The sequence below is a fragment of the Dipteris shenzhenensis genome, chromosome 23 (genome assembly GCF_047967505.1).
Source record: "Dipteris shenzhenensis isolate YYH24624 ecotype China chromosome 23, Dip_SZ_1.0, whole genome shotgun sequence".
Lineage (NCBI taxonomy): Eukaryota > Viridiplantae > Streptophyta > Polypodiopsida > Gleicheniales > Dipteridaceae > Dipteris > Dipteris shenzhenensis.
The window spans coordinates 13,826,736-13,898,824 of NC_141618.1; the positions used below are offsets into that span (position 1 = coordinate 13,826,736).

Below are 72,089 nucleotides of genomic sequence, written 5' to 3' on the forward strand. Positions count from 1 at the left end.
CTCTCTCTCTCTCTCTCCTCCATTATCTTTTAGTTCTTCCGTCTCAATAATAGCGAGAGAGAGAGAGACAGAGACAGAGACAGAGAGAGAGAGGGGGGGGCGGGGGAGGGGGAGGGTTTAAATGACTAATGAAACTATCTCTCAAAATGCACATCTCAACACACACACACACAAAAAAAAACCCATAGCTAGAGGTGTTAACACATACACACACATAATCTCTCTCTCTCTCTCTCTAAAAATGGCATGTACACTTCTATGGATGCTATAGATAGAGGCTAGAGGCACAAAAATACAAAACTTCAAATGCCACTATCTCCCAAATGCGCGTAAGACTGTGTGTGTGCATGTATGTGTGTGTGTGTGTGTGTGTTGTATATGTGTATGTGTGTGTGTATGTATGTTTCTCACAAAAAAAAAAGTGTGTGTATGTATGTGTTAATACCTCTAGGTACGGGTTTTTCTGTGTGTCTGTATTGAGATGTGCATTTCGATAGATAGTGCCGAAAGTCATTTGCAATAGATAGAGGGTAGAGGTACAAAAGTGCGTGCTTTTCTACCCAAGTAAGAGAAACGCACACAAAAGGGGGGGGGGGGGGATGTCTCTCTCTCTCTCTCTCCCCCCCTCTCTCTCTCTCTCTCTCCCCCCCCTCTCTCTCTATACACACACACACACACATACACAACACACACACACACATACACGCACGCACACAGTCTTACGCGCCAGTCTTACGCGCATTTTGGGAGATAGTGACATTTGAAGTTTTGTATTTTTGTGCCTCTAGCCTCTATCTATAGCATCCATAGAAGTGTACATGCCATTTTTAGAGAGAGAGAGAGGGAGAGAGAGAGAGATTATGTGTGTGTATGTGTTAACACCTCTAGGTACGGGTTTTTCTGTGTGTCTGTATTGAGATGTGCATTTCGACAGATAGTGTCGAAAGTCATTTGCAATAGATAGAGGGTAGAGGCACAAAAGTGCATGCTTTTCTACCCAAGTAAGAGAAACACACACAAAAGGGGGGGGGGGGGGAGAATCTCTCTCTCTCACACAAACACACACATATAATCTCTCTCTCTCTCTCTCTCTCTCTCTCTCTCAAAAAAAAAAAAAAAAAGAATACAATGCTTAAAAAACCTCTTGACGTATGACTTAAAAAAACAATACATTGTAAAAAAACAATACATTGTTGAAACAATACATTGGACTGCCACGTGTCGCGAGGGGAGAGCAAAACGACGACGAAGGAAAGAGCAGGAGAGAGCCTTCAAAGAGATCCATCGAAGAGCATGGAGAGAGCCTTCAAAGAGAGCCGTCGAAGAGCATGGAGGACGGAGAGCATGGAGGACCACCTGACGATCCGCGCGCCTGACGATCAGCGTGCAACCTGACGTTGATGCAGGTGACGCGACGGAGCTGGAGGGAGCAGCAGCAGAACAGAGCGGGAGGGAGCAGCAGCAGAACGGAGCGGGGAACGCGTAGAGCGGGAGACGGTGAAGGTGTGAGGAGGGAGTCGTGAGGATGGAGGGTACATAGCTTGGCAGCTGATGGAGCTTGGCGGTTGATGCTGATTGCATTCATTGCATTGCATTGCATTTTTCAATTCAAAATTCCCTCCTCCCTCCCCTCGTCGCGGTTTTGCTCTCCCTCCCTTGGCAACACGGGGCGAAACGTCGCTCCCTCCCCTCGCGACAAGTGGCGGTCCTCTCCCTCCTTAATATAGAATAGAATAGAATAGATAGAATAGAAGTATAGATATAGATATAGATATAGATAACAAGCCATACAGCCTCGCGTATACTTCTTACCTGCTACTTTACCAAAGCTCATTTCCCTACACTCGGCTTATGGCATCTGCTCTTTTCCCGAATTGTTCTTTATCTTCCTTCACAACCCACACACATAACAGCAACTCGGCGCCCGGCTTCCATGATCGGCTCTCGTTCCTCTGCAGTCGTTCGCAGCCCCTCTCACTGCGTTGGAGTTTCAATAGCAATTCTCTTTCCCACTTTGGAGGTCTGTGCCCCCTCTTTTTACGCCCTTTTTTAGATATTATAATGCAGCGGATAAGTCTTCGTGATTCTCTCATATGACTATATGAGACTGCTCCTTTTCCTAGGACTGCTCGTTTTCCTGGAATAACGTTGTTAGGATTCGACCAAGCTGCCTTCTGGAATAAATTTGTAAGCCCGTTGCAATATGTAGATCACATATTGAGCAGGCTGTCAAGAAGAATGGCGACCGTCGATGAGCCGATCATAACGAATCCGCCTTCAATCGACACGGTTCCTGATCTGCAAGCCCTTGGAGAGGAAATTATCGAGGTTCAGCTGACGCCTCATGATATGTGGTCATGGAATTCTCAGACTCACTGGAAACACTGGCATGGATTGTGGGCGATGTACCAACCATTGCAAGGTCCAGAGATTGTGAAAACATATAAATCTGTCAGATCACTCTGGCCCGTGGACGAACGCAGGATTCATTTATACCATCGCAATCAGTGGTATGCGACGACTGGAGAAGGCCCGGACATCAACTGGGAAGGCGGACCATGGGCGATGTACGAGCTGAAGCACAGTCTTCCTGATGGTATATGGCATCCGAATTCACTGGATCACCGGATTCTTCAATTTCCAAACGGGGATTTAGGATGGGTGCAGTCAGCATTGAAGCCGAACGATCCCAAGTGTGTCGTTTTTAACGAGCTTCATTTCATGGCATGTAAAGTATCTGTTCCTTAAATGGCCTTTCTCTTATTCTCTTTTCCACAGAGATAATTTGCTCCCTGTACTGTAGCATTTGGGCGGGAGAGAGTGTAACAGAAATCTGTGCTGCAAGAGAGACTCTTATACAATTTGCTACAGTGAAGATCTCTTTCGAAACGAGACGAAAAAATGGATAGATACGACGGGGTCAAAATTTTAAGAGACTTAACTTCAAAAGAAAAAACCACAAATCTATTTTTATGTTTTATACTGTACACTGAGTTCCAGCTTGTTTTCTGAGCTCGACTTGTGAATGCGGTCTCATTATGGCGTTTGACTCTTGCAGCTCCAAATGCTAGAATAGCTGTTATTCTTGGTTACGACTTTGAAGAGAAGATGGGAGTGGCAATCCAGCTTGAGGAGGCCCGGGACACTGAAAAAAGACCTGAGGCTTCATGGAAGGGTAGCATTTGGAAGCACCATAGGGACGCTCTTGTTGCGAACAGAGAGGAGCCAGAAGGGAAATTTATTGGAAATGAAATGAGTATCACCACTTCTCTTGTCCAGACCACACAGAAGGCCCTTTGGAAGGGCTTCAAGGGAGGACTGGAGGATAGTGAAGCTACAACATACACATTGGTCCATCTTCCGAATGGGGTCACAGCTTGTGCACCTAAGACACCTGCTATTGGGAAGGCTCATGAATACTATGTGAGTTGGCTAGTGAATGAAAGTCAGATTAGGGTTCTTTCAGTAAGATACTTTGCTGATGGACGTTTACAATATGTGAAATCTGGCACCTATAACAAGGTGTAAGATGGTCCACTAAATATTGGGAGCATAGTCATCTAGGGTTGTAAGGTGCATCCCATCATGATATTTTAGTCAATTGTGTAGTGTTATTTAGCAATAGCTACGGCCTTAGATGTTGTATCTCCAATAGTGAGACTTCAAGGCCATTGTAAGTTAATGTATTGTGTTCTAGCTGGTACATAAGGGTGATGTGCTATAAAAATTGTGACAATGGCATTGTATTGTGGTGTATTTGACAGTATACTAGAAATTGGTGGGGTTACTTCTTGTGTTCACATTTGTTGTTTTCGTGTGTATGGGAGAGTCAATTCAACTTCTTACGTTCATCCTCAGGTTCAACATTTGTCTCACAACTTTTCTTATGGCAAAATTATCAGACAAAATGTCCAATCAGTGAGAAAGTAATACTTTTTTCGGCATCGAAATTAGGTTTCAAACATGAATCCAAGTCTCAATCAAGGTCTAATATAAAAAACACATCTTGTAAAATAGGATTATGCTTTGGAAGGGTCTTTATTTGCTTGCTGTTTTTGTTTGGATCACACATAAAAATTCAAGTATTAGATGCTAGACTTAGTCATACAGGTTTGATTTGTGGGCTTAGTCACATATGGTGGGTAGGGCACCTTATTAACCTCTTCATTAATCATTTGGAGTCTAACTTCGCCCTTTGTGTAGCTTGAAATGAGGGGTGGAAGACAGGCCACCCGACAGGGTCTAGGTGCTCAAATGAATGAGCATTGCACTTGGCCTTGTGGAAACAAGCCCTATGCCATTTAGAGGCCGTCTACATGACTCAAACGTTGCATTGTACTTGTGTGATAATTTTGAGAGTTGTTTGATGTTGAAACTAAGATTTGATTAAGGTCTTAGTTACACACACACACACACACATGCATTTTCATGCTTCCAATAGTGTGTTCTTAAATCTTAACTTGAATAGGTGTTACTAATTTCTTTTGGACCTCTCTCTCTCTCTCCCCCCTTGCAAAACAAATGTGGGAAGGCCCATGAGCAATCATTCATGCTCTCTATTGTCTTTATGTCTTGTATAATTTTAAAGGGTGAGCAACCATTGACACAAAGGTGTAAGTGTTGGCCAATTACATAAAGACCTTGTGGGTCCAAGGTAATTATGACTCACTTGTCATTACCTTGCTCTCTTTGGTTCCGATTCCTTCCTCTGTTGTTTTGTTTTGGGCAATGTATATAATTTTCGAGGGTGAAGCAAGCATGATGTGGGGTTTTTAATTTTGGCAATGTTATAATTTTGTAGAGTGAGCAATTTTGATGTGGAGAGTCACTTTTAGCTCCACGAATTGAAGGAAAGTTTAGTGACTTACCAAGTGCTGCTAGCCTCGCTTAGAAAATATTTAAGTTAGTTGAGTCAATTCTAAGCTCTTTGAGCATCTTGTAGGCTATGTCCATCACTTCTATCTATATATCAATAAAGCATTGCTTTAATTATTTTTTTATTTTTAAAAATCATTGATGTGCTTTGGCCTATTGGGTTGGGGGTGGTTATTTTGTACGACATGTAAGGTTCATAAATGGAAGCGTATTTAGATGCATTTGATAAGATGGTGTTTTCAAAATACTTCCCTAATGTAATTCTATGTCCCGAGGGTGCTTTTAGAAGCAAAGTGACAAAATGTATAAGTAGGGGAAATTTGATTTTCAAAAAAAATTATAAGAAAGATAAATGTGGAGGTATTTTAAGTGTACTTGCTTGCACTTTGTTAGAGGGAAAGGTTTGGGAAATAAGAGCTTTGACCTAGTATCGCGATTAAAATTTCAAATTGGCTGGTTGGATTAAAGTCAATAGGAAATAAACCAATTAGAATTTTAGGATTTTTAATTAGAGCTTGTTCATGCGGGAGGGGTGTTGTGTCCATATGAAAAAACAGACCAGCAACCAAGTTTTTCTACTGGCCTTCAGCACAACGACTGCTCCAAAACTGCTACATGTGAACCTAATTCGAAATATCACATGCAACGTGGTTGCCAACTTGCCGAGTTCGAGTGAAGAGACTCTTATTTGCTAGTCAATTTCAAATTTACTAGTTAGTGGGAAAACGAGTGGAATTTTGTCCGTGATGAGTGCGGACAAGGGCTTCGTTGGATAGATCGTAAAATATATTCGGTGGTACGTCGTCTTACACGCGTTCATGAACACGATGGCCATACAGCCATACAGCCTCGCGTATAGGTCTGCTTATGGCATCTGCTCTTCTACCAAAGCTCATTTCCCTACACTCAGCTTATGGCATCTGCTCTTTTCCCGAATTGTTCTTTATCTTCCTTCACAACTCACACACCTAACAGCAACTCGGCAACGCCTGGCTTCCATGATCGGCTCCCGTTATTCTGCATTCGTTCGCAGCCCCTCTCACCGCGTTGGAGTTTCAATGGCAATTCTCTTTCCCACTTTGGAGGTCTGTGCCCCCTCTTTTTTCGCCCTTTTTTAGATATTATAATGCAGCGGATAAGTCTTCGTGATTCTCTCATATGACTATAAGGGACTGCTCCTTTCCTAGGACTGCTCGTTTTCCTGGAATAACGTTGTTAGGATTCGACCAAGTTGACTTCTGTAATAACTTTGTAAGCCGGTTGCAGATGTCAATCTGTCTGCACCCAATATACGATCAAGCTGTAAGAGAGCATCATGTACCTCGGATCTCCAAATCGATAGTCAAGAAGAAGAATTATCTTCTTCTCTGCATCACAATCCAAACCCCTTTCCATCCCAGTCTAGTAGTTGACGGACCACCCGAAGAAGACTCACATGATGAAAAACTCCACGTAAGATTTTCTTCAATTGGGGCTGAAGACCTTACGACAAATCACTCAAACGTTCAGGCTCACGAAGTAGATGAGGATCAACCAATCGTTGAGAAACATGATCATGCAAATGAAAGCACGCAGCTACATGCATTAGGAAAAAAGGGAGCTCATTTTAGAAATTCACACAATAAAATATGACATAAACTTATTGCCATATGGTGCAGAATTCGTATTTCTGACATCACCGACACGTCCAGAGCCGGCCAAAACCCCTGAAAGGCTTTTAAAACATCGAAAAAGGGCCCCCGGAGGCCCGAAAAAGGCAAAAAAGCCTCGGAAAGCAACCCATACAAATGAAAGCGATTTGACAAGTCCAAGCATCCAAGGGACCGTTTTCGACATTTTAAAAGCCTTTCTGGGTGTTTTGGCCCACTCCGGACACTTCGGTGATGTCAGAAATACCAAATTCTTCACTTTATGTCAGATATAATAAAGTAGCTCAAGTGTCCTCATTGAATGCAAACTCGACCGCATTTCTTTTGTTTTCCTTTTTCTAAAATTGTCAACGTTACGTTGGCTCTTCGTTGATTGGTGGAAGGCTATTCTCTTTCTTGGTTGAAAGGACCCAAAATGAGCTCCCTTTTTTCCTAATAATATAGACAACAATGATGTATACGCTAAAGACAAAGATGGCTGAAATGATCTGCACGATTGGTTCGAGAGCTCAAATGTGCAAAACAAGATTCATGATTTCACAACCGTACTAGAGGAAAATCATCATGAATGATGTGATGACAATTCCATAGAAGACGAAGCTGATGCAGGCAAAGAAATTGACGATGATTGTGGCACTTTCGATGAGGCTATTGCAGATGCAGACTCTGATGCAAGCTTGCATGCTTATGTTGCATCAAACCTGTAGACCATCATGAGCCTAGCAAAGGAAAAGACAAAAATCGAGGGGCCGCTGCCTATGCAATTCATTCTGACAGAGAAGATGATGGATGAGAAGTTGGCGCTGAAGGTGGTATCCAAGGAGACATTGATAATCCTAAAGATGCAAACGCAGATGGTGACAACGATGTTGATCTTGGCAATGAGGAAGTTGCATGCAAAATTATCGAAAGAGATCATGGCAACGAACAAGATTGAGGCTCCAGAAATGTAGATTTAGCTCATGTAGATGGTGCACAGGAAAATGAAGTGTACATGATCTACATGATTCGTTTCTGCACGACTCTAGTTTCTACATGTGATAACGTGGAAGATGAAGGTAATGGCCGCGTGGAGGTATAAGGGAAAAGCCCAAGGTGGAAGGTGAGGCGTTACATCATCCACTCGGATCTTTGTTCAGAAAATGTGGATCTTTCTTCAGAAAATGTCCCGTTCACCACCTTTAAAGATTATCACGTACACGATTGATTCTTCGACCACACTCCATACATCTCCATTCATGCTCTCGCATCCCGCTCACGTACAGTTTACGCTTTTCATATTAGCAGCCACTCCCCAGCTGCTTTGCCCAGAGCTCAGTACCCTGCAATATCTGGCATCTGCTCTCTTCCTGTACTGTTTTTATTAATCGTCCTTCACCACTTAACACATCACAGGAACGCCAGGTTTCCATCCGCTCTCGTTCATTTGCAGCACCTCTCAGTTGGAGTTTAGCAGCTTCGGGTTTCAAAGACAATTCTCTCTCCCACTTCGGGTTTCCCTGTCCCCCTCTTTTGCTTTTGTTCATCCAGCGGATCAGTCTTCGTGATTCTCTCACACGATTATAGGATTGCTAGTTTTCCTGACATAACGAAGGGATACCTTTGCTAGGATTTTACCAAAGCGCTCTTGCTTTGTTATCTTGATGCAGCGGATCGCTGCTTGTGATTCTCTCACATGATTATAGGACTTGGAATAATATAACAAAGGGAGTTTGTTGTAGGACTCGACCGAAGCCGAATTCTGTGACGACTTTTGTAAGGCCTTCACACTTGAGCAGGGTATCAAGAAGAATGGCGACAGTCGACGAGCTGACCATGACAAATCCGCCTTCAAACCACACGATTCCTGACCTGGAAGGCGTTGGAGAGGAAATTGTCCAGGTTCAGCTGACGCCGCATGATATGTGGTCATGGAATTCTCAGACTCATTGGAAACACTGGCATGGATTGTGGGTGATGTACTAACCATTGCAAGGTCCAGGGATTGTGAAAACATACAAGTCTGTCAGATCACTGTGGCCCGTGGATAAAGATAGGATTCAATTATACCACCGTAATCAGTGGTATGCGACTACGGGAGATGGCCCCGACATCAACTGGAAAGGCGGACCATGGGCAATGTACGAGCTGAAGCACAGTCTCTTCCTGCTGGAATATGGCATCCGAATTCACTGGATCACCCGCGCTCTTCAATTTCCAAACGGGGATTTAGGATGGGTGCAGTTAGCACTAAAGCCGAACGATTCCAAGTGTGTAGTTTTCAACAAGCTTCATTTCATTGCATGTAAAGTATCTGTTCCATTTCATGCCCTTGCTCTTATTCAGATTTGCTCTCCTGCACAGTGTTGGAATTAAGACCTGATTAAGGTCATGCATTAGAATAATCAAGGGTGATGCCAATCGGCACAACCGTTTTCAACCGTCATGGGCACATCTATGTAATCGAGCTATCATCAATGAATATACAACAGTTTCTCCTCGTATGCGCACAACTCTGTGTATTTCCACATGGTATCAGAGGCCAGCTGGGGCCCAAACCAGCCACGCTTTTGCCATAGGCATGGCCTGTTGATTCTCCTCAATGAAGGAGCAAATGCAGATAACGCAGTCCTGCATAGAGGTAGCCTCCCACCCATAAAAAGAGGAGAAGTGCGAACACAACAACACAAAGCAACTATAGACGCGCTTGGTAGACGCGCAAAATAGCGGGCGCGTCTATAGGCGTCGTTTTAGTAGAGAAATTACGGTCGCGTCTATTAGCGCGGCTAAATGCTCGTCTCCTTGCGCGTCAATCCCCGCGTTTATTTGCGCGTTAGACCAAAGAAAATACGGACCCGTCTACCATCCCATTTATTAGCGCGTTTATTTACGCGGGTATTAGCGCGTTTATCTGCGCGTTTACACTGAGACTCAGACGCGCATTTAGACGCGTAAATAGACGCGCTCCAGAGAATACAGAAAGTGAGATTTTGGTGTACATCATTGCTTTCCAAACATTGCCCATGATTACCAAAGCACATAATTTTTTGCAAGCCCACATATACAAGAATTAAGGGAAATGAGGAGAATGAGACAATATGTAAAATAGTTTTGCTAATATCAATTGTGGGGCTACGGTTCAATCTCATCCTCAATGAGATCAACCCTTGCCAAACTATCTACTTCAAAATCCAAACAAGTGTTTAGATCTACAAATACATTCAACCCACTACTACTTGTGCCACTCATGTGCTCATCGAAATCAAGATCTCCAATGGTAGGCTCGTCCTCACGAGTAATGCCGGCCTCAATATCTATATCTCCTATCTCATGATCATCCTCCTCTCTTGTATCACGGTCATCATCACGTCCATGGCCATGATCATCCTCCATATGCTCCATATTAGTAAATGTACTATACATCACTTTGGAACGTGGCATAATAGGTATGACATGCCACCACCTATTATTATCCACCATTGGTTGATAGACAACCTAATTCAAACACAAATACAATCATGTTACTTTTCTTGCATCAAATATTTAAAAGCGAGTATTTTTATGTGTGTGCACAGTACCTGTTCACATTGTTGCGGTAGTATTAGTGTGTCCTTCCTACTTTGCCAAAACTTTGTGGAGTCAATAGTTACAAAGCCACTTGCATGGCGTTTGATTGTTGCATTAGGGCCTCTTTCCACCACGTCCTTAAACCACTTTACATTGAAAACATACACAAAGAAGTGTCGAAAGTCAAGCATAATGATATCTTGGATTATGCCACAATAATCATCCATGACTCCATTGGCTCCCTCAAAGCTAGCAATGATGCCGCAATCTTGTGTGTTTCTCTTATCATCAATCCGTTGTGTTCGAAAATGCTTGCCCTCACACCATATAGCATTGAACATAGTGCACTACACCAAGAAAAAATCAATTAAATAAGCAATCTAAATTATAAAAAGCTCCTAACTTATACATAACATTCTATATACCGACCTTGCTCATGCATCCCCTAGCATACTCCCATTCTTCCATTGTGATATGCATCCCCTCGTCTTTCTCTGCTTTCTCCATTTCATCAAGTAGCCAATCCACATGAATATCCTTTGGAAGTGCTCTTAGACGCTGAGGGTATGGCACACGAGATCCGTGGTGTGTACGAAAGAGGGCCCTTTCTTCTTGTCTTCTTGCCTTTGCATCCTCGTATCTTGTCACCCATCTTTTCATCACATCACTATTAAGCACGCAAAAGAGGTTGATACTATTACGCAACTCCGTGTCTATTACTTTGTTGCGTCCTTTTCCTTGAGGCACAATAGAGGTCATCCTTAGGTCTTCATCATCTCTCCATAGTCGTGGGAGAGAGCTATCCACATCAACAAGAAACTCAGAAATATATACAAGTGACTCTTGTACCAACCAACCCTCGGCCATGCTACCTTCGGGTCTTGCATTTTGTCTCACGAAGCCCTTCAAGGTCTTCATGAAGCGCTCGAGGAAGAACAACCATCGTGCATGTATAGTACCGCATATAGCAATCTCATCCACCAAATGTACTATGAGATGTAGTTGGCTTGTGAGAATAGAACGTGGAAATGTCTCCTCCACTAAACAAACTGCCTCCACCGACATAACTGGAGCATTCTCAAGCGTGGTGGGATCTATTTCCTTTGAGCTCACATACCTCACAAGCTCGCCCATCTTGTAAATACAATCTTTCACGTCCTTTGATGCACTACGTGAAATGCTAGTAGGTAGTATGAACTGAACCCGCGAGGAGGTGGTTGATTAGTTGCTTATAGCTATTCACTCACAAATTTGAAAGGAAAAAGATATTATGCATATAAAATACTTACTTGGAGCATCTTGTGCCAATCATGAGATTTCAAGCCATATAATTGCTCTACACCTCTTTTCTTGCTCTTTGTAAAGGCTCCCTTCAAACACCTCATGCATCCAGTGGGAGTACGAATTGTAGTAATAGCGCGCTTCACCGTCGCCATCTGTAGCTTTGATAACATCCACGGTGCACGAGGTAAAAAAACACGCCCATTTGGTCTCTCTTGAGGCCAAGCTTCACGCATCCTTCCTGTGGTACGTAGATCCTCCCTTATGCCTGCCGAATCTCGTGTCCCATTCAAATGCTCCCAAATGGTAGATGCCACATTCTTGAAGATATGCATGGGATCGAGCAGGTGATTGATCTTGTGGTGGGACCAATATGGTAAACAATAAAAGATGGAGTATCTAAACAAAATATGGTGTTAGCGTGCAATCCTCACTTTCAACCAATATAGCCAATCTTTACTTCCAGCCAATAGTTACAAATCCTTACCGGCTCATGCCAAGTGGTGGAGGAGTCGTGGAACCGTCCCAAATTCTCATCCAATCTCCCGCGGTGAGTGATTGTGGGAGGACTTCATTCCAAGGGGCAACATATCTAGGATGATCAGGTGGGAGAAATCGATGGTGATTCTCATAGATGACCTTATTTAATGCGTCTGCCCGTGAGGCAACTAGCGAAGGACCACAAACAGGACATGCATGGTAACCCGATGTAGTGAGACCTGAAACAATAGATGCAATTAAGAGTGGAAGGTGGGTTTAGGGTGCCACGTCCTTGCCTATTCATAATTAAAAAATGCAATGCTTACCTGAACACTCGCCATAGCCTGGGAAGTCATGCATCGTCCACATCAAGACTGCTTTGCAGTTGAAGTCTCGTGACGAGGGAGACCTGCTCACATCATGCACCTCGATACCTCTCCAAAGTATCTCTAGCTCATCAATCAAAGGCTCCAAATAAACATCAGGATTTTTGACTTTATGCTTCCCTGGAATTAGAAGGGACAGCATGACATGTCCTTTCTTAATAGCCATAGAGGGTGGAAGATTGTAATTCACCAATACCACTGGCCATACACTGTAAGACGTGCTTTTGAGACCAAATGGGTTCACACCGTCCATACCCAATCCAAGTCTCAAGCTCCTAGGTTCTTCCTTGAAGCTTGGCCATGTGTCTTCAATATGCTTCCACGCAGGAGAGTCCGCAGGAGTTCTCCACTTGCCATCGGTTGATCGATGGGAGGAATGCCATGACATGAGCTCTGCAATAGATTTGCACTTGAACATATGTTGGATGCGAGGGATTATGGGAAAATGTCGCAATACCTTACGAGGCACGTCCAAGGTTTTGAGATCTGCTCTATATCTTGCCTCTCCACAAGTAGGACACTCTCTTGCATCCTTATGTAGTCCACGAAACAAAACGCAATCGTTGACACATGCATGGATGCGCTTGTAATCTAATCCTCCAAGAGAGGTCACATGTTGCCTTGCCATATCTCTTGAGGTCGGTAATTTATTCTCCCTTGGAAGCATTTTACACAATAGCCTGCACGTGAAGACCATAAATGAGGAAAAGCATTCGAGTAATTGACCCACGCGCATAATTCACCATGTTTGCAAAATCGACTTTAAAGCTTACTTGAGTAATGCATTCAAACTTGCATTGCTCCATCCATAGATGGTTTGCAAGTTTAGTAACTCAAGGGAGGCACGTAGAACAGAGAATGTGCACCCCTCAAACAGTGGAGTCGATGCTGCGGTAAAAAGATCATCCTGCTCCATGCTATTATCCCTCCCTTGATGGACATATAAATCCCGCACCATATCATCAAACACCTCCTCCTCTACGGCTTCATGAGGTAATGGTGGAGGGCTACTATCACCATCACTCCATGCATCCGTAACGGTCCCTCCTGAAGATCCCACCTCATATCGCCGACGCTTCGCCTCCTCACGACGGGCATAGGGTAACATGTGCGGGTGTGGCACTGCATCCTGTATCAAATTAAAACGGGATCATTATAACTCAAACATATGAACACCCATAGATATCTCAATCAACCTTAACTTACAAATCCTTACCCTGTTTACGGTCACATCCCATTCTCCATACTTTGAGATATGATTGAGCGTAATCCTGCGTGCACGATACATGTTTCCTTGACATCGATCACACAGACATTTGATTTTTTGCTCCAACCACATTTCGCGATGGTGGATACGGAGGGATTCATCCTCACTGGAGCTGCTTGTTGAAGATGGAGACATCCTACAAACAAACAACCCACCAAATTTGCTCTTCTTCAAATGCTTAACTTAAAAAACTCTGTGTTGCGTCTATCTTCACGTCTATAGTCGCGTCTAATTCCGCGTCTAAATGCCCGTCTACTCTGTGTATTTTAACGCGCATTTAGACGCGCTAATAGACGCGCATACTCTGTGTATTCAGACGCGACTATAGACGCGCTAATAGACGCGACTATACCCGCGACTTTTAAACATGCTTTTCGGCACGCCGCTCTCTTTGCTTTTCTTTTAACTACTTAAACTTCGCGAGCGGCTTTCCTTCTTCTTTATTAGCACTTCTATAGATTCGAAGCTCCCATACACAGTTCCAAGCTTTCACTCAAGACAAAAGAGCCGTACCTACACAGCTTGCTTCCAAGCCTAAAGAAGAGGAGGAGTACGAACAAGGAGAAGAAACAAGCTTGGAAAAGAAAGATCCTTCCATACCTTTTTCCAGGTAAGTCCTTTTGAAGTTGTTCTTGCTTGCCTTTTCCAGTTTTGTACTCTTTCGCATCCACGAAACGCAGCATCTAGGTATGAGCGACACGTTCTTTTGTCGGGCGAAACGTCCTTTTCCACTTTTGAGTATTCTCGACTGTCAGAGCGCGTGTATAGAGGCGTCTGAGGGCGCGTCTAAACTCGCGTCTACAGGCGCATCTATATGCGCGTCTGAGAAGAGCCAGACACTCACAGACGCGAATATAGACGCCTCCACAGACGCTATGTTAAACGGAGTTTTAAACGAAGTTTTAGACGCGATTTTAGACGCGCTGTGTAACGCACTGTTAGACGGATTCTAGAACGGACTGTTAGACGCTTTTTTAAACGGAGGGTTAAACGAAGTGTTAGACGCTCTGTTAGACGCGTTTATAGACGCGCAGATCAGACGGGTCTGTAGACGCGCTCTGACAGAGCCTCTTTTTTTTTTTTCCCCCTTTCTTCTCAGCTCCCAAAGTAATAGATTTGTTTATTTTTTTCCAGTTCAAGATGTGGCCAGGAAGTGCTTCTAGCTCACCTGATCCGCGGGAATCGATATGGAAGGATTTATATAATCTTTTAGGACACCCTCCTAGTCCTGCGGAGTTATACGGGTACATGACGGGTACCCTTAACACTCCCCAGGAGTCGGCAGTACAGACTCCGAGCCACCCCACACCGCCTGAGATCACCCCAGCGGAGTCCGCACAGCCGTCTTATGCCCCGTCTTATGCCCCTTCCCCCGTACCGTCTTATGCCCCTTCCCCCATGCCGTCTTATGTACCGTCTTATGCCCCTTCCCCCATGCCGTCTTATGTCCCTTCTGCCATCCCGTCTTATGCCCCTTCCCCCATGCCTTCAGGAGGTCCTTCTGCCTCAGCAAGCCGTCGACGTACTCCCCAGCCGTCGAGACTCGGTTCTCCAGCTACGAGTGGTCAGCGTAGTCCCGCGCGGTCCCCAGCTACGAGTGGCCAGCGTACGAGCTCGACACGACAGGGTAGCAGGCGTAGTAGCAGGGAGAGCGGTGGCAGATGCTGCTTTGGGCCATGTGGCGGTGAGGAGGAGGATGATTCAGATGATTTAGACGTGCCTCTGGGTGATGGTACGATTTATTATGACATCACCCAGACAGGAGGCATCTTGATGGATGCGCGGGGGAAGGACATAATGGCCTTCATGCGCTCTGTAATTGCTAACAATTACAGAGATTGCTTTATCCACTATAAAGACCACCCAAAGAGGTTGGCTGATGAGACCCTCGCTACTGTTCGCTCTAGGTATCCTAACCCCCCCAATCGCCAGTTCACAGATAAATGGGGGAAGTCAAAGATTGTTACGATACTTAGCAATAAAAGATCTTCCCTTAAGAGGCAGGCACTAGCGGAGCTTGCCAGACTTGAGGCAGGTCAACCTCCAAGGGGCCCGCCCCACACCGCTCAGAAGCGTGAGTGGAAGAAGGCAATGAAGTCAGCGAGGGAGGAGCCCAGTCTGCAGCACGTGGAGGCACGGAGGATCCAGATGGAGGAGTATGGGAGCGCGCATTTTGGAGCAGGGGGTGTTGACTCATGGGAGGCCCAATTTGTAAGTATCGATCTCAAATTATATTGCTTATGTAGTTTATTAGGAGGTTGGTTGTTTCTTTGTACTAATCCCTCCACAAAGTGTATCGCGGTCATGCAGCTTGAGATCGTGGGCAGATACCCTACTCCAGTGGAGACAGCCTACCACCGCCACCATCGCAGAGGAGATACATGGAGGCACTTCTATGATGACGGGTTGATTACTGAGGAGCAGTATACCCGAGCTACTGGACAGGCCCCCCAGGTATTTGAAAGTAATTAAATAATGCCAAAATTATAAGTAAAGATTTGATTTTTCATACATTGATATATGTTGTCCCTTGTTTACAGGGCACCCCTGCACAAGACGACGAGGAAGACGAGGAAGGAGGTGCAGAAGGCAGCGCAGAAGGGAGCGTGGAAGGCAGCGAGGATTAGTCGTAGAAGTAGTGCTACTATTCTTTTTTGTACTTAAAGCCATTGGCTTGGCTTCGTGCCTCTTGTATATAGACTCCTCTTATTTTTTGTACTTGAAGCCACATGACATGGCTTAGCTTCTTTATTCTTTGTACTTGGAGCCACATGACGTGGCTTACCTTCATGCTATATGTATATACAAGCACTTTTTGAGCTTTCAATTTTATTGCGTAATATTTTATTTGCAATTGTAATAAAAATGCTGTTGGCTGTAAGAATTGAATTACAGAATGTGGATATGGGATTCTTGTAACTATATAGCATACACAACATACACAGTATTCTGTAAAAATTTTTTTTTTAAAAAAAGGCGCGGCTATCAGTTCGTTTAAAAACGCGTTTATATGCGCGTCTGTCTGTTCGAAATGCGTTTATACGTGCGTCTATCAAAGCGTTTATAAGCGCGACTATATACGCGTGTATAAGCGCGTCTATACGCGCGTAAGTCTGATATATAGACGCGCTAATAGACGCGGGTCTTCTGACGTGCAAATAGACGCGCCCGTAAGTTTTTTATTTAGTTCATGAAACGCGTCTGTGCGCGCGTCTATGGGTGCTTTGTCTTGTTGTGGAAAAGACCATGGCGAAGGCACCCTCCAGCCCAGTCATGGAGAAAAACAGGGTGAATTGAAGACCCTGATTGTCACAAATGACAATGGCAGCCTCCTGCATGCAGAAAATGCAGGACACAACAAGGGAAAAATCCCACAAGACATGGCTGAAGGTGACGACCTGGCTACAGGCAAAGCAAACAAGCTTGAAGGTGGACTCCCGACCAACAGAGGAGAGGCGAAGCGCAAATCAAAGACCCTGAACGTCAAACATAACGAAATAGTGGACCTCCTGCCAAAGCAAGGACATGAAAAGATCCAAGAAGATGGCAAACTCCCGCCTGTCAAAAGAGGAGTGATAAACATCAACGGCAACCAGCTCTTGCCTGCAAATGGAGATAAAGATAGCACAAATGGCGGCCTCCAGCCAACGAAAGGACAAACGAACAAGTTTGATGGTAACCTCTACACTAGTTCTACGAAATTTCTTCCAAAGCCTCTGCATGATCTTGTGATCAGGGATCATCCAATGCTGCGGGTTATTTCCAAGGCCAAGAAGAAAACCTCACTGCGTCTCTGCATGACAATAAAATTGCCGTTTCATCCTAGGGAGATAGACGAAGCAGATTTTGCAAGACAGATCTGTGATTATACAGCGGATCAGGCTCCCAAAGCAAACATTGGATGCAAAACAGACGAAGGGATCAATGTTCATGCATCAATATGTGATGAAGAGGCAGCAAATAACGCAGATGAAGATGCAAACTTTGACGAAGGCCTTGCTGATCAAGGACACGACAAAGATGGCGAAGATGTTTCAAACGGCAGTGATGTACAACATGCAGATTGGGCTGGGAAAGATGAAAATGCTGACAATTGTGACACAGGCAACCAAATGCACTACACGACCTATTTCTTTGTTGTACTCCATGGCAGCTATGATTCGATAGTGCTAGTAGCTTATCTTCCAATCAAGCCAAACAGTGATGCAGCAGTTATTTCAAAGATGTTTTCATCGATGATCTTCAATTTCTCTCGCTTGAGGGGGAGAAAATGGATTCAAGCTCTAGAAATGAAGATAGTGGATGATACTGGAGTTATCAGAAGAAAACTAAACACAAATTTGATTATGCTGCTAATAATCCATGCTGAACTGGATCCTGGTTAATTGCATTGCATATTGTATATACATTATAGCATATAGAATAAAAAAAGGTGAAGCACCACATAATTTGGGGGTGCATCTCAATTGAATAAAATTCCGCTCTATTACTCTTAAAGACCTTATCAGTCTTAAGGGGGAGTGTTGGAATTAAGACCTGATTAAGGTCATGCATTAGAATAATCAAGCGGTGATGCCAATCGGCACAACCGTTTTCAACCGTCATGGGCACATCTATGTAATCGAGCTATCATCAATGAATATACAACAGTTTCTACTCGTATGTGCACAACTTTGTGTATTTCCACACACAGTGGCATAGATTGTACAGGAAGCTGTGTTGCAAGAGTGATTGGTGTAAAATTTGCTACAATGAATATGCCTTTGGAAACTAAAAGGAAAGTTTGTCTGAAATACAAGATTATATGGGGGTCAAACTCTAAAAAGACTTATTTAAAAAAAACCACCACATATTCATTTTCATGAAACCTTGACACTCTACATAAGTTTCAGCTTGTTTTCAAAGCTCAACTTTTGAATGAGTCTCATTATGATGTTTGACTTTTGTAGCTCCGCATGCTAGAATGGCAGTTATTCTTGGTTATGACTTTGAAGAAATGATGGGTGTAGCTATGTAGCTTGAGGAGGCTAGGGACACTGAAAAAAGACATGAGGCTTCATGGAAGGGTAGCATTTGGAAGCACCATAGGGATGCCCTTGTTACGAATAGAGAGGAGACATAAGGTCAATTTATTGAAAGGGAAATGAGCATCACCCCTAATCTTATTCTGACCACACGGAAGACGCATTGGAAGGGCTTCAGGGGAGGAAATTGAAGTTGTGGCATACACATTGGTCCATTTGGCACCTATAACAAGGTGTAAGATCATGATTCTTCCAAATCATGGTAGCATAATCATATAGAGTTGTAAAGATGCTATGTTCAACATCCCATCATGAATTTTACTAAATGGTATAGTTGTGTTGTTTATTAGTAGTCACCTTATATATCCAATCTCCTAAAGTGAGATTTTAAGGCCATTGCAAGTTAATGTATGGTGTTTTACCTGGTACATAATGGTGACATACCAGAAAAAACTACTTTGTTCGGGTGGAGCAAACTTCAAATTCTAAGTTTTAAGTGCTAGACCTAGTCACATTTGAGGGGGTTCACCTCATGCAATTTTAATGTATCATGTGCATTCAGAAGGAGGGGTATTTTAATTCAACTTTTAGGGAAAATTTAACATGATTACAATGATAGAAGGGGTTGTTTAATTTCACTTTAAAAAAATGTAGTTAGTTCACAAGTAAAGAGGGGTGGTTTTATTCGGCAAAAATTATAGTTACAGGGTTTTTTAAATACCCTTGAACTCACATGATACAAAGGGTTTCTTAGTAGTGAATCTCTTAAGCTCAGGGGTTGCACTACTAAGAAACCCTGTGTATCACGTGCATTCAAGGTGTATTTAAAAATCCCCTCAACTAAAATTTTCACCCCAATATAACAAGCCATCTTTACTTATGAAATAACGGGTTTTTTTCTAAAGTTGAATTTAAAAACCCCTCCTAATATTGTAATGCTATTAATTTTTTTTGAAAAGTGAATTAAAAATACTCTTCCTTTTGAATTCATATTCACATGGTACACTAAATTTGTGACCCCTCGAGAGGGTGATGAGCACTAGCATGAATGGAATGGATGCAATCCACTCAAAGAACAACACATGACTAGGCACTCATTTATATCTTTTAGTAGAGATTGACATCGTTGAAATTGAGATTTGCAGTACTAGAAAACATTCCATAGAATGTGCATTCAAGGGGTAATATCTAAACCCCTATACTTGGGGGTTGCACTTATAAGGAACCTTGTGTATTACTTGCATTCAAGGATTATTAAAAAAAACCCTCAACTAACATTTTCCCCCCAATAAAAAGACCCCTCTTTACTTACAAACAAAGTGATTTTTTAATAAGTTTGAATTTAAAAAAAACCCTCTTGTTATTGTAATCCTATTAAATAAACTTGAATTAAAATACCCCTCCTTTTGGATGCACATGGTACACTAAAATTTTATGAGGTGAACTCCCTGAGCCCCTATATTTCTTTGGCTTTGTAGAAACCTGATTGTTTTGACTTTGTGAAATAAGAAACCCAATTTCAGGACTACAGAAACCATTATGTTGCTCAAGCCCACATCATATGATTGGGTGCACTCCCCAAAACTTGACATTGGTTTGAAGAGGTCATAATCTTATTGTTCACATGAAGATATTTGATTTGGAATCTAAAACGAAAGCAATAGAGCAATGAAACAATAGCCTATGATGTAGACAATGATGGAATGGTTGGGATAGTTAAGGCAAGCGACATGATCATCCATGCTCCATCCATGAGGGACCTCTAAGGGAGAAAGATGAAGATGAAATGAAATCACTACTATAATTCAGGGCCTTTTTTCATGCCTTGTATTGACACTTTTTTAACAAAGTTGACAAACATTAACAAAAGCATCGAAGCACTTGCTAGAATTTTGTGACACACAAGCATCAAAATAGACATCTATATAGGCATTGATAATGCTTATAAGATAAACTCTAAAGTTGCAACCTTGCAAAGTTTTCCATCTCACTTTGGTAAGGTTAAATTCTATCATACACCAATAAATTTTCTTTTAATTTGATCAAGAAAAAAGGATATATTCATTTATGACTTTAAAAAATCGCTCTAAGCTTCATTAAAAAGGCTAGTCTTCCAAGAGTCCAAAAAATCAAAACGTCCAATTTTGTACATGTGGGTGCATTATACATGTAAGAAATGACACTTAACATGAGAAAATACGTTTGGTAGACTTTCTCACATGAGAAACTCTGCAATCTTCTCGGGTTTCCCACAAGGAAATCTCTGGCCCCTCCATTGAAATATTGGCTATCATGATAATCAACATGAATAACTTCAAAATAAACCAAACATCCACTATATCCTTCAGCATTGCACTTAACATGAAAAAAAATATTTCTCTTATGAGAAAATTTGCCCATTCGATGAGAGTTTTCTCACAAATATAATCCTAAATACATTTAACTTCTCGATACACTGATGAAGACTCAATACAATGATCCAATACAACATATTGTTTTATGAATCATACAAGCAAATACTATTAAGTACTCGAGACAATGAATCCCACACTACTTTGGTAGAAGGACATAAAAGTGTGCTAGGACACTTTTTTGTTCTGTTGACTTAAAGCCACTTCCTAGAATTATTCAAAGGCATTGATAAGTTATTTATTATTTTGCCATAATAGATTATACTATGAAACAAACTTGGAATTATTATGGATTGGATCTATTACTTTTGAAGAGTTCTACCTAAAGTTTTAAGGTCAACCTAACACCGAAATTTCAAGCAGTTTTCCGTGTTTTTAGATAAAATGGCCAAACTTATTAATTAGAACGAGTTTTTTAAGAGTTTGTAAGTCTTAGTCTAAGGATAGCTATAACACATATCCTTACATTGCTTTGCAACTAGATAATGATAGATATTGTGATTTATGGCCTCAAATGTAATTTTAGTGGATGTTGACAGCAAGATACAATTTGATCTTTTGCAATTTCTTTGACATGTCCAACAAGTTCCAAAATCGACCATACTTTGTACATGTCTTCAATAGGATATTATGGAGTAGCATGAATTTTTAGAGGTGCACCTAATATTGTATAGAAAACCAAACTCAAATCTTATTTTGATAATTCATTATGTTGCAATTTATGCTATTTTCAAGATACATGGTGTTTCAGGGTTCATTCGGTAACCCCAAAAAGATGCTACAGTTTTATAGTGCTTGCTCTCTCATATCAGAAATACAGATAACAATACATATGAATTGTGCATTAGAACAAGATAGATTGCATGTCAGGAATATTATAAAACATATGGAACTACAAATAGAGTTATATTTCCTTCATGATCAGAAAAGTATACAATACGTGATCCATAAGCGGTTTGATACACCCGACAGTTGGACAGTGTCCTTTCATATCTAAAAATGAGTAAGTTTACTACTAATGACTCTTAAGGAAGGATTAGCACTAGATTCTACACTAAATATTTATTCAGTTATCATTGGCACTCTTGGTGGATAGGAGTTTTAGAAAATTCCTTGACCTGAACCCACCAATGTAAGTTTAAGATCAATCTAATGGTAATTAGTAGACTCTCTTCATGATGCAATCATCACATCAACTCAAGACAGTGCAATCAATAGAGTGAAGATCTTGGTGCAATACCAAGGTTCAAACTACTCCCATACATAGCTATTTACCAGTTCCCAAAAGAAAGTTCAGATACCAGTAGTTATTCCTATGTAGCTTCTAAGTACAAAAGTGAAAACAAAAATAGAACTAAAGGATGGAAAGTACTATTGGAGAAATACTTTGTTGAAAAACACAGGAGTTGTAGAGATGATACTCAAGGGTGTGTATTTATAGCTATATCAACCTGTGTTACTGCCTTGGAAATATCATCCAGAAATGTTGATGAAGCAGGTAAATTTTGGTATGACAATATCTCATGCTCAATAATGAAACCAGAATCAATAAACTTTGGAAAAGGTGAAACAATTTTAGTGCTCAACAGGGATGAGGGATCAGTATCAAACTTAGAAGATGTACCCAGTGCAGTCATAGCTTCAGGTATCATAGAAACAGACTCACAAATCTGATCTTCCAACATTGTTTGGCAAATATTCAAAACTTCACTCTTTGATGGTTCATCAGGGACATCAACACTTTGGCTAGCATGCTGAATCAAAGCCTGTACTACAAATTTCTCAGCATTTGTATCTCATATGTATACCCCCCCCCTCTAATATGCTTGTAACCCTATGAGGTTAACCCAAAAATGTAACTTTCATCTCCTCAACCTCTCCAATAGGAGACTTCAACACTTTAGAAATGGAAAGATTGCACATTTGTGCATGATACAGTTCTTTCTGTAGTGCTTCAATCTACCCTTCAAAACATTGTAACTGAGACAAATTCTTCTCTCTGTAAATAGTCCTGGAAGGGGAATGCAATGACTTGGGATACTTTGTCTCCGATGTTGACCCACATCATTCTCATGTAATATTTCAATTGGTTGCCCATCTCTTCAAACTCCAATGCACCAACAAAATTACCCTCAATATCCAAGGTATCCTCATCCATCATACTTTTAATATGCTTCTCTACTCTAGTCAAAGCTTGAACTCTCTCTATCAACAACAGACATTCAAATTTTAAAACATAATTTTCCTTTGTAGCAATATGCAACCATTCCACTACAATGGTGCTCATGGTATTTAACCATGATCTGACTTCTTCCACCATCCCACTGAGTGTAGCAACTAATAGATTCTATAACTTTCCAATTTTGCTCTCCAACTAGTTATTTTTCCCTTCCATATCTCGGATTAACTATTGGGCTTGAACCCGTGCTAGGTGATCTTGTTGTTGCACCTCATCCTTGTGCTTTATCAAAGATTCCCTCTCCATTTCCCATTGATGTTTTTGCTGAGTCAGGTTATCCAACTCAAACTGTAATCTTGTAAGTTTGTTATGCATATGGGTTTTAAACTTCTCATGATCGATCATGTATGCTTTGTGCACGTCTTTCTCCTACCTCAACTGCTCAGATACCTGTGCCAGCAAATCCTCACAATGCTTCTTGCACCTTTCAGCCCTTTGCAAGTTATATTTTACTAACACAGAAAAAGCGCTCTTGGCATCATCCAAACTCAACTCTACATTAGAGGAGGAATGAACTTGGCTATCAAAATAAATAGGTGTAGATAATTCTCAGATAATTGACCTGGACATCGTCTAATTAGAACATCAGATTTAACTAGCAAAGAAGGAACATCAATCTCTTTTTGAGGAGACCGATCCTTAGGCGCTACCCCATTTGGAGAAACAACAGTCTATTGTATCTGGGCCTCTTTGAATGACTCCTCAAATGTAGGAACCGCCATCACATTATCTCTATCGGGTGAAATAAAAATTGGATTCACAGGTGTGTCCTGCACATCATCCAAAATTAACATTGTGTCTAGCTGTCTTGATACTAGCTTGTCTTGAATGAGCTAATTACCACCCTGACTCATTTGACCTTGATTAGTATGCTTGAATCATAATTGAAAACTTCTTCAAACCAGTATTTGGCACTTGTAGCAGCAGGCGGAGATGGCAGCACGTCTTGCAACATAGCCATGATCTTTTACGAGGCCTTCAGATCCTCCTCAGGAACCAACTTCCCATAAATCCATCTGATCCTCCACAGATAGTGGCATATTCACCTCCTCTTCCTCAGCTCTGGGTGGTGGAATCAAAATCGGATTGTCCACCTTCTTCCGTGCATTGGCTCGAGTTGGGATGGTTTTGGAACTCTTCTTTGCTGCGTGCTTGCATCCCATGGTGCTGTCTCCATTTTCGGTGGTGACGAGAGGAGTTGTGGGAGTAGGCTTGTGAGAGATCGGATTGTGACAAAGGTATTATCCATGCATGGAAGCAAACGATATCTCCCTATTGTGCATCAACTTTGCTATGTGATGCCGAATTTGGTGCAAGGGAAGTAGCTAATCTCTGGTAGTGTGATTGGTGTAATCTTGCAGATTCTTTTGTTGGCCAATAGGAGGTATCGCATGTGTATTCGAATGACGATAGAGCGATGTTGATGAGATTTGGCAAGCTATGGAGTACAGTTGGATAGAGCACTTGTAATGGTGATAATGAGAATGGGCATGGTAGGAGGTGGTCGGGAATCGATTTTGGTGGGAAGGAAGTCGGACGAAGAGGTTAGCCCATCAGGTGGTCGGAAGCTAGTTGGACCATGTTCGAGTATCTTGGAACTGGTTGGTCTGGAGTTTGAGTGTGCAAAGATGGTCAGATGCAAGTTTGGGTCGGCGAAGATGGTCAATTTTGGTTGGCAAAGATGGTCAGACCACTGATAGTTTGTTATGTAGCCGGTCAGATTGCAGAGTAATTGGGGCCATGTTGGATAGCTGTCTTTCTATAGGAACCCCATTGCACAACTGTGCTACAATTGGAACTGTGGCAAACCTTTCATTCTATTTGTTGTAATCACCCTCGTTCAATCTTGTCGAGCTTGACGCTATTGGTACTATAATACTCCATCTACATTGACTATAAAATTGGTTATATAAAAATGTTAATACCTGGTATATGTTTATAGGGGGTCCTCGACTCATCATCAATCGGTTGGATTGTTGAAAGGGGAAATCTAAAGTGTTCCTAATGTTGTGATCTGGTGACCCATCACCCTTACCTGTAGGCCATGTTGTTGTTGAGATTGATTAGGTATTGTTGTTGGTGTTCCTGGGAGGAACTTCGTCGGATTGGTCCGTGAACCGCATGAGCTAGTCAGACTAACCCATCAAACTTCTACATGGTGAGCTCGATTCTAGGATGGCAATATACTTCAAACATGTTGATCTCCATTATTTCAAAGCTATGGGATTGTAGTATATTGACAGGTGTTGTAGTTGGATTAGGTCCATTGTATGGTTTCATTGAAAATCGTTTATTGGTTTGACCAGTGGGTTGTTGTATAGGTCTAATAGAAGGAACCTACCTTGAGGCATTACTTCAGTGATTCTGAAAGGACCGTCGTACTTTAGTTTGAACTTTCCTGGCCGTAGTCCCAATTTAGAGTTGTACATCAGTACCAAGTGATCCTTTTGGAATATTTTAAACTTAATATTCTGGTTGACCTAGGCTTGTCTTCTCTTTTGAATGGCCTTGGAAATAGTAGAGCTCTGTATCCTATCCTCATCCAACTTCAGCAATTGCTCAATGTGGTAATGTAGTGAATCTTCTAGAGATAATCTATTTTCGACCTCTTTTCGATAGCGATTCTTAGGCTCCCAATGATAAACTCCATTGGCACAATAGCCTCAGTCCCATAGACTAGTCTAAATGGCGTCATCCTAGTGGTGACTTTGAATGTTGTGTGGAAGGACCATAGCATGGAATCAATCATTTGGTTCTGGTTTGTCAGATTGTCTAAAATGGTTCTATTATAAGTCTTGTTCATAATCTTGTTGGAACTCTCTTCCTAGTTGTTTCCCTAAAGGTAGTACATTGTAGCTTTCTTATGAATAATCATGTGAAGTTTTGTAAGCTTTTGGATTACCTTGTTTATGAAATGTGTGCCCTGATCTGAAACAATTTCGATTGGAACTCCAAATCTTGTAATAATGTTTTTATATAGAAATCTGGCCACACTACTCACCTTGTTATCTCTGAGAGCAATGGCTTCGGCCCACTTTGTCCAATAGTCAGTTGTTGCAACCAATCTATTCTGGTTTTGTGTATACTTTGTTGGAGGTTTGATTGGACCAATAAAATTGAGTCCCCATTTCTGAAAGGGTTCTAGTGGCAGGATCGGTTGGTGTGGCATCCTATCAACATCCGTGGGTCTGCCATCCCTTCAACATGGTAAGCATTCCTTGGTGTATTGATGTGCATCTTTGAATATTATTGGCCACCATAGGCCAGCTTGCATAATTTTTCTTCCTGTAATCTCTCTTGAGAAGTAACCCCTTGCTATCCCCTCATAAGCCTTAGTTAGGACAACTTTTTGCTCATGAATAGGTATGCATCCTCTGATCACTTGATGAATGCCTCGTTTACACAACACCCTTGCAATCACTAGGTAGAGTCTGCTTTGCGGTACTTGTTTCTTCTTCTGATCTCGGGTCAGTGATTTTTGTCAAAGAATGTAAGATCATGCTAAACCTAGTACAACTAAATGAGCATAAGAACTACAGAGGCTCAAAGCACACTAAATAAGACATGAGAGGGAGATAGAAAATCTATATCTCTTGCAATGTGTGTGTACTCAACAATACATGATAGGCCTTTTATATAGAGAGTGCCCTTTGAATGGTCAACCCATGTGGGATCCTCTCATCCACATCTCTCCTTATGGATATCCTCAATCCACATCTCCACATCATGTAGTCCACATCCTAGGGTGGCTACTTTGATTCTTTCGTATACCATACCTTAGCCTTTAATATGTGCACATGGCACCATATCTCAACACCTCCCCTTGGTGCCATGATCCTTTGGCTACTGCAAGGTCGTCAGATGTGAGTTACAAATCCATCACCTCCCCTTAGTGCATGCATTGCTACTTAAGCTGGTCAAGCGTGGTTTTTGCATGTCAATACCTCCCCTGGATGCTTGTGTGGCTACTCTCAGGTGGTCAGGTTTGCTTTACAAAACATATGGGCTGAAGGTGGCAAGGTTGTTCCTTCTCAATGCTTGATGTTGATGGCGTTCGCTTCTTCGCTTGACGTAGCTTGATGCATGATGCTTTGTTCTTCCATGTGCCTTAACACTTTATGTGTGGATGCCATGCTCTATGCTATAGTCATCTCATGCACTTGTGCTTTTGGCATGCTTCTCGGGGGGGTCACTATGTATAAACCCTCTATATCACGTGCGTTTAAGGCCTATTTCTAAAATCCCTTATCTGTAAATTTTTCTATAATAAAATGTACCCTTTTTCTATACAAATCTGTAAATTTTTCCCAAATTTATTTTAAATACTCCCTTATGTAAATTAACTTTTGTAAAATTTAGATATTAAAAATGTCCTTCAGTTGAACTCACGTGACAGGGTTACATATGATGAGTGACCCCCCCGAGGCATGCTTATTGCATTCATGCGTCGCTTTTCCATTTGTTGCAAAGGTCTTACCATGAGCTTTTTTGCTTCAATGGCAGTGTCTAATTGCTAACAATGATTCTGATTTGACAGGTGCGTAGAGCTCAAAAAGGCGATCACTTTTCCTTTTTGGAGCATGTCCAAATTCTTCCTGGATTGCAAGTTACGACTTGTCGAAGATTCTGTGAAGAAGAGAAGGCCTTTGCTAATGTGGCAGAGGGATTCACATGCACAATTCCATACTGTTCTTAGCAAGGGACTCTGTGCTTAGGTGGCACTATGGTAACCTTTTAACCTAGCTTGGTTAACCCAAGGTTACACAAATTTTACCATGGTTCAACTAACCCAAGCAGTTGAACCTAACCACAGTTGAATTTGACCACCTTATCTGCTGGAGCTATTGTGTCGTGCTTCTTGTCAGAGCTCATGGATGTGGACGCATGGAGCTATGAGTCTGGTCATGAGGTCATCTTGCAGATTCATAGTTAGAGAGGTCAAAAGTTGTTCTTTCCTTTCACAAAACCGAGGGACTAGATCTCTCTCCAAAGCTCTCTTTCCCTTAACGATGGAAATTTCCTCATTTGAGAAGAAGAAGAAGAAAGGGCACTTAACTCATGAAGAGAAATTCTCTCACAATGGAAATGCACCCAAGGAATCTCTCTCTCAAAACTAGAAGCGATAAACTCTCTAATCTTACATTCTGAAACTAATCTAGGAATGGAAGCAATCCTAGTGAACTACTAATGAGCTAAACTAGGAGAGCTAAACCTATGCTCTGATACCATGTCAAAGAATGTAAGATCGTGCTAAACCTAGTGCAACTAGATGAGCATAAGAACTACGAAGGCTCAAAGCACACTAAATAAGACATGAGAGGGAGATAGAAAATCTATATCTCTTGCAATGTGTGTGTACTCAACAATACATGATAGGCCTCTTATATAGAGAGCGCCCACTGAATAGTCAACCCATGTGGGATCCTCCCATCCACATCTCTCCTTGTGGATATCCTCAATCCACATCTCCACATCATGTAGTCCACATCCTAGGGTGGCTACTTTGATTCTTTCGTATACCATACCTTAGCCTTTAATATGTGCACATGGCACCATATCTCAACAATTTTGGTATGAGACCATCAGTTATTAAGAAGAAAAGCATCTTGTCATACCAATATGGTGGTGCTTCCACTCAGACTAAAAAAATGTCTGCATCAGATAGGTCATTGACAATACCTGTAGGAGGTTCTCCCTCACTAAGTCTACTTAGATAGTCGGCTACAACATGTTATTGCACATGTGTTTGAATGATTTGGTAGTCGAATTCTTGTAGGATGAGCATCCATCGAGTGAGCCTTCCTACAAGCTGATCTTTGTTAATCAAATAAATCAATGCCTGGTGGTCCACATGGAAAATCACTTTGTTGGCTAGTAGATAATGCCTAAATTTCCTGAGTGCATACACCATTCCCATTGCTTCCCTCTCTATGACTGCATAATTTTTCTTTGCACTGGATAGTACTCTACCGGCATAGTAGACTGGTCGGAACCATTTTTGAACCTTTTGTTGCATTAAAACTATGCCTACAGCCACATTGGACGTATCAACGAAAACATGGCATGGTAAGGACCAATTGCGTCGTTGCACCATAGGTGCAATGGCGAGCATTTTCTTCAAAATATCAAAGCCTTCCTTTGACTTTCACCCCAAACAAAGGGTACATTATCTTTTAAAGTGATCTCGATCAATGGTTTGCATACGTCGGCAAGATATCTCAAGAATTAGTTGTGCCATTTTATCTGGCCAATGAACCTAGCTAACTGCTTGACATTTTTTGGAGGGGGAACTTTATGAACTATGGATACCTTCCTGGGGTCTATCGCAATACCTTCTTCAGAGATGATATTTCCCAAGTCTAGCACTCCTCATTTGACTGGAAAAAGCACACTTGGTAGGGTGTAGTTGGGACATCTTGCATTTCTTGAAGCATAGTCAGAGATGGTGGAGATATTTAGACTTTCTTCCAAAGACTAAAAAGTCATCCAAGAAAACTCTCATGCATTCAGTCAGATATGGTATGAAGACATCTTGAATCCATTTTTGAAATGTTGGAGGGACATTCTTGAGACCATAGCCCATGACATTACTAGCAAAGACTCCCCATTTGGTGATGAAAGTTGTCTTGTCTTTGTCTTCTAGTGCCATTCGAATCTAGTTTTAACCACTGAACCCATCAAGGAAGCTATAGATCTCATGGCCAGCTATTACATCAAGCATAGTGTCCCAAAATGGTAGTGGAAATGGATCTCTAATTGTAGATGCATTGAGCTTTCTATAGTTGACACACAATCAAAGCTTACCATTCTTTTTTGGCACAATGACAGTAGGTGAGAGGCATACCACTTTGTCTAGAGGATAAATGAAACCTACACTCAGGATGTTTTCGAGTTCCTCTTTGACTTGTCTGCCATAATTTGGATTCATCCAATACCTTTGTTGCACCACTAGCACGGCATTTTTTTGGATGTTGATTACACTTCAAAATGAAAATTTAGGCCACCCTTCAAATTTGAGGCTTGATTTTGATGATGAACACTTTGCCTTCTTCCTTATATCCTAGTACATTGAATTATGATGGCACTTTCACAAAAGAGCATGATGCAAAGCTTCCATGATTATTTTGTAGCAACGTATGGCCTTGGTTAGATGGCACCATACCAATCATTTTTTGTCATATAATAGTTGGCTAGATCAATCATCGACACTTTTGATATACCCCATGATGTGCTCGTGAGTGTCTACATTAATTTTAAAGAGCCTTTGATCCTTATATTTGAGGTCACACCTTGCATTTGAAACTTAATAGCTCTAACTAGATGAGAGTAGACAAACATCTCTAGCTTCTTATCTAATAATTTGTAGCTGTGGCCTTTCTTGGAGGTCTTGTCGTAACAATACCTCCAATCACTACTTTCCACATCTCATAGGTCAGGCCTCAATGATCAGTAAATGCTTCCATAACCTTACGTTTGGGTTTCGTACACCACAACACAAAGTATGGGTCATCTTCCTCATCCTCCTTAGACATGGCTTTAACTGCAAGTTATCCCCCTCTTCTATTGCATCAGTGAGTCATTGAATTCCTTTTTAAATCATGGTCCATTGTCTATCTCTTCAACATGGATCAAGTATAAGATAATTTTTACAATGTCCTCACACCCATCATAATCTCCAATGATGCACACACCATAATTCCATTTGTTTCATAGTTGTAATGTCCACACGCTCATCATAATCTCCCATCATGCATGCACCACAAAATAAAGAAAGCTATTTGTGTTTTTAGACAAAGCTGGTTATTTGAAAACCCCCATATCTTGTGCAAATTTTGTGCCCCTGTAATGGTGTTACTGTCTTATCTCTTTCTCCTCTCTACTTCATCCACCCTCCCCTCATGGAACATTCATTGCACTAAGATACTTTTAGGATCTACTTATTGTATGTCAACCATGCCTTTGTGGGTAGGTTACATACAAGCCATGTTGTTGCATCCTGGGCATCTTGCAACTTATCTTGGGGACATGTTAACTGATGTCAATAAAGATGTTACTTAATAACAATTTTATACCGTCATATTCCCCCTTGCCATGGATGGATTCAAAGAAATTCCACAACATGTTTAGACTCTGTTTAGACTAATGAGGGATTTAATCCTTGCAACAAAGTAGAATCCACGGGCTGATTTAAATTGAGAGGATGCACCATCTAACCACACCCAATGTCTACTCTTTCTACTTCCAAAGACCCTCCAAATTTATGTTTTCTATTCTCTCTTTCTCTATCCCTCTCTTTCTCTTTCTTTGCAAGAATCTCTCTCTCTCTCTCTCTCTCTCTCTCTCTCCTTTAATAAACCTCTTACAAAAACAAACAAAATACTATTACAAAAAACATAGAATACTTCTCTCTATCAATTTGTCTTCCAAGGTACCCCTCACACAAACAAACATCAAATTTTTTTGAAATACTTAGTTACGATATGCTCTCTTCCTACTCTATTTCTCCACAAACAAAGAAAACATTATCAATATCATATCACTCTCTCTCTCCCTCCCCAACTCTTTGATTAGATCTCTCTTTCTTCCTTCTTTCTTAAATACTTCTAAAACCTAGCAGTTTGAAATACAATCTCTGTCTCTCTCCCTCAATCATCCCCTCAATAGAAGAAAACATAGCAGTTCAAAATATAATCTCTCTCTTTCTTTTCCCTTCCTCTATCTACCCCTCCTATATGAGCAAATAAAAAAATGACTATTTTCTATCTCTCTCTCTCTCACTCATCTCCTCAAACCGATAAAAGACATAGTAGTTTCAAATATAATCTCTCTCTCTCTCTCCCTCCTATATCTATCCCTCCTATACTAATGAAGAAAAAAACGACTATTTTATGTCTCTCTCTCCCTCACTCATTCCCTCAAATAGAAAACAACATAACAGTTCGAAATAATCTCTCTCTCTCTCTCTCTCTCTCTCTCTCTCTCTCTCTCTCTCTCTCTCTCTCTTTCCCTTCCTCTATCTATCCCTCCTATACCAGTGAAGAAAAAAAATGTCAAAAACCATCTTGTAGTTTTATATATCGTCTACCTCAATCTCTCCCTCTTCCCTATCTCTTGTAACCAACATATAGACAAAGTGTGATACAAAAACATATCTACTTAAAACAAACAAAACTTTCAAGGCGAAATCACTTCATTACCTAAAAAGTATGTGTTCCTTCTTCTAGAGTTGACTCTATATACTCCAAAAAGGTAGAGAAAGAGCCAAAAATGATAGAACACATGCTTTTCTCACTCCTTCCAAGCAGATTTAGGTCGCAACTTCAGGAGGTGACTCTCTATACTCCAAAAAGGTGAGGAAAGAACCGAAAATGAGAGAATACCTGTTTTTCTCACTCCTTCCAAGCAGATTTAGGTCGCAACTTTGGTTTCTAAGAGAGAGTGAAATAGGTAGAGAATGAATGGAAGAGAAGAGGGATGAACAGAGCTTGGACAAACATTTCTCTGAGAGATTTTTGAATGTGGAAGAAAAACGTGAGCAAAGAGGAGAGAGAATGACTAAGCAAGAGTGGAAAGAAGATATTTTAAAACCAGCTGGTAGAAAGTGGCGGGAATGAATGTTTGAAACGTTTTGGAAGAGAGAGAATATGGGGAGAGCTGGTTAGGAAGTCAAAGTTTGGGCCAAATGGTTGAACCAAATGGAAAATATGAGCATAGTTCTAGCTAGGGGATAGTTTGCCCTGGGAGGAAAACAAGGAGGCCTGACATGGTCAGGGCAGGCCTGCCAAAGATAATTTTTTATTGTGAACCACCAATGAGGTTTTTTGGGGTATTTTGAAAGAAAACTAAAATCTCTCCTAGATTTGGGAAGCCTCTATTACAGAGAAGTCCACATGGCATAATCTCCTTCATGGATACCATATTCCCTTATCCAAGCATCTAATATTTTAGTAATTCTCCAAAGGTCCCCTTTTTGAGTCCAAATTTTTTGTAATGATCCCAAACGGTAAAACCCATGCTTGTTTTTAGTATATCCCAACAACCACCGTGCTCATTTCCCATAACGAATCCACACATCCTACAAATCCATTCATCTTGTAATAATAGAAGCAAACCACCGTGCTGGTGGGTGTTCATATCCTAGTGCAAACCAACCACCGCGCTGGTGAAAACTTATCCTGCACTACTATCGTGCTATCCCTACACTGTTGTCGTGCTATCCTAAAATTTATTGCATAGTGCTATACTAAAATAGTGCCCTTTAGACGGTTTATCGTTTTGCTAATCGTCAGATTTCATCCCATGCTTACTTTCAATATATCCCAACAACCACTGCCCTGATTTCCCATAACGAATCCATTCATCTTGTAATAATAGATGTAAACCACCACGCTGGTGGCTGTTCATATTCTAGTGCAACCAACCACCGCACTAGCGATAACTTATCATGCACTAATCCTACACTACTACCATGCTATCCCTACACTACTATCGTGCTATCCTAAAATTGCATAGTGCTAGTGCCCTTTAGACAGGGTGTGTTAACCGTCAGATTTCAACCATCGGGCTACTTAAAACATTTAAGTACTAACATGGAAGCAGGTCGATACAAAATCAGGTATTACAAGCACCATGAGAATATCCACAAGTTCAAGAAATGTCTACAAGATTTTTATTATATCAAAACCCAAGGACATTTTGCTTTTTCAAGGAAATTCTAGACTCCCAACTATCTTATCAACCTCTTTATAGCAAGCATCTCCCAGCTCTGGAGGCTAGTCTGCTGCACAATTGGTAGACCTCTTCACACACTTGGATTACACACTGCTTGCTTGACTCTGCCAACTTATATGCCCATAGTAACTCCTCCTTTCATTGGGGGTTCTCTTCATCCTTCTCTTTGTGCTCTATACATCTTCAAGCCTCTATCATGTCCTGCCAAAGAAACCTACATCATGAGCTTGACAAGTACCTTAAAGGAGCAGAAAAAACAATAGCCAGGGAAATTAATAATCACCGTCTGTGCTGACTCCAAGTAATACACCCACCACCGAAGCATGTCCTCCTTGCAGCTATTTTCCTCCTTCTCTGGGTCTATTTCTGCACAGATGCCATCCAAAATCATTTTCAGATAGAACAAAAGCATTCCAAAGTCTTTTGGGTATGCCATAGATTTGCAGTAGGTGGATAAGTGTACAGAGTTTGGATGGGTGTATAGAGTTTTGGGGCTAGATTTCCTAATGGGCTCTCAATTTTGTCTACATTGCACTTAAATAGGGAGAGAGTTCATTGAGCCCGACCTTCTCATTCTTCAGTCTCATGTTAGTTCTCTAATATAAATCTTTCGTCTCGCATTAGTTGTCTAATCAAAATCTTTCGTGGTACTATAGTTCACTAATCGAAATCTTTCAGTCTCACATTAGTGATCTAATCAAAATCTTTCATCTCACATTACATGTCAAATCGAAATCTTCTGGGGTCAACGTTAGCTTGGGTGCAGCCAATCGCGAAACTATTTTCGGGGCCATTTTGGGGCCTAACGCGATGCGCTTCTGGGTGAATATTTGAATTTTGCGTAGATCCATGCTCTTGTCGAAAATTTTCTCGAATCATGAAGGCGCACTGGCATAATAATGAGATGCAATCTATTTGTTTAGAACACCGCATAGCTCGACACATGGCATCTCTGTCCTACTTCGCGCAGCATAGTCTTTGGCCTACGCCACTTGATCGCTTATCATTGCGCAACCTTTTGCTGCAACTTTGCCATTTGTCACTGGACACACACCCATGAAAATCATTAAAATTGAAGTTTGTGTCTTGGAGAGACTACCACGCTAGTTCTTGCCATAATAATAAGATGCAATCTATCAGTTTGACCACCACCGCAGCGCAATCTCTGGCCTGACCACCTGTCATCATGCAGCCTTTTACTGCTTCTTTGCTTGTAGCCCATGCAAATTATAGGTTGGCTTAGAGAGACCACCGCGTTGATCATAATAATGAGACACAATCTATTATTCTGAGCATCTCCTCAGCGTAGTCTCTAGCCTGACCACTTGTCATCGCCCAAAATTCAAGGTTGTCTTGGAGAGACCACCGCGTTGGTTCTTGGAGTTATAGCTCTGTTACCTATTTTTACGTATGGGAGGAGATCTATGAAAGCGACTATGCTGGTTCTTGGAGTTATATATAATAACTTGTGTACCAAGGAAAATGTATTCCGTTGTGCAACCAAGCAAAATACAATTGATGATATGGCCCCTAATGCATGTAGATATGGCCCTTGCCCCTAAAGGGGACCCCTCAAGGGCCATATCGTCAATTGCATTTTTTGAAAGTTTAATTGTAATTTTCTAGATGTATCTCCATGCAACCACAATGGTGGGTCGTTGGAGTTATTTTAGGGCTACTTTGGTCATAAACCATGGAAATTATAGTCCTTCTTTCTTGTTATTTTAGTCCTTGTTGCAGTAAATATAAATGATGGCAAAAGTACAATTTATCGAGTGAAAATTGAGCAAAAGAGATTACAATGTACATTTACATCCAATAACAAGTTATATAAAAATTATCAACTTATACGAGTAAAAATTGACTAGAGGATCTTACATTTATAAAAACTCGGGAATTGTTGAGAGCCTTAAACAAAAGATTACAGGTAGCGTCCATAACCATTCAAATACAAATATAAAAGTTAACAACAGTGCATACTGAGAGCCTCAAATTGAACAAAAAGAGATTACATAAATGCCTTAGAGACCAAAACATTACATCCAGTGATCCAAAAGATCGTTGAGCTCGCCCAAAAGATTACATCCAACAATTGCTGAGAGCCTCATTTGAGCAAGAGGGAATTCGTACAACTCAGTTTTCTACCAGTCTAGCTTGTTGCATTAAAAAAATTTAGGGAGCCAAAGGAGGATATGATGGAGAGGCCAAGGCCATGCACATTGCCAAGACTCAGATTATGGCCCCCCCAGCAAGTCGAGAGTACTCTACTCTGAAAATATTGAGGCCTTCGTCGACATCTAGGGGGAACTCATACAGCATAGCCATAAAGAGGCCCTTTGTGAGCATGTTATCTAAGGTGATGACATTCAGATGTGTGGGGAGTTGCCTATGGGAACGAAGGGTCTCCACTAGTGCTAGCATTTCTACTTCAGGTGAGTGCAACGCAATCACCTTATATGAGAAGGCAGATATTATTGGGATCATAGAGCATTAAGGGGGGGTGGTACTAGGCATGCTGAAGATGAGTGGGTGAGCAGAAGATGAGCAGGGGAGCAGATGCAGTGACGAGAGTTGGAGTAAGGAGCGTGGAGCAAAGTAGAGCAGGGGCACAAAACAGCTAGAGTAGGGGTGTGGAGCAAAGTAGCAAAGCATGGGTGGATCAGAGCAACGTAGTAAAATGCCAAATGCCACAAATCTTATATATATTATAAAGGTCCAACCACGATGGTGGCTAGAGCCCGGGGTTTCATCCATATTAATTGCAGGCCACCGCGTCGATGGAATTTCCTAGACGGGTTGGTAATCGTGTGAAGAAGATGCCATGTGGTGCCACTCTGGTGGTTGGTAATTAACTTAGCCACGACAGACGTGGCTAATAAGAGCCACCACCACCGGGCAGTAATTCTCATTACCATGTCTAATCACTCATTGCCATGTCTAATCACTCATTACCATGTACTCTAGTTCTCTATTGTGAGCATGCGAGCTCGGTGACTAGTAATTTTTATTGCACTCGTAGTGATCATGCATGCTAAAGTACGGTGGTGGGTGAGCGGTGGCACGGTGGAATTGTAGCCACCACGACAGACGTGGCTGATGAGACAGCCATCACCATCGAGCAATAATTCCGGTTGGGTATGGCCAATCTTTGGCAGACCGCCTGTGGGATACACCCTTAGGAGGAGAAGAGCTGTTAGCTACCCCTGTAGAGCCTGAATCTTCCAAGAAGATAAAATTAAATCCTTGGGGAAAATCCATGCTTCAAAAGACAGAGACTTGGAAAAAAACAGAGGAGAACATTGCCAGTATATTGCTTACAATGCCTCCTAGAAGCTCCTTCGAAGCCTTCTCCCCTGTCCACAACATGACAGACTTGCAAGCATCCCCAAAATGACCAGTCCGCCTATAGCAGGAATAGACTCCAAAATGGAGCCAGAACATGCCCTCATAGTCTTGCAGAACTATGTTGGTAAGCAAAGAAAGGTACATACCTATCTTGAAATGAGCATTTAAAGCACTCAAATCCTTTCCAGCTATCTCGCTCATAAGGTGTGAGTGGAGCACATGTGCCCATGATATCTTTGTTCCCTTCTCAACTACACTCAACATAGCATAAGAATCTCTACTCAGTATTTTTCTTTACTAGCAACTACATCCTTTCGAGATACCAAACAAGTTGCTGGCGCCTTCTGAAATCCTGAACATTATTGATGAAAAAATAATTCTTATGTGTCTCTAGTGGTCCGAATTCTTTCTGCATGTCGAAATCGACCTCCTTTTTGTACACTACCTCCTCATTGATGATAGGAAGCTGAAAGACCTGTGCTATAATTTCAAGGGAAATCATGGCATTCTCAGCAACAAGCATACCTCCGCTTTGTTGGAAGCTCTTGTATTGTGCTAGTGCATGCGGCAAAGGTTTCCATGACACCCAAGGTAAGCTCGCGTACTGTATTAAACCAATTTGCTTTAGCCACTTCTAATGCTTGGAGAGATCCAACGATACCTTGATGTCCACACCACCTTTACTCTGTCCTTGCCTATTGACTCACCCACATGCGGTAATGTGGGAATGCACCATAGCTTACATGAGAATAAGTGGCAGATGGGAATTTCATCTCCCATTAGTGGTGGTCCTGTCTCGTTATGAAGCCTCATCGACAAAGCCATTACTTCACAGCTCTGCTCCTTGGTTACTTCTAATTTCAGCAATATCAAAGGAAATTCATCGTAGGTGCCAATGTGATAATATGAGTAGGTGTCAAGTGCTTTGCTTTGACGACTCCTTTGCTTTGTCAAATACTCAGTGCTCTAACTTGGGAGGTGGTGACGCCAGAGACTGCGCTGAGGCGATGCTGAGAATGATAGATTGTGTCTCATTATTATGCCAAAAACTAACGCGGTGGTCTCTCTAAGGCAACCTATGATTTGCATGGGATGCGGGCAAAGAAGCGGCAAAAGGCTGCATGATGACAGGTGGTCAAGCCAGAGACTATGCTGTGATAGTGTTCAGAATGATAGATTGCGTCTAATTACAATAAGAACCAGCGCTGTGGTCTCTCCAAGCCAACCTTCAATTTTAATGATCTGCATGGGTGCGTGCCCAGTGACAAGTAGCAAAGTTGCAACAACACGCTGCGCGATGATAAGTGATCAGGCGACATAGGCCAAAGACTATGTTGCGCGCAGCAGTGCAGATATGCCATGTGTCAAGCTATGCGGTGTTCTGAATAAATAGATTGCATCTCATTATTACGCCGAGGGCGGGAGTTAGTGCAAAATTCAAATATTCACCCAATACTCGCCATGTATGTCTACTGGATCATATTCATCTTCCTGCACTTGATCAAGTGTATCTTTTGTGTCAAAGTCAGCATTGCTGGAGTTGACATCCTTTGGTTGATATTCACGTCCATCGAATGTTGTGATGAATGTTTCACTTGGTTTACAGAGCTACTGTCAACATGCTTCATCAGGCCCATCGTTGGAGTCTCCCTGAAATGAATCATGTAGATCGTGTACACCTTCATCTTCCTGTCTGCCATTTGCATGAGCCAAATCTGCATTTCTGGAGCCTCGATCTTGTTTGTTGCCATGATCTCTTTCGGTAAATTTGCATGCAAATTTCTCATTGCCGGATCAACATCTTTGTCACCATCTATGTTTTCATCTTCAGGATTATCAACGTCTCCTTGTATACCTCCTTCAGTGCCAACTTCTCGTCGATCATCTTCTCTGTCAGAACGAATTGCACCGGCAGCGTCCCCTCGATTTTTGTCTTCTCCTTTGCCAGGCTCATGATGGTCTACGGGTTTGATGCAACATAAGCATGCAAGCCTGCGTCAAAGTGTGCATCTGCAGGCAATAGCCTCATCAGAAGTGCCACAATCATCGTCAATTTCTTTGGTTGCATCAGCTTCGTCTTCTATGGAATTGTCATCGTGTCCTTCTTGATGATTTTCCTCTAGTACGGTTGTGAAATATCTTGTTTTGTGCATTTGAGCTCTCGGACCAATCGTGCATATCATTTCAGCCATCTTTGTCTTCTGCGTGTAGATCATTTTTGCACGTATGATCTAGCTGCGCGCTTTCATCTGCATGATCATGCCTCTCAATGATTGGTTGATCCTCATCTACTTCATGAGCCTGAATGTCTGAGTGATTTGTCTTAAGGTCTTCAGCCCCAATTCAAGAAAATCTTGCATGGATTCTTTCATCACGTGAGTCATCTTCTTCGGGTGGTCCGTCAGATGCTTCACCGAGATGGAAAGGGGTTTGGATCGTGATGCAAAGAAGAGAATTCTTCTTCTTGACTATGGATTTGCAGATTCGAGGTACAGGATGCTCTTTTACAGCTTGATCGTACGTTGAGCGCAGACGGATGGACATGTGCAAACGAGGATGGAAACAAGTCACCGTCGGTTGTGTATTTGATTTCTCCACTTTTGGGCAGGAGACACCCTTCGTCTTCTTCTCGGACGTTCAGGGGTTTGAAATTGCCATGGTCTTCTCCTCTGTTGGCCGGGAGGGTGCCTTTGGCGCCTGGGTTTTTTTGCCCTTTTTGTTGTCTATACCCATCAGTGGGGTTTTGCAGATCGTCATCTGCCTCTCCTTGACTTGGCAAGAGGGGGCCTTCGCCAGGGTCATTGTGCCCTTCTTCTCCATACCAGCTTGTTTAAGCCCTTTTTCTTGTTGTTTCCCTTCATTGAGGGTCTGCAGATCCCCGTCTGCTCCTCCTTTCTTGGCTAGGAGATCGCCTCTGAGCAGCACTATTCTGTCTACCCCATCTCCTTCATTGTTGAGAAGGATTTGGAGACGCTTTCTTGCGAAAGTTCGTAGCTGGTTTGGGATCCAACTGGGTTGATACCATGTAAAAACCAGAGTCGTGCACAGAGGTGAATAGAATTGTAATTATTGATTGTGAATACATCAATGTATAGGCGTTTCTGTGACGGTTATCAAAAGTTGTGACGATTCAATCACACGGTGTGTGTGTGTGTGTGTGTGTGTGTGAGAGAGAGAGAGAGAGAGAGAGTGTGTGTGTGTGTGTGTGTGTGAGAGAGAGAGAGAGAGAGTGTAACGAAGACCTTAATCAGATCTTAGTTTCAATATCACACAGCTTTCAAAATTATCACAGAAGTACAATGCAGCGTTTGAGTCATGTAAACAGCATAGGGTTTGTTTCCACAGGGCCAGATGCAACAATCATTCATTTGAGCACTTGGACCCTGTGGGGTGGCTTGTCTTCCACCCCCCATTTCAAGCTACACAGTCGGCAAAGTTAGACTCCAAATGATCAATGAGGAGGTTAATAAGGTGCCCTACCCACCATATGTGACTAGGTCTAGCATCTAATACTTGAATTTTTATGTGTGATCCAAACAAGAAAAGCAAGCAAACAAAAAACCTACCAAAGCATAATCCTATTTTACAAGATGTGTTTTTGATATTAGACCTTGTTTGAGACTTGGATTCATGTTTGGGACCTAATTTCGGTGAAAAAGTATTACTTTCTCACAGATTGGACATTTTGTCAGACAATTTTGCGATAAGAAAAGCAGTGAGACAAATGAGGAACCCGAGGATGAACCTAAGAAGTTGAATTGACTCTCCCATGCACACGAAAACAAGAGAGTCAACACAAGAAGTAAGCCCACCAATTTCAGTATATTGTCAAATAAACCACAATACAATGCCATCGTCACAATTTTATAGCACATCACCATTATGTACCAGCTAGAACACCATACATTAACTTGCAATGGCCTTGAAGTCTCACTATTGGAGATACGATATCTAAGGTAGCTATTGCTAAATAACACAACTACACAATTGACTAAAATATCATGATGGGATGCACCTTTACAACCCTAGATGACTATGCTCCCAATATTTAGTGGACCATCTTACACCTTGTTATAGGTGCCAGATTTCACATATTGTAAACGTCCATCAGCAAAGTATCTTACTGAAAGAACGCTAATCTGACATTCATTCACTAGCCAACTCAAATAGTATTCATGAGCCTTCCCAATAGCAGGTGTCTTAGGTGCACAAGCTGTGACCCCATTCGGAAGATGGACCAATGTGTATGTTGTAGCTTCACTATCCTCCAGTCCTCCCTTGAAGCCCTTCCAAAGGGCTTTCCGTGTGGTCTGGATAAGAGAAGTGGTGATACTCATTTCATTTCCAATAAATTGCCCTTCTGGCTCCTCTCTGTTCGCAACAAGGGCATCCCTATGGTGCTTCCAAAAGCTACCCTTCCACGAAGCCTCGGGTCTTTTTTCAGTGTCCCTGGCCTCCTCAAGCTGGAGTGCCACTCCCATCTTTTCTTCAAAGTCGTAACCAAGAATAACAGCTATTCTAGCATTTGGAGCTGCAAGCGTCAAACGCCATAATGAGACCGCATTCACAAGTCGAGCTTTGAAAACAAGCTGGAACTTATGTACAAAGTAAAGACTTCATAAAAATAGATTTGTGGTTTTTTCTTCTGAGGATGAGTCTCTTAAAATTTTGACCCCGTCGTATCTATCCATATAGACAGACTTTTCGTCTCGTTTCCAAAGACATCTTCACTGTAGCAAATTGTATAAGAGTCTCTCTTGCAGCACAGATTTCTGTTAGCAAATCTCTGTGGAAAAGAGAATAAGAGAAAGGCCATTTAAGGAACAGATACTTTACATGCCATGAAATGAAGCTCGTTAAAAACGACACACTTAGGATCGTTCGGCTTCAATGCTAACTGCGCCCATCCTAAATCCCCGTTTGGAAATTGCAGAATGCGGTGATCCAGTGAATTCGGATGCCATATTCCGTCAGGAAGACTGTGCTTCAGCTCGTACATCGCCCATGGTCCGCCTTCCCAGTTGATGTCCGGGCCTTCTCCAGTCGTCGCATACCACTGATTGCGATGGTATAAATGAATCCTGTGTTTGTCCACGGGCCAGAGTGATCTGACAGATTTATATGTTTTCACAATCTCTGGACCTTGCAATGGTTGGTACAACGCCCACAATCCATGCCAGTGTTTCCAGTGAGTCTGAGAATTCCATGACCACATATCATGAGGCGTCAGCTGAACCTCGATAATTTCCTCTCCAAGGGCTTGCAGGTCAGGAACCGCGTCGATTGAACGCGGATTCGTCATGGTCAGCTCATCGACTGTCGCCATTCTTCTTGACAGCCTGCTCAATATGTGATCTACATGCAACCGGCTTACAAAGTTATTACAGAAGTAAGCTTGGTCGAGTCCAAAAAACGTTATTCAAGGAAAAGGAGCAGTGCCATATAGTCATATGAGAGAATCAAGAGGACTCATTCGCTGCATTATGATATCTAAAAAGGGGCGTGGGCACAGACCTCCAAAGAGGGAAAGAGAATTGCCTTTGAAACTCCAACGCAGTGAGAGGGGCTGGTATGTGTGTGAGTTGTGAAGGAAGATAAAGAACAATTCGGTAAAGGAGTAGATGCCATAAGCCTAGTGTAGGGAAATGAGCTTAGAATTGACTCACCTCACTCAAATATTTCTTGAGCAAGGCTAGCAGCACTTGGTAAGTCACTAACCTTTCCTTCACTTTATGGAGCAAATACTGACTCTGCAAAATTATAACATTGCCAAAATTAAAAACCCCACGTCATGCTTGCTTCACCCTCGAAAATTATATACATTGCCCAAATCAAAGCAACATTGCAAGGAATCAAAACTAAAGAGAACAAGGTAATGACAAGTGAGTCACAATTACCTTGCATCCACAAGGTCTTTATGTAATTGGCCAACACTTGCACCTCTGTGTCAATGGTTGCTCGCCCTTTAAAATTGGACAAGAAATAAAGACAATACAGCTCATACGCCCTCCCACATTTGTTTTACAAGAGGAGAGAGAGAGAGAGAGAGAGAGAGAGAGAGAGAGACTTGTGACCTTGAATCACTTTTACATAGAGAGAACCACTTCTATGTAATGGATTTGATGTAAAATCATAACAATATGGACTATTTACGAAAAAGATGTAATGTCCCTTTAATAAATCATGAGGGCAGAATTCAAGTGCAACACACATTTCATTAATTTTGGACTCCAATGTCTATATTTCGACTAATCCTTCCCAAATGGAAAGTTTACTTTATGATAATATCATTCGAGAATCAAAAGTTTACTTTCTGGCACTATCATTTCCACATAATAAATTTCACAATATATCTCTATAAACATTCGGGGAGAAATGGGATCCCAAAAGGGCCTCCAATTAGTGTTTCCTAATTACAAGTGATTAGGGAGGGATTCGAGGTATACCAATGAGAGTGCTCCAACGTGTGGGAGAATGATACGTTGAGGTGGAGCGTGGAAAGGCATCCAAAGAGCCCCTATTGGTTGTTCCCCTTATAGTAGGGACCACCCAAACCATCCCCCCCCCTTTAACCCATGCTTAACCTTCCTCCCATATGCACCTTCCCCAAATCAGCCCCAAATGGCATTCAAGAGGAGGTGGGCCCTCCTGGGTGATTTTTATTCCCCCCTTCTCTCTAGGTATTTTACTTTATGAAAATATCATTCCCAAATCAAAAGTTTACTTTTTGACACTATCCTTCATCAATAAAAATTATATTTACTCAGAATATTATTTTTAACTAACAATGTAAAAACTAGGAAACATAATTTGTACGTTACTCTATATTACAAAAGTCCTAGTATAAACTTATATTTTAGAGAAATTTAATCCTCTTTTAAAAATTAACTTTTTCTTAACTTATTAATAATTTAAGTCCATATATATATATATATATATATATATATATATATATATATAGAGAGAGAGAGAGAGAGAGAGAGAGTAGAGTTCCATGCATGAGATTAATTTACCATGAGAGTCCTCTAAAATCTCCAAGAATTAAAAATGGTGTTAATGAACACCTTTCAGGGTTTTGGAACTCTAAAATCTCCAAGACTTAATAATGGTGCCAATAAACACCTTTCAAAGTTTCAAAAAGCAACAACAGTAAAATCTCAAAGAACTTTATAATGGTTCTAATAGAGACCTTGCAATAGTTACAAGGTGTTTTAAGATGTATTTGCACTGAGTGAAGCACACACCTTCAAATGATGCATCTTGATGGAGAGGGAAAGAGAGGGAAAGAAGGAAAAGGCAAGGGAAGGGGGGGAGAGATGGAATGGAGAGGGAAAGAGTGGGGGAAAGAAAGAAGGGACGGGGAAGAGGGGGGAGAGAGAGAGAGAGAGAGAGAAGGGGGGGAGGGAGAGGGGAGGGGAGGGGAAGGGGGAAGGGGAGAGGGAGAAGGAGAGGAGAGGGAAGGGAGGGTAAGAGGGAGGAGAACGGGAAGGGACAGGGAAGAGAAAGGGGAGGGAGAGGGAGAGAAGAAGGGACAATGGAGAGGGAGAGGGAGAGAGGAAGGGAGGGAAACATGGCAGAAGCGGGAGTAGAAGGGAGGGTGTGATCGAAAATGAGTTATGGGAGAGGTGAGAGTCAATAAATATCCCTAAAGGAACTCAAACCCTACCATGCAAACTTCCCCCCTTTCTCCCCCCACCCCGCCCCCACCCCCCTTCCTTTCACCCCCCCCCCCCTGCACCTTCCTTTTGTTCCCCCTTTTCTCCATTCCATTAATTCCCTTTTTTTCCTACCCTCCCACAACCATGGCTATTTTTTTGAAATTTTACTTTTCCAAATTAAGAAAATTAATTAATCCTTGCACGGACACAAATCATAGTTGATCTTCCTTTCCAACCCCTTTTGTGGATTATATATAAGGCATGGTCATGTAACTTTGCAAATACCTTTACCATGCTTAATTCCTACACCCTAAATTCTACACCATATACCATAAACCCTAGACCCTAAATGTTGAGATATCGAGCTGCTCCACTCGCGATATGCCAGGGTGACTGTTGTGCATTTATGTCACCGACTAGCTGGAGATGCGGCTGGAGATGCGGTTGGTACACCGCCCACAAATAATAGCTGGATGACAGCTATCCTTATCTACACTAGTTCGTGGCTCAGTTAGTATGCCACCTTAGTTAGTTGAGTTTGGTTTGAGACCCACATATAGGGTTCTTCTATTTCTTTGTACGTGAGTTCTTTTGGCTTTACACAACTAAGAAGAGGAAAACTGTTTTCAGCCTCCACCTTTGTGTGTATTCCCCCATTGTGCATGTGAGAAAGCCGCAAGTGAGACTCCTTCCCTCTCTCCCACAATCTTCACATGGTATCAGAGCCTTGTTCGTGGTAAGGAGCTCAAGAAAGCAAGCCAAGTTCGTGGTGTCCTGGTAAGAGGACCAGTGTTGCTTTCCTATTTCGAGTTTGGGAGCAAATCTCTGCAGGTAGCACAGCCAGAAGTGCAGGAGTGCACTGTTTCAGATTGAGACGCCCTTCGCGGTGTGGCGAGAGCGCAGTATATGTTGCGGGTAAGGGTGAAGCCCTTAGTGACTTTATTTTTCTGATTTGAGGCCGTTTCAGGGCCCGTTTTGAAGGCAGAAGTTCTTCGCAGGCACTCAGAGAAAGGCCCTATTTTTTGCTGTGCGACCACTGCGCGGCTAGTCGGTGGAAAGGTGCCGCAGAAATTGCATCGTATGCCTGTGTGCAGAGATACTGGGAGTTGCAGATTCATGCCTATTGCCTGTTGATGCAAAATCGTCACTAGGAAGTGACTGTGTGGTGAAATACCACTCTCGTCAGTTTTGCAGATCTGCCCGTGTGAGGCAAAAGCTGTGTTTTTTGCAGTGACAGAATATTTTGCAGTGTTCTGTAATGGCATCTGATTCTCTTTCACAGATTGTCACTGAAAAGCTTGACAAGAACAACTTTCAGGCATGGAAGTTTAGAATGACGAATTTCTTGATGGGAAAAGGCTATTGGGAATTCATTACAAGAAATGAAGAAGAACCTGTTCTTCCTAATGTTCCCAGTCAACAGGAAATGCAGGCATTCAAAGGATGGCATGAGAGAGCCAGGAAAGTTATGTACTGGCTGTCTATCAGTATTTCGGACTCCATGATTGTGCATATTCAGGATGCAAATACGCCAAAGGAGGCATGGGATACTTTGGCAAAAATGTATAGCACAAATACGCAAGCCAGGAAAATGCAACTCAAACAGGAGTTGCACAATGTGCAGAGAGAAAATTTGAGCATAAATGACTACCACATGAAAGTGAAGAAAATTGCAGATGCACTTGCTTCCATTGGGTCGCCAGTGGATGATGATGATTTGGTTTCTGTGACCTTGAATGGTCTAGGAAAGGATTATGCACAGTTCCGGACATCCATTGCCGTCCGTGAAAACTTTCCTGATTTTGAGGAGTTGATTGCTCTTCTAATTTCTAAAGAGCAGAGAAATGGGGGTGCATCTTCTTCAGCAGGAACTTCAAAAGAAACTGTCTTAAATGCTGGCAGAGGTAGAGGCAGAGGTAGAGGAGGCCGATCTGCAGGCCGTGGTAGAAATCAGAATATGCAGCAAACGCAAGAAAACCAGTCCTATGCAGGAGGACATGGTTACTCTAGAGGCAGGGGGAGCCAAAGAGGCCGTGGTGGATGGCAGAGAAGCCAAAATGCAAACAGCAATGTTGAATGCTACTATTGTGGCAAAATGGGTCATATGGCTAAAGACTGCTACAAAAAGCAGAATGACATTATGAGTGGAAAATTGCAGCAAGGCAATTATGCATCCTCTAGTAGACAGGGTGATGACAGAAATGAGCATTTGTTTATGGTGCAGCATATGACAAATTCTATAACAAGTGCAGAAGAAAGCAATGATGTGTGGTATGTTGACTCGGGTGCGTCAAACCACATGACAGGTCACGCTGAATGGATGCAGGATGCAAGAAAAATGGAAAAACCAGGATTTGTCATGTGGAATAAGGAGGATGTGGACATATGGAAAAGAGAGGGTCCCTATGGGCTCCATGTGGGAAGACTCTAAACTTTCTCAATATTTTAAGAGTCTTGAGCATCTTTTGATGGAACACATGGCAAGAGTAGCCAAAAAGGACATGGATGGTGACATATGGGCTTATGTGATTGATGGGGAAAAGAATCTATAGGCAGCAATTGTAAATGGGTGAAGGAGGGTCACAAAATCTCTATAAAAGAAGCCCTCCTCTCCCTTGTTCACGATGTCTTCCTCCCATTAGGCCTCATGTTGCTGTAGCTCTAGTTTCCTCAAGCCTCTTCCATGAGCCTTTTCTCCCTCTTGTAGATATTCTCTTATGTAGACTCTTAAGTCCATCTCTCTCTAGTTCATTCTCTCTCTATGAGTATTTTGCAGCTTCTACTCCCTCTTATATGTATGAAACTTGCTCTTCTCCTTTGTGTTTGTAGTATTTTGAGTTCAATTGGAGTGGAGTCCCACTCTATTAACAATGAAGCTCACTTCGTATTCCCTCTCTTGAGTCTCTCTTCCCTTTTCTCTCTTCCAAAGTGCTCAAAAGTGTTGTCTATTCAACTGCGCATTGCGCATACATGGTTTATCTATTTCCCAAGCCACAAAGGGAGCTCCTCCTTCTTTCTTACGCGACCTCTATGGGACTTGGATCGTTGATGAAGTCTAAGCATAAATGTAGTATTCTCCCAAGTCGGCACCAGTAGGAGTAGGTGTTTTTCATGACAGTTTGACCCCCTGTCAGTATTTTGCTCATAACTTTTTTCTTGATGTCCAATTCGGACGAAACTTATATCAACACAAAGCTCTATTCAAGGAGCATCATCCTATGTCTTAAGTTATTATATTAGATGTCAAACAAAAAATATATGACTCTTTGTGTGTGACTTTCTTTTTCAGACAGTTTCTACCCTCGCCTAGTAAACTGCCCATATCTTTCCGATCGCTTCTTTGTTTCTTACGAAACTTATTCAAAGCGAAGCCCATTTCAAGGCGCATCTCAATATGTGTTTGAATATTTGATATCATGTCTCTACTAAAAGTTATAGGCCTCTGTGTCCAATGATAGTTTGCAGAGTGTTTTGAGCTAATTGTAAAGGTATCTATGAAGGAGGTGCAATGTTTCCCCAGAACCTACCCATCCGACACAATTAGCCCCTTCAAAATCCTCGCTATATATCAGTTCAATGTTGAGCCGCAAGATCTTCTTTCAACAATGTATCACTCTTCTCTTTGGCACAGACTAGCTTGCTAAGATTATGGCCTCCGCTGATCCTTTCCTTCTCCCTATGCTAGAGTACAACATCACTTGGGATGTTACCATCTTCATTCTCATATAAGGAAGGATAGTATGGTGTGGTCTCTTGGTATAAAAGCTTCTTTTTAATGTCCCTTTCCTAGTGATAAATATCTCTATCACTCAGTTTGAAAGCAACAAGAAGTGAAGAGGTGCGTGAAGTTTATTACCCCCAACTTCATGTCACATCTTTTGGTAGAGACGTTGAGTACGTTTGGTATTGGATTCATCCCACCATACTAAACGGTCTCAGGTGTACTTGATTGCATGTTATGCCTAGTATAAGCATGTGTTTTCTGATGTGATAAAGAAGATGCCTGGAAGAACTGCATTAGAAGAGATTGCAGCCCCTTTAAGAGAACTAGAAGATTATGAAGGTGATGCTCAAGCTATTCGCACGGTCATTATGATCGTATCCTTTATGTTTGCACTCTCGAATATGTTGTTGAATCAACAACATTGGCAGTAGGCACAATGATAGATTGGGGATTGTTTCATGCACTAGCAGCTTGGTATGAAGAAGAGTTGAGTCTTTGGGTAGTTTTTGATTATAACAGTGGAGTGGTGATTCTCAATGCTTTCAACTTCTTTTGCTATGCAAATGATGAAGAGTACAATATCTTGAAGCTATTATGTACACTTCCAATTGTGAGAAGGGTGATTCTTGAATGCATGTATACACAATGTTTTCATGGTGCTGGTTGGTCACTTATTTTTTAAGATTTTATTGAGGATCACATTGTGGAGGGTTTTCAACAAGTGGTTATGCATAATAAGTTGGTCTTGGTATACTAAGGCTCTATGGTATCTTGTTTGGGATATTATTTGGAGCTTGGTGTTTTCCTTTTGTGTTTCATCATGGTGAAGATTCCAATGTTTCGAGGGACCCAAGGGGAAGACCCGGAGTCTTATCTTCGCGATTTTATTCAAGGATGCCGGCTTTCTGGATGGTCCATGAAGGATTGGGCGGAGATTTTGCCTTATTTTCTTGAAGGTGTAGCCTTGATTTGGCATGAGGCCTTGCCAGACTCTACCAAGGAGGACTGGGATCAAGTGGTGGCTGCAATGAAGCAGAGATTTAGGGCAGTGGAGTCACCAAATGCTTTGATATTGCAGTTGGACCGGTTCTATCAAGGAGAGGGTGAGATGGTCTTTGCATTAGCAATCCGATATGAAACTTTATGGACAAAGTATGAAAGGGCAGCTTTGCGAGTTGCGGCATCTACATCATCGGCCCCTCAAAGTCTCGTAGGGATGGAGCACTTAAAGATGAGCAAATTTGTTATGGCTTTGGAGCCTCGTCTTCGCTCAAAAGTAATGAGTAAAGATCCAACAATATACATGGAGGCACTTCACATTGCGACCAAGAAAGAAGCTTCTCTAAAAATCGAATCCTCTTTTGTGTCTTCAACAACTTCAACTTTTAAGGTGGAGGTAATGGGCACTCCTCACGTACCAAAGTCCTCTGAGTTAGAACATAATATCTCCCAATTGATGGTAGAGTTTGCCGATTTGAAATTGCATTTGGTTAATGCACGACAACCTAGAGTACCAAAGAGTGAGAATAGGCCTCGAGATAAGAGTGGGATCACTTGCTATGAATGTAATGAAAAAGGTCACTATTGCCCTAAGTGTCCGAGATTGAGAAAGAAAGAAGAAAAACAAGTATCCTTGTCAGAAGCTTCTTCAGGGGATGAGGAAAGAGAGGTAATGATGGCTAAATGGGGGCGTGGTAAAGCAAAAGAAGAAGAAGAAAGCAAGGAAGAAGTAGATGAGGAACATCATGAAGAGGAACACATTAGTAAGAAAAAGAAGGCATCTAGAAGGAGAATTAGCCAGTCAGACTTTCCTTTAGGACAAGGCATTGCAAGCTATGACTTGTTGTCCGACCTTAAAGAAAAGGAAGCTCATATCACCTTTGGTCAATTACTTGCTTTGTTTCCAAAACTACGGAAGGAATGGGGAAAGCTAGCAACCACAAGAGTGTCAAAGAAGAAAAAGAAAAAAAGTACCATTCCTGTTGTTCAAAAGGTAGATATAGATGTTGGTGATGATGTACCTGTGGTTGATGTGATCATTGATGGTCAAGTGATATCTAATGTGTACATTGATGGAGGTGCATTGATTAATGTCATGAGTGAGAAGACCATGATAGATGCCTAGTACTATGAGGTGCATCGATTAATGTCTACTACTACCTCTCCTTATCGCATCAAATTGGATCACAACACTAGGATTAAGACCTTGGGAGTTGTGAAGAATCTAGAATTGGATGTATGTGGAATTTCTATGCCGACTACTTTTCAGGTGATCCCTACCAAGCCAGATGCACGTGCCTATCCATTGATTTTGGGAAGGCTTTGGCTATGCAAGGTGAAGGCTGTTCAAAAGTGGGATACTGGAGAATTGATTTTGCAGGGAAATGATAAGAAGATGCGCTACAACATCAGAAGTCGCAAAAAGGAAGTTGTCAAGGAGGAGTCTTCAACATCAGAGAGTTTGAGCTCTGACTTAATCGATGAAGAAGAAGAGACAGGGTATAGCTCTGAGGAGTCCAACCCAGAGGGTGAGGTGGAAGAAGTGGCCTTTGGTCTTTGTCTTGGTACTGATCGGGATGAGTCAGGAGGGAACAAGGTTGGGGTACAAGAAGATCCTATAGAGACACTTCATGTGGAGGATGTGGAGCACACTCAACGATGCCAATGCAATGAAGAGCTTCTTGGTGATTCTCTATCAAGTAGTGAGAAGCTCCAGTACTTGGATATGTAAGATGATTTTCCATGTCTCTTTGCAACAAGCTATTCACAGGTTCGACCAGTCTCTCTTGTGGAGCACAAGATTGAGTTGAAGCAAAAAAGCAAGCCAATTGTGCAATGCTTAAGGCGATTGGGGGTGATCCAAGCTGAGGCAGTAAAGAAAGAGGTAACACAACTACTTGAGGCGGGATTCATCTTTCCTGTTGATGATTCAAAATGGATATCTCCTGTAGTTGTTACACCAAAGAAACGAAATAAATGGCGGGTTTGTGTGGACTTTCGTCGTTTAAATGCATGCACTAAGACGGATCATTTTCCTTTGCCATTCCAAGACGAAATACTAGACCAAGTAGCAGGGAATGAGATGTATATTGTATGTGATGGGTCTTCTGGGTACTTTCAAATTCGTATTCGGGAGGAAGGGGTAAGATCGAAAGAAAACGTCATTTGTCACACCTTGGGGAGTTTTTCTTACAGAGTGATGTGTTTTGGATTGACCAATGCACCAGCTACATTTCAAAGATTCATGAGTCAAGAGCTCGAGCGTTACTTGGGAAAGTTTATAAAAGTGTTTTGGATGATTTGTGCATTTATTCTTGGCACATAGATCACATGGAGAAGTTAAAGATGGCCTTAGCTAGGATTGATGAAGCAAAAGGGTGTCTAAATCCTAGCAAGTGTCATTTGGCTCAAACGAAAGTAGTCTTGTTGGGACATATTGTGTCTGAAGAAGGCTTGCAAATGGATCCGGACAAGGTTCAAGCAATCATGGCATTGCCAAGTCTTGAGAGTGTCACTAGTGCTCGCAAAATTCTAGGAAAGAGCAAGTATTATCAATGCTTTTGTGATGATTTCACAGATAGTGCATCCCATGAACTTATTGACAAAAAAAGGAGTTTCTTTCCAATGGGGTGTGAAGCAACAAGAGTCTTTTTAGCAACTTAAGGAGGCCATGAGTCAGGGCCCAATATTAAAGCCCCCTGATTAGTCTCAAGACTTTTATGAAAATCCAAGTGTATCTTTGCATTCAGTTGGTGCTGTATTGCTATAAAAAGGGGAGGCAGGTAGAATGCAACCCATCTATTGTGCCAGCCAACAACTTACAGAGGTGGAAACAAGGTATAAAGAAATGGAGCAGCAAGCCGTCTCTTTGGTGTTTTCAGTCAGAAAGTTTCGCTCCTATTTATTACCTCGGCCATTTTTCTTTCTTACCTTCAGTCTGTATTAGCATATCTAGTTCGCAAGCCTAATCCTATTTATTACCTCGGCCATTTTTCTTTCTTACCTTCAGAAATTTTCGCTCCTATTTATTACCTCGGCCATTTTTCTTTCTTACCTTCAGTCTGTATTAGCATATCTAGTTCGCATGCCTAATCCTGGGGGGAGATTTGCAAAATGGTTGTCAGAGCTTCAAGAGTTCTCCCTGATGAAATGGTACCTGACCTCAATGTGTTTGGTCTTTGCATGAAAGACCGGATTCCGTGCTAGCTGAATAGCACTCATGGAATCACTATGCAATGTCGGTACACCTATATGAATTTCCAAATCTCCCACTAGCCGATCAAGCCATATAGCCTCCTTGCAACCCTCTGTGGTTGCAACATACTCAGCCTCTGTGGTAGACAAAGCAACGCACTTCTGTGCGCGAGACATCCACGACACTGCACCACTTACAAAGATGAACACATAACCAGAAGTGGATCTCCTACTATCCACGTGCCCTGCATAGTCTGAATCTATGTACCCAAGTACACGCATGTCTCCTCTACCAAAGCAGATGCACATCTCCTTGGTACCCTTCATGTACCTCATGATGCATTTAACTGCCTCCCAATGCCTCTTTCCTGGATTAGCCATATACCGACTAACTCCTCCCACTGCAAATGCAATGTCTGGTCTAGTAGCTATCATAGCATACATAAGACTCCCAACTGCTGATGCATAAGGAACCTTGGCCATCATGGCCCTTTCCTCATTTGATTTGGGACTATCTGTATGACTCAGTTTCACATATGGAGGCAATGGAGTACTCACTGCCTTCGCCCCCTCCATATTGAAACGCTGCAATACTTTTATAACATACTCTTTTTGTGAAAGCCAAAGGAGTTTCCTACTCCAATCACGCGTGATGCGCATACCAAGAATATGACCTGCAAGTCCCAAATCCTTCATATCAAAGGCCTCATGCAACTTGGCCTTTAATGCATCTAGCTCATAAGTATTCTTGCTAACCAATAGCATATCATCCACATATAGTGCAAAGATTATCAAGCTATTATCCTTAGCCCTTTTAGTGTAGAGGCAGTGATCAATTTCACTCCTTCTAAAACCCTGAGACCAAATGAAAGCATCAAACTTTTGATACCATTCTCTAGGGGCTTGCTTAAGACCATAGAGACTCTTCTTTAGCTTGCAAACGAAATGCTCTTTGCCCTTTTCTTCAAAGCCTTCCGGCTGCACCATGTAAATTTTCTCATGCAAATCCCCATGCAAGAAAGCTGTCTTGACATCCATCTGCATAAGCTCCATATTCTCTGATGCCACTAGTCCAAGCATGCATCCAAGTGTGGTCATCTTAAATTCATCTTCTGAGCCTGAAGCTGACTGAAAATAATATTGAATTCATTCAAGTGAGAAGCAATGGAGACCCCTTCCTTCATCTGCAGCTCAAACAACCTCTTCATGAGGTAAACTTTATTAGAGGCAGTTTCATTCTCATAAGTGGCACACAGTTTCTTTCACAAATCTTCCGTAGTCTGCTCATTTTAGTCTGCTCATTTACTATTGTGAAATTTCACAAATCTTCCGTAGTCTGCTCATTTACTACTATGAAATAAACTGACTCTGCAAGATGAAGTCTAATAGTAGACTTTGCTAATGCATCCAACTCATTCCAATCATCCTCAGACATATTTGCAGGCTTAGCTTCAATCCCTGCCAAGGGTTTAATCTGCTTCTTTTGAATAAGCACATCCCTTATTTGTTCTTTCCACAAAGAAAAGTTTGTCCCATCAAACTTTTTAATGCTGAAAAACTTCTTTTCAGACATGGAAGAGGATGCCATGATGCAAATGAAAGAAAATCCCAAATGCTAGTGCCTGTAAGAGAGAATCACACCAAATACTAGGTGCACCCAAATGTGTATGCCACAATAGAGTGAAATATCACCAAAACTCAAAGCTCAAAGCATCAAAAGATGCATCTGACTCATGTGCATATTATATACATCCATATGAGCAAATCTGGCCCAAAAGAAAATACCAATAAGTGCCAAATGACTCAAGCATAAACACCGTCCACTGGCATATGCATCAATAATATCTCATCCAAGAGAGCATAGCACTATCAGTGCATCACTTGCAATGTATCAAAGCTCTCCCTCAGCATAAAATAGCATCCATGTGCAAAGCATCCATAAAAAATAGCATCCCACAAGGCAATTTGGACCTATCAGCGCATCCAATAAGGACTGCAATGCATCCAAATGGCCTATAAATCATCCATTGCAACCCAATGCACACCACGACGAATGAGCGCACACTGCTCAAATTGCAACCAGAGTGATTTGCATAAGGTATGCTCAAGAAATCATAGTCCCACGGTAATGACCGCTACTGAAAATAGAACCTGAGATGCCTCAAAACATGGGCATCATTGCATAATCGGACTCAGCAAGAAAATCTACAAATATCTCTCTTCTGTCGGAACTCCAAAATCCCAACCGATGAGTGAGAAATGGGAGTCAACACTTATCCACTGCCATGTGGCATAAATCTAAGGTTTCAAAACCTTAGAATGAAAAATGCATAACAAAGAGACGAAATCGAATACACAGATCTATAACTCTGAAAATCCTCCACCAAATCGCACAAGAACTGACTAGTAGGATTTTTGGGCGTCCGGAACGCAATGGGACAGATGGTTTTGAAAACCGTGGTCTCAATCACTGGGTCCAACACACGGATTGAAAAACGTTTTTGAAAAGAGCTGTTTGTAAACTCCACCGGAGTGCGAATGATGAGCAACATAGAAGTTTTAAGATCTCCTGAGTCCATCGGAACTGACAGATCTGCAAATGGTTGCTCCAAACTTGAGTTCCAACACCCGGGCAAAAAACGCAGAAACTGACACAGTGAGTTAGAAATCCAATGAAATAATCCCAGATTCAAGAATGAAGGTGTTTCCAAGCTCCTGAAGTGAAGTGGATACCAAAAGCAAGCAATAGTTACCTCTACAAGTCAATACGGAGTCTCTGTCATCGGACGGAACAGGGAAAAGCTCAAAAAATGACTTTTTCTTTGAAAACTCTTAACAGGCTCTCAAAACCACTTCGCAAAACCAAAGTGACTTTTCCAAAGGTTCCTCCAAGGTCTCTGCACACTCGGATGTAAGTAAAGTCGCCCACAAAGCTTCCCACAGAGCTTCTCCTTCCTCCCACAAAGCTGCTCAGCTTCCAAGCATTCACACACACTTAGCTAGATCACCCAGGCTCTGATACCAGTTGAGAGTGCTCTCAACGGAAGCAAGAACGAAAGTTTTGGTGGGTACAAAACCACCCTAATCTTCTTTTTCATTCATTTATATATGTGTTTGAGTATTGTACATAACCGGGATAAAGGCATAGTGACCTTTAACCCCCACATAGAGAAATCAGAAAAACATAGTGTTCATCTTGAAGATTAAGTAATAGTGCAAGCATTCGCTCCAAAGACGATGTTGGATTCCGTAGCTGCTGCTTCTGCAACAGCTAGGTGCTCTTGTTGCTCCTTTTCCTTCTTTTTGAAACAAAAGGCTTCCTTGTGACCAAACCACTTGCAATATTGGCACTATGTCTTCTTTCCACCCTTCAGTTTGAGGAAGATTCAAGGGCAGTGTCTATGTACTCATCTTTAGAGGTCTCATCCATGTTTTTGCAATCTTTTGCCAGTAGTACGGCCACCATTTCTTCAAAAGTGGTTGACACAAATTGCACTTCCAAAGAGGACTAGAATTGTGTTACATCCTTCATATGGACTACCATTTTTTCCTCATCATCTGGCTCACTTTTGCTAAGTGATCACTGAGCTATCTTTGCTAAGTGATCACTGAGTTATCAATTTTAGACATCTTAAGCTTGTAGAGCGTCTTCAATACCTTCAAGCTTACTCCATACTTGGTGTGCTGACAACTTGAAGTTGATGTGATGTATGGGGGAGTCCACTAGCCCTACGCTAGACAACCACTCACAACCAATTACTCATTCATAGAGGGTTAAAAAGGAGGAAGAGATCGTCCATAATGCAACTAAAAAAAACAGAGCAAAGAAGAGGTGGCTACCAGCAACAAAATCGATCGATATTTTCTCAAGAATAGCAAGAGAAAAAATCATTTTCTGCAGTAGCATAACTATATTGAGATGGCAGCTCCATTGTGGGTATCACATGCTGGAAAATTAAGATCTCAGATCATACCCATGTTGGAACTGTGGGAGGCACCAAGTGAACAATGAACACAAGTGTAGTCCACACAGAAAGCTCCACTGAATAATTCAACAAATGAAAGTACCACTCTTGGGTTATATAAGAAACCCAGATATAAAGAAATAACCTAGACTAGAATAAATAAAGTAAGTCTAGACTCTAGCCTACAGTACCATACCATTGTAATATTTCTACAAATCCCCCCTCAATGGTATGGCTGAAGTACTCTGGAAATGTTTCAGTACTACCTAGGGTACCTAAAGTACCATTGTTGCATAAATTCATCCACAAGGATAAAGAAACCTATGGGAGTACAAGAATAACAGTGTCATTTTATAATCCCCCTTGACATCGTTTGGAATGTCTCTCATCCCCAAACCTTGTCTATGAGGTACAAAGGTTTCCACAGAAGCTCTTCATGAAGATATCCACCACATTGTCCTCAGATGCACAATAGATGAGTTCCATGAAGCCATCGTCAATACAAACCCGAATATAATGATGATGATTTTCAATGTGCTTCATGTGAGCATGAAAGACAAGATTGTTTGCAATGGTGATGCAATTCTGACTATCACAGTAAGCGGCCACACCATTTTGTGAATGATGCATATCATGCATTAGCTTCCTCAACCACATGCATTCCATAGTGGCTGCATTTGCTGCCTTATACTCTACTTCACTGGATGAAAGAGAGACTCTTTCTTACTTCTTACTGAGCCATGAAATGCAAGCTGAACCCAATGAGAAGCAATAGCTAGAAGTGGATCTTCTGTCATCAATGTCCCTTGACCAATCCAAGTTTGTGGCTGCATTCCAATGTGTGACAATTTGATAATTTCTTATGCTTGAGCATACACCATGTCATCTTTGCAAACCCATTTTGTTGTGGTATGTAAGGCACTGTCTTGTGATGCATAATCCCATGTTCCAATAAATATTCATCGAAATCATATGACATGTACTCCCCTCCTCTGTCACTTCTAAGTGTTTTGATTCTAGAATTGTATTTGATTCTCAACCATTTCATGAATCCAGTGAAACAATTCAGATTTTTCTTTCATGAGAAAGACTCGTGTGAATCGAGAGAATTCATTGATGACAATGACAAAATATTTGGCACCTCGATGTGTGGTGATGTTCATGGGTCTGCAAATATCACTACGCGAAAATTGCTACCTTTCTGTTGCCCTCACTGTTCCAGGAAAAGGTAGATGGTGCAACCTACCAAGAACACACCGTTCACAAAATTCTGAACCACGCTGCTGTATTTTTGGCATTCCCTCAACCATACCATGATTGAATAAGTAAGCCAAGCTTCTGAAAGTGGCATGACCAAAGCGAGTATGCAAAGATCACTGTAAGATGCATCTGGCACAGCCATAGCATGCTGTACAAACGGCTTTTCATCAAGCTTATAAAGACCCCCATCATATGTGCCAGTTGCAACCACTGCATACCCTTTCTTGAGATCTTTAATTCTGCATTGATCATCCTGAAATTACACCAACATGTGCTGATCATGGACATTGAGGAACTGAAATCAGATTTTTCCTCCAGTTAGGAACATACCACACATCACGGATATACTGGGACTTGCCATTGGCCAAAAGAACGCGAGCATTTCCCACTCCCGTGATGTCCTGAGAAGCATCACTTGCATAACCTGTTACCTGAAACAGGTTTGATGCTATCAAACCACTCCTAGCGAGGAGTCATGTGCTTGGACGCACCACTGTCTAAATACCAAGTATCATTTACAGCAAAAGAGTAATCATGTGTAGCATTCACAAATGTGTGTGTCAGTCCCCATGGGGGAGATCTCTATGTTGGAAAGGTCACCTCCCCATCTGTAAGCCCCCAAATGAGGAGAGCATGGGGGAGGGAGACCTAGGACAAGAGGATCTGATGTCGGGACAGCAAGTACAGAGCTGGAGTTATGGATCCAGAGGATGGATATGGCATAAACAAGGGCAGGACCTGCAAAGGACAAAGGCGTCTACATGATGGAAGGACCTTTGGGCCTGCTAAAGGGCCTGCAATAGGCCTCTATCTGAGACACAAGGGTGGCACAATGCCACTTGTCAGGGCGGGGGAGCAGAGGCCAGCAAATAGGCTGGCAAACCCCCCAACCTGCTCACCTATTTATAGACCCACAGGCTGGTGGGGGGAAGGAGCTGGTCGCCCACATGGCCCAGCACACAGCACCAAATATGGGGGGGAGTGGAGGGGGACAGCCAGTCAGTTGGGCCCCCTGTTATATGCAGGAACAAAGTCGGCCAGCAGGGGGTCGGTTCATCCCCCTGTTGTTGGTTCATCCCCCTACCGGGTCGGCTGGTTCAAGGGCTGCCTTGCCCTATAAAAGGAGGATCCATTTCATCATTCAGCAGCCAGCAGGTTTGGAAGCAGCAGGAGCAGCAGTACACACACCCTCAAGAGTCCAAGAGTTGTTGCAAAGTGAGCTCATCTAGGGCTGGAGCCTAGGCTGTCTTCTAGGGCAGCAAGGTGCTGAGTTCTTTGGACGGAGAGTCTACATACGCTCGAGGTGGAGCACGCGGGCTCGGTGATCTAGAGATATCCAATGCATAGTAGAAGTACCTTGTGGTAAGATCAGAGGACCACATCTTGGTGGGACTCTGGATCTATCTTTTGTATTGTGTCCATAGCATTGGACAAAACTATACTGTTTTGGTAGTTTCTATATCTGGCTGGATCATTGTATATTTACTAGTTTGCACATCTATTTGAAGCACATAGAGTTAAGAAGTTTGTGATTCCACACACACGGTGTGAGCTCCTGGGCTATTCTATCAATCTTTCACTGTGCGTACCCTCTGTTGGTCGATTTCTAACATGCTATCAGAGCCCAAGTAGAAGGCTCACAAGTGTGGGAGCTTGAAGGCAAGGATCTTGTTGAAGGATGACCCTGATTCAAAGGCTCTAGGGAATCGACTTCCAGGATTGGAGGATTGTGCCATTGCGAGGAGGAGAGTGACTCAGGTTCAATCAGGTGTGTGCAAAGTTCTGGTCTGTAGAAATTTGAGTTTGCTTTTCGATTTTGTTGTGTTGTTTAGTAGCAAAGATGTCGATTTCCTTCTTCAGCCCCTTCTCTCCCTTCCTCCTCCCCTAGTCGAGTTCCTTCTTTCACCATCCCTAGATTTGGAGAGTACGGGAAACTGGACGGGACTAACTATCCTATCTGAAAGGTGAAGATCCGAAGTCATTTAGTGGCTCAAAAACTATGGAAGCTGAGAACGAGAGAAGAGGCAACGCCGGAGGATATGATAGACAAAAAGAGGAGGATACTTATACCAATATATGGAGAGGAACTCGAAGCATGGGAGGATAGAGATGCCCATGCCCTAGCATTGATCAAAGGGACTACGGCGAACTCTGTGATTCCTCACATCTAGATGACTGACACGTCAATAGAGGCATGGGACATTCTGAAGCATCTATATGAGACAGATAATACATCTCGGATCTTGACTCTTCAGCATCAACTCTACAATATGGATATGGATGAGGGAGATTCGGTACATGACCTATTGACGAAGGTCAAGGTGGTGAGGGATCAACTAGCATCAGTTAGTCAAAAGGTAGACTCCAACCACTTGGCCTTTCTTAGGAGGCTACCACAGAGTTTCAAGAGCTTTGTTACTACTGTGACACAGGACACAAGGCCAAACCGCATTGGCTCTTTCCTGGAGTCCTGCCCTTTTGTAAAATGACTGTTTCATAATATAATGTGCATAGTTTCAAAAAACTATGTGTGTGTGTGTGTGTGTGTGTGTGTGTGAGAGAGAGAGAGAGAGAGAGGGAGAGTAAGAATAGAACGAGTTAATGGAGGGGATGGGTGTCCAAAATTGATTGGTAGGATGGGATACTTGTTGAAAAGCGATTGGGAGGACACTTTTTTGAAAAAGTGTTAGTAGAGTGTTGCCTTTGAGGCAGCACTAATAAATGAGCTAAGTCTATCCTACAGTACCATATCATTGTAATATTCCTACAGGACTATCCTATGCCCAGTCAAGGCCCAGTCACTTGCAGATTTAGGTGCCACCAGGGATGGGATCACTTCAAATTTTCCATTTCTGCAGCCCCTGCCTATGGTGATTTCGTACTCCACATGTCATGGAGTCCATGTCTAACAGAGGGTCACATACAAGGGCCTTCCAGACCAGTGCCTATTCTACCATCCGCAAAAGAGGACATTTTATCAGGTTTTGTATGAGGAAATGGCCTCATTCAAGGCAAGGCCCTCTTGTGCTTCCTTCTTCTCCATCTTCACGCGAGCCTCCAATCCCTCCTATCCCTTTTGCTCCTCAGCCTCCAGCTCAGCCACCAGCCCGAGGTAAGCCACCTAACCCACCTGAGACTCCACCTGAGCATTCGGTTTCTCCCTTTTCTCTTTCCCCCATTCCAGAGGGGTTTGAGGATCTAACAAAGATTTGTTCTTTACTGGGTGAGCTTAGTAGGACTGGCAGATGAAGACAGAGCTAGAATCAAAGACGGATGTAGAGCCACAACCAGAGACAAAGATGGCAGAGACGCCCGGGTATTGTAGAGATGCAGTCCTCTGCTATACTGCCAGAGATTGGAGGCTCACCATGCTCACCTCAATCTTCTACCTCACCCTAGGATCTTGGTCCCTAGGGTATTCCACTTCCTTCACAAACAGGACCCATGATAGGGCTTCTTGAGCCACAGGAGACCCCTGTGCCTATACCACCATAGGTGCCCCCAAGATTGTGTTGACACAACATTCCAAGTTGTTTCGAACTTCCCTCCGAGTAGGATATGGCTTAGATCAGAGGTCTTCACTTACACCCCAAGACGCATAATCCATGATGAGGGATATGCAGGGGAGTGGCTCCGTTTCTAGTTTTTTCTTGCGGTCACCACCTCACCGTACTTTGCCGCGATTTGTGCCTATGAGAACTGTCTTGCATGATACTCCCTTGTGCTTGAGATTGCCGGTTTCTCCTACTCCTTGGAGATCTCCTGTTGGTTTGAGATCCTATGCACGTAAGGTGGCAGAGTATCTAGATAGATTGGATGATTGGGAGATCCTTGCAGAGCGGACTTGGAGCATGATAGATTCAGCCCTAGATGCCCTCCATGGCTGTTACTACTTTGGAGGACTCTAGACACTTTCTTACCTATTCTAGGAGGGGGATCAAAGCTCCTATCCAGTCCCTCACCTCAGGCATTGCTTCCATCAGGGAGGAAGCATCTCAGCAGATTGAGTGTTTCCAAGATTGTTCATTAGTTGGCTGATACAGATCTCCCCCCTACCTTCTGAACCCATCTATCACGAGGTGTCGTAGAGGTGGCTTATCTTCAACTTGAGTTGATTCCGATTTTCTGCGAGCAGTGAAGAGAGATCGAGGAGTATATGGAAATTTTGTTCACACAAAGTGAGATTTGGTCCCCAGAGATGATTGATGGTGAGATCGTTAGACAGACCATGCACAGAACTCAAACCTCTGTTGTTCATAATCTGGTCGGATCCCAGATTCACACCTCTCACAAGATACTTCGACTTGGATTTGGTGGATGTGCGTTTCTTCTTTTAATTCTTTATAGTCCATGGTAGCATTACTTTGGATAGATGCGCATGTTGGTTTCATATCCATGATCTTGCTACATTGCGGTGCTCCTTTCCTCTTGAGTATGCCATTGTACTGCAGTTCAGTCAGGTTTGGTAGGAAATGTTTATGGTCAACCCCTTCATAGAGGTAATTACATGTTGTTGCTAATGGAACCCCCTCACTTCCATTTTATGTCTATATTTTCTATCTTATCATGGAATGTGAGGGGCGTGAATGACCAAAGATTCATCGCTAGTGCAGATGGTCACAGGATGGGAGTACCTAGATTGCAAATGTTTAGGGACTCACTTCGATCTATTTCCCCGGGTTCCTCCCTTGATGTTGTGCTCATCTAGGAGCAGATGCTGTCACAGACCAAGTTTGATGGTTGCAAGTCACTTATTAGAGGTCAGAGCAGGACTATTTGGAGCTCAGATGAAGCCACTAGAGGTGGGGTCTGCATAGCTGTATCAGCGAGATGGGATTTGGCCATTATCCAAGGGGGTACTTTGGTGGAGAGCAGGGCGGCATTTATTATTATTCAGGTTGAAAATACCTTGGTTGGTGTTCTCAGCGTGTATGCTTCCACCACACCAGGGCTTAGACGCATTTTTTGGCAGCAGCTTAGAGAGTCTCCCCCTCAGGTTGATTCGTGGATTGTTGGAGGAGATTTCAACATGGTTGAATTCTCTGAAGACAAGATTGGCCATGAGTGGGATCAATTCATACTTCATGCTGGACTTCACGATGCATCTGTGTTGGATGATTTCTCTCACATTCCAGATAGTTTGCAGCCTCTTGGTTTCAGCCTTCTTGTGGCTCTCTTTCCCTAGCCATATTAGATAGTTTCTTTGTTAGTCAGTGGGGCCAGGCTAGGGGAGGACAGGTCGATACTCAGCCAAGCTATGTTCCATGGTCTAGTATTGCTATAGGTTCTGCCCACATCTAGGCTGGGGAGCACGGGTCTATTAGAGTCCCTGATTTCCTATTCCAGGACATGGACTTTGTGCAGATGCTTCAGGAAACTTGGCTGTCAGAGGACAGACCACAGGCGTATGGATGGCTATCTTGGTTGGAGCGTGCTCTATTAGGAGTCAGTTGCCAGGAAAAAGAAAAACATAGAGATAGAGAGAGGTCAGATAGAGCTGAGGTTGCTAGATTCCAGGGCATGGTGCAGAGCTTCTCGGCCTCTCTATTTCTTAGAGGTCAACTTATAGCAGCTCAAGAGAGACTGGACAAGTTGCAAGGTAAGAGAGCTCAGCTTCAATATTACTCCCAATAGATTTTTTGGGTATAGAAGGGTGGCAGATGATCCAGAGAGTTCTTCAAGGCAATTGTACATAGATATTCTTCTAACAACCTACAGAGACTTACAGATGATGCAGGAGTTTTGCAGGCAAATCCTCACCATCTCTTTGGAGATCACCTCTGACTTCTACTCTAGTCTATATAGTGCATGAAGGGGAAGGTAAGGTGGAGAAGAAGTGCAACGGGGAGAGAGTGAGAGAGAGAGAAGACTCCAAACATGCGGGTGTGAAGTGATGAGCCACACCTCAAACTCTTAAGTTTTATTAGGATTAGGTTTTTACCCTATGACTGTCTTAAGGTGGCCTTTTCTCCCCTTTAGGCACATTGGCCTTTAGGTGGGAGGTTGTTGGGGTAAAGGCACATTGCCACCCCTTTATTAAAGATATGACACCTATGACTGTCTTAAGTAGGTGGGAGGTTGTTGGGGTAAAGGCACATTGCCACCCCTTTATTAAAGATATGACACCTATGACTGTCTTAAGACAGTCATAGGTGTCATATCTTTAATAAAGGGGTGGCAATGTGCCTTTACCCCAACAACCTCCCACCTACTTAAGACAGTCATTAAGACAGTCATAGGTGTCATATCTTTAATAAAGGGGTGGCAATGTGCCTTTACCCCAACAACCTCCCACCTAAAGGCCAATGTGCCTAAAGGGGAGAAAAGAATAAAAAATTACAGCAATATACAGTTACTGTATACAAGACCATAAAATAAGAATGGTCTCATCCTAATCCCATGATGTGGCGGCAATGTGCAAACCGCTCTGTAGGCAAGCTCTTAGTGAGCAAATCTGCAGGATTATCATCAGTATGCACTTTCACAAGCTCAAGTCGCTTGTCTTCCAGTACCTCCCTGATGAAATGATATTTCACATCTATGTGCTTGGTCTTTTGATGAAAGACCGGATTCTTTGCCAACATGATAGCACTCTGACTATCACAATGCAAAACTGGCATATCTCCTGTAATGCCCAAATCTCCCACCAGCCGAGTAAGCCATATTGCTTCCTTGCAAGCTTCAGTGGCTGCAACATATTCAGCTTCAGTAGTTGACAGTGCAACGCATTTCTGCAACCGAGACACCCATGATATAGCACCTCCTGCAAATGTGAAAATATAACCGGTAGTAGACTTCCGGTTATCTGCATTCCCTGCATAGTCTGAATCTGTAAAATCATGCACCAATGCATCTTGCCTACCATAGCATATGCACAAGTCTTTGGTACCTTTGAGATACCTCAAGACACCTTTCACTGCTTCCCAGTGCCGCTTGCCTGGATTTGCCATATACCTGCTGATGACTCCCACCGCAAAAGCAATATCCGGACGAGTGGCAACCATGGCATACATCAAAGAACCAACTGCAGATGCATACGGAACTTTGGCCATTTCAGCCTTATCATCATCTGATCTGGGACTGTCCTTACTGCTGAGTTTTAAATGTGGAGGCAACGGGGTACTAATAGACTTCCCCCCCTCCATTTTAAACCTCTGCAGTACTTTGTCAATGTACTCCTTCTGTGACAGAAACAAAAGTCCCTTGAACCTGTCACGAGTAATCCGCATGCCAAGTATATGGTTTGCATCACCCAAGTCTTTCATGTCAAAAGACTTATGCAGTTGTTTCTTCAAAGCACTAATCTCATGCTGAGATTTACTGGCAATTAGCATGTCATCAACATACAGAATGAGTAGCATCAAACTGCCATCCTTTGCCCGTTTGGTGTACAAGCAGTGATCGGTCTCACACCTATGATACCCTTGGGACTGCATGAAGGCATCAAACTTCTTGTACCATTCCCTTGGTGCCTGCTTGAGTCCATACAAGCTCCTTTTGAGCTTACACACAAGCTGCTCTTTCCCTTTAACAGCATATCCCTCTGGCTGACTCATGTAGATCTCATCATGGAGATCTCCGTGAAGAAAAGTAGTCTTCACATCCATCTGACATAAATCCATGTCCTCATGAGCAACAAGAGCTAACACTGCTCTCAAAGTAGTCATCTTGACTACAGGGGAAAAGATCTCATCAAAGTCAATGCCCTTCTCCTGCTTAAATCCCTTGGCAACCAATCTGGCCTTATACCACAGTAAAGCATTTGAATCCACTTTGACTTTGTAAACCCACTTGCATGGCAAAACCTTTCTGCCTGCAGGTAGCTGCACCAAGTCCCATGTATCATTTTGAAGTAGGGAGTCCATTTCTGACTGCATGGCTTTCTCCCACTTCCTTTTCTCTGTTCTTCCCATAGCTTCCTTGAAGCTGGAAGGCTCACCACAATCTGTCAGCATGATAAAATCAGCCACATTATTGGCTCCTGGAACAAACCTGGCAGGAGGCCGTTGTACACGGGTGCTCCTCCTAACAAAATGTTCCGGATTAGGCTGCTGTCCAGCCTGTTCGTCATGCATGACGGTTGGCTGTACCACCATATCTGGCTGTTCTACAGCCCCATCTGCTGGCATATCCAGTGGTGCATCATTGGCAAAATTATCTGGCTGATTTTCAGCCTGTATACCCTCTTGAACAGGGTTATCTGCAGCAGCCTGCTGCTGCATATAAATGGGCATTCTTTGCTGTCCAACATCATCATAAATAACCCTCCTGTATTCCACAGGTTGCACGGGTTCCTTGTGTACACTATCCTCTTTAAAGATGACATCATTGCTGCGTATAATCTTCCGTTTAACGGGATCCCATAACCTGTACCCCATTTCACCTTCGTCACCATAACCCATAAAGATGCATCTGGAAGACTTTGGCTCCAGTTTGGTGCGCAGTTCTTTGCGTATATGAGCAAAGCACTCGCAGCCAAACACACGTAAGTGCTTATATGAAGGTGGCTTGCCAGACCACACCTCCTCTGGCACTTTCAACTCCAAAGCCTTGTTCGGCGACCTGTTAATTATGTGAACTGCTGTTTGCACGGCTTCTGCCCAAAAGCCATGGGGCAATGCAGCATAAGACAACATACATCGAACCTTCTCCTGAATAGTTCGATTCATCCGCTCACTCACACCATTTTGAGATGCATTATGAGGGGCTGTGAGTTCCTGTTTAATGCCCTTAGCTTCACAAAACTGTACAAAAGCATGTGACACATACTCACCCCCATTATCGGATCTGAGGCATTTCAGCCTGCGACCTGTCCGATTCTCAACCTGAGCGACAAACTTCTTGAAAGCATCTAAGGCTTCGCTCTTATGCTTCAAGAAATAGACCCACACTTTGCGTGTGGCATCATCAATAAAAGTAATGAAATACTTTGCACCCCCTAGTGATAACTGTGGCATCTCACACAAATCAGTATGCACTAGATCAAGCGGTGCTCTATTCTGGGGAGTTCTCCTCTTATGAGGAGTCACTGAATGCTTGCCAAATATGCAATGATCACAAGTAGGCAAATCTGAAAAAGAAAGAGACGGCAGATAACCCAAACGTGACAGTTCTTGCATTCCTTTAACAGACATGTGTCCCAACCGGCTATGCCACAATGAAACCTTTGGCAGCTCGATTATGGCAACAACATGATTACCCACACTGGAAACATAAAGAGGGTACAAGGTATCACTCTTATACCCTCAGCCACTACAACCTGGCCATCAGTAATCACCCATTTGGAATCCCCAAATGTGGTGTGGTAACCACTGTCATCCAACAAGCCAGTGCTAATCAGATTTTTCTTGATTTGCGGCAGATGGCGGACACCATCAAGCATAAATATGCGTCCATCAGGGAATACTATATGTATACTGCCAATCCCTACAATCTGACATGCATAGTTGTTCCCAAGATGAACAACTCCATGAGTACCTGTGTAGGAAGTAAACCACTCCCTATGAGGAGTAACATGAAAAGAAGCACCTGAATCCAAGAGCCAGGTGTGCATGTCATGGCCATCAATAACCAAAGTATGTGCAATTACAGCAGAAGAGCATAAAACATCATGTCTGTCACTGTCACTATCTCTGCTGCAACATTCACTGCATCCAAGTCATCCACCTTGGCCTTGCCTTTGCCTTTGCTTCCACTGCCTGCATCCTTTGTTTCAGCCTTCTTGGCTTTCTGATCCCGTATGAACTTGAAGCACTTAGACTTCACATGTCCCTTCTTGCCACAATAAAAGCATTCAATATCCTTTTTGCCACGGGACTGACTGCGGGATTTGGACTTACTAGCAGATCTTCCCTTCTGCTGAGTCCTGCCTCTATCCTGTACCTGCAAAGCATTTGAAGACTTGCTGCCCATATTATTTTTCCTGCTCATCTCCTCCATAAGGAGAGAGCTCTCCACATCAGCATACATAAGAATGACATTTGAATTTGACAGGGTGGTCTTGAAAGTGTCCCAACTCTCAGGGAGGGTACACAACAAGAAGGTAGCCTTGAACTCCTCATCAAGATTCAAACCCTGTGCAATCAGCTGTGTAAAGATGGCATTGAACTCACTCAAGTGTGAGGTCATAGTTGTACCTTCCTTCATGCGAAGATCAACTAGCTTCTTCAACCAATAAACCTTACTGGCTGAACTCTTTTGGGCATACAACTCTGCTAGCCTCTGCCATAGGCCATAAGAGGTCTTTTCAGCCTGAACATTGAACACAAGAGTATCAGAAATAGTAAGCATGATAGCTGCCCTTGCGGACAAATCAAGCTCTTCCCATTCATCATCTGCCATGTCAGATGGCTTGACACCCTTCACCCTTATGGGCTTAGAAATCTTCTTTAACAGAAGTACATTCAAACACTGTTCTGCCCATAATGCATAATTGTGTGCTCCTACCAATTTCTTTATGTTCAGAATTGATGATTCACTTCCTCCTGATGCCATATCAGATAAGGAAAGTACCTGACTCCCTGTAAGTCAAAAAAGACTGAATAAAATTCTGATTTCTCAGAAAAAACCTGCTCTATCAAGAGCCAGGAGCACTCACAATAGTGCTGTTTTTACTGTCAAAAAAAAATCTGCAGCAAAACAGAAAATTCCCTCCAGTTACTGTACCTTCTGACACACTGTACCGTGCTCAAATAGGCATAAAACAGTAACTTCAGAATGCTGCAGCTGTTCCACAAGCGCTTTAACAGTGCATCATCAGCTGACAAAGCACAAAACACTGCTGTCCTGATCACTTCTCCCACCTCAGATGAGGTATTGCACTGATTTAATATGCATAAACCACTTGGCATACACTGTTTTGTTTACTGAAAAAAAAGAGCTCCAGACACTTCAGCCTGTCACAAACCTGCAACAGAAAATGGGATAAATCCCAAGCAATCACCCTTCTGCCAAGGGGATAAAAGGCATCTGAAGATCTCTGACAGTAACCCAAGTGCTCTCAAGCAAAATCTGGGCAAAAGCCCCTTGATTTGACACCTGTACCAAGTGAAAAACAACCTCAACAATGAGGGATAAGGCATACAAGGTGCAAATCTCTCTGACAAAATCAACTAACAGTGTAATGCATATACTGCCCTGTGGAGAAGTGACATACACAGATCCCAACGTACAAACACTCAATGAGGAACCTTTTGAGCACTGTCAACGATGGACAGTTAGGGACCGAGTAAACTCGATGCGCCCTGGCCAAGCGTGGCTCAACTGAGGTTCTCTGAGTGTTGCACAAGAAATGTGACCTGCAAGAAAATGTCACCTCCACACTGCGGAAATCGAGACAAATGTGTGCACTCTGGCACCACACTACCTCAAGGCATACAAAGCATCAACTGCCGGGCAAAAGCCCTATGATCTGCTCACCCGTAAACTGAGATTCAAACCCAGTAAAAGCATATATCCTCTCTCAAATGCATAAATTCCGATATCTGTGCACAAGTCCTCCTCCAAACAGGAGAGAAATAAAAGAAAAGTACTTGCTGTACTTCACGCAATACAATGCACCTCGGGAAAATTCCAAATCTCCTCGTTGTACCTGCTGTACTTTTCTCGAAATTTGAGATTTTCTTCTTCTTCCTCCTCGAATGCTTCCTAGGCTTGCGTGCCTAGATGCCTGACGCTGCTCCCAACGAAAAAACACCTCCCTGTCGCAGTTCGTACGGCGGTCCGTACGGTACGGTGTCCGTACGGCTGTACGGACGGCCGTACGTCCGTACACAACTGTACGGCTGCCTGCGCTGCTGCCTACGCTACCTCTCGTCGCCCCGCGTTGCTGTCCCGCGCCGCCCTGCCCTGCTCACAGACCCGCTGCAGCCCGTGCGCGCTGCCCTGCTCACCCGCGTGGGCTGCCGGTGCGCTGCCTCGATCTGCTGCCCGGGCTGAGGATAGGTAGAGGTAGAGGGGGAAGAGAGAAGAGAGGCTGGCTCTGATACCAGTTGAAGGGGAAGGTAAGGTGGAGAAGAAGTGCAACGGGGAGAGAGTGAGAGAGAGAGAAGACTCCAAACATGCGGGTGTGAAGTGATGAGCCACACCTCAAACTCTTAAGTTTTATTAGGATTAGGTTTTTACTCTATGACTGTCTTAAGACAGTCATAGGTGTCATATCTTTAATAAAGGGGTGGCAATGTGCCTTTACCCCAACAGTGCAAAACCAGTGACAGATGAGATAGCAACAAGAGAGAAGATGTGGGGTCATGTTCCACAAACGGTCTCAGATAGGAGTGCCACATGCTAGATCGTCCACTTACTCTCCAGGAGAGCAAAGATGCATTACAGGAGCTTCTCACAGATAGTTTCCCAGTCAAGGACGGTTTGCCTCCACTTTTTTTAGGACTATATGGGATATCATTGGACCTCGCCTCTTATCTGCCTTTCTAGGCAAGCCTTAGTGTACTGGCCTTACTTGTCTCATCCTGAAAGGGGGAGATAAGATAGTTCTTAGGAATGGGAGACCTATTACACTTCTAGGGACTGCCTATATAAGATCTTAGCAAAGACTTTGGCTTTACACCTTAGACCTCTACTTCTAGATATTATCAGAGCTATATATACATGTTTTGTTTACGATAGGTGTATCTTGGACAACGTGTTCACTTTTTGGGAGGCTACTCATTGGACACAGGAGAGTCAGCAGGATATTGCAAAGTTACTTCTCGATTTTGAGAAGGATTATGACAGAGTTGCCCAAAGTTTCATGGAGGGTAGCATGAGGAGACTTAGTTTTAGTAATAGATGGATGTCATGGGTATCTTTCCATACTCTCACTCAACTAGCAGGATGGTGTTGTGTGAAGGCAGAGAATGGGCATTTCAGCTATCCATATCAGTTCATCAGGGTTGACCTCTTGTGCCATATTTGTTTCTCTTTGTGGTAGAGGCTATGGGTTACTTTATGCAGACTTCCAATCAGGGAACTCTAGTTCTTTCTCTTTTGATCAAATAGACGTAGGAACTATTGGACAAAGAGTTGTAGATGACACATCACTGACAGTTAGGGGTGACCAGTATAGTCGGACAAGTTGTGCCTAGCTTTAGGAGGACTTGTAAATTGGAATAAAACTAAGGTATTTGGACTATTGCTCTCTATTTTTTCATTTGACACCATTATGGATGTTGTGACATTATAGACCGCCCCCATGGCTTTCTGTCATATTGTAGAGGTTAGCGAGAGAGTTCTTACTCGAATGGAATATATTACTACTTTGTTTTAAAACAAGGAGCATCTCCAAGATTCTGTAGTCTAAACACACCCATACTATGACCATCAGTGCCAGTGATGATGAGGCCCCTCAAATTCAATGAGATGATAGATAATCTAGACATAAGGTGTAAGTGGGGGGTGCTACTGGCAACAATGTGAATGTTCCTTGATGGAGGTGCTGACCAAAGACTCTCTCTGACTCAGGGCCACACCTGACTGGGCTGTAATATGATGGCATCAATTAGCTGCAATGTCATGATGCAAGATCCTGAAAGTCAAACCAATATGCACTACGGTCCAAGAGGATGTCTCCACGAACGGTAAAGAATAGGAAGAGTAGTGCACGACCTCCAAAACCAAGACGAAGCACCTTCTAGCATATGTGGATCTGACAACCACCAAACTATGGACAGTGGGGTCTGTGTCATGCATATGGTCTGCCTGGTTATCTCACAATGATCTCCTCTGGAATCCATGTTTCACTCCCATGTGAGCTAAAGCCACATGAGGTCGAGTGTAGGAGGTGACCTTCTCTGGTAGCTACTGTGGAACCTAAATAGTCCTCTGTCTCTCGACTGTTTGTAGAAAATCAGGATCAACTGGGGTTGTAAATAGCCCTCCTCTGCAACACCTGGTGACAAATGAGTCGAGAAGGTAAAGGGGAGTTCTCTGTCTACCAATCTATATGCTATCTTGGAAACACTCATCTGTTGTAACTCCTCCCCTCTGAGACTGGAAGCTAGGCTTGAAGTGAGAGATTTAATAGAAGCTCTTGGCCCCCTCCCTGCATATGTAAGGTG

The 72,089-nt window shown here is 42.6% G+C and overlaps 2 protein-coding genes and 1 pseudogene across 3 annotated transcripts; 2 read left to right on the forward strand and 1 right to left on the reverse strand.

Moving 5' to 3' along the window:
- The first annotated feature begins 1,790 nt into the window (after nucleotides 1-1,790).
- LOC147887022 (uncharacterized) lies at nucleotides 1,791-3,763 on the forward strand. Its single transcript, XM_087394005.1, has 3 exons — nucleotides 1,791-2,020; nucleotides 2,210-2,728; nucleotides 3,059-3,763. The coding sequence occupies exons 1-3, from the start codon at nucleotides 1,852-1,854 to the stop codon at nucleotides 3,526-3,528; spliced, it is 1,158 nt and encodes a 385-aa protein (XP_087250131.1). The 5' UTR covers nucleotides 1,791-1,851; the 3' UTR covers nucleotides 3,529-3,763.
- A 4,208-nt stretch (nucleotides 3,764-7,971) lies between these two features.
- Nucleotides 7,972-18,699, forward strand: LOC147887023 (uncharacterized; annotated as a pseudogene). The gene is made up of 2 exons (XR_015543191.1): nucleotides 7,972-8,808; nucleotides 18,434-18,699. The product of XR_015543191.1 is annotated as an uncharacterized LOC147887023 (transcript).
- Nucleotides 18,700-41,053: 22,354 nt separating this feature from the next.
- On the reverse strand, nucleotides 41,054-42,911 carry LOC147887024 (uncharacterized). The gene is made up of 3 exons (XM_087394665.1): nucleotides 42,749-42,911; nucleotides 42,071-42,589; nucleotides 41,054-41,765 (listed from the first exon to the last, which is right to left on the reverse strand). The coding sequence occupies exons 2-3, from the start codon at nucleotides 42,558-42,560 to the stop codon at nucleotides 41,296-41,298; spliced, it is 960 nt and encodes a 319-aa protein (XP_087250791.1). The 5' UTR covers nucleotides 42,561-42,589; nucleotides 42,749-42,911; the 3' UTR covers nucleotides 41,054-41,295.
- Nucleotides 42,912-72,089: the final 29,178 nt, after the last annotated feature.

Excerpts from the sequence above, each read along its gene's own strand:
- LOC147887022 (XM_087394005.1), top strand. The coding sequence starts at position 1,852 with ATGGCATCTGCTCTTTTCCCGAATTGTTCTTTATCTTCCTTCACAACC. Across the intron at positions 2,021-2,209 it reads TTCTCTTTCCCACTTTGGAG|ATCACATATTGAGCAGGCTG; the intron begins GTCTGTGCCCCC and ends TGCAATATGTAG. Across the intron at positions 2,729-3,058 it reads CGAGCTTCATTTCATGGCAT|CTCCAAATGCTAGAATAGCT; the intron begins GTAAAGTATCTG and ends TGACTCTTGCAG.
- LOC147887024 (XM_087394665.1), bottom strand. The coding sequence starts at position 42,560 with ATGGCGACAGTCGATGAGCTGACCATGACGAATCCGCGTTCAATCGAC. Across the intron at positions 41,766-42,070 it reads CGAGCTTCATTTCATGGCAT|CTCCAAATGCTAGAATAGCT; the intron begins GTAAAGTATCTG and ends TGACGCTTGCAG.